This window comes from Arachis hypogaea, chromosome 5 (assembly GCF_003086295.3).
Source record: "Arachis hypogaea cultivar Tifrunner chromosome 5, arahy.Tifrunner.gnm2.J5K5, whole genome shotgun sequence".
Taxonomy (NCBI): Eukaryota; Viridiplantae; Streptophyta; class Magnoliopsida; order Fabales; family Fabaceae; genus Arachis; species Arachis hypogaea.
Window position 1 is genome coordinate 92,824,800 of NC_092040.1, and position 72,089 is coordinate 92,896,888.

Genomic DNA, 72,089 nt, shown 5'->3' on the forward strand with positions numbered 1-72,089 from the left:
TAATGGCTCATAATTATTTGTTTTGAATAACGTTGTTATGTTATTATTTGTACCTAATATTTAAAACTTTTTAGTTTGGTATAGTGGTTGTATCAAAGTTTTGTCTTTTTCTTTTTCTAGTAACACCCCACTAAAAATGTAGATTATTTAATTACTTTTAAACATCTCAAGTTTTGAAAAATGGAAATTGAAGGTCATGGTTATGGAGTTTTCCATATGATAATTAGGTAAAGGATGTACATGTGTTTGATAAATATGGTATTGTAGAAAATTTGAAACTGAAATAAAATATAAAAATAGAAAGACAACCATGCAAGGATGGGCATCAAGTTGCATTTACATTTTAGAAAAAGGAAGAATAGACCCCATACACTGCCTAACTAAGGCCACAAGGAAATTGACATGTGTCTATGGGAATAGAAATAATCACTAATAAGCTATTTTTGCCATAAATTCACACTTGCTTTTTCTATTAGTACCCACTTTGGTGCATGGCCATGCAACATTTTGGACCCCGACGTAAACCTAATTCTTGTTTATTTGATGATGAGTGCACTTGAAGAACCCCTTCACATGCATCTCTTAAATTCATCACCACCATCTACTATATAGCTACTTCAACCATTATATATAATATATTCTTTCTATTCTATTGCAACACTTCAATTCACATGATCATCACATACCTTGGTCATTAAGCAACTCAATTAAAGATAATTACTAATATAACAATACCTTGGACATTATTGTTACATATTAATTTGTTTGTTAATTAGTACTCTAATATTACTATATATGAGGGTTTTATCATGTGTAAACTTAACAAGTGTTGAAAGGGTATTCATCATTAGCCAAACCCTAAATATTATTATTAGCAACATTTATTTATTTGATTTTTATCATGGGCATATGTATATGACTCATGATGACATGCATATTCTTGGAGAAGGGAGAAAGAATAATGAAGTAAAATTGAAAGGCTTGTCATTTTGTGAGCACAAAGTTAGGCACAAAGTGATGACATTGGAGAGTAGCTAGCATTCATTGATGGGGAATACCAAACTTTCAACTTTAGCATTCACCAAAAAAAAAAAATTTCAGACAAATGGATGAGAAGGGTGAGTAAGAGGACATTGTCCTCAGTTTCTTGCCATATCTTAGAATGGAAATGAGGACAATTACTTGTGGCATTTCACTGTGTTTCTGTGTGTGTAATGTTACCTGTATTTTAATATATCAAAAGTTATTTTTATTATTTTTAATTAGCTTGGTTACTACAGCATCTATGTATGTATATATATTTGCCGTTTGATTCTATTTCGTCACGTTTTTTTGATGTGAAAAAGTTAAAGGCTCGTTTTCCAAATCCAAAGGAAAACTCACATGTGATGGATAAGGATTATTCACGTGGGGGGTCGGCCACTTGTGAAAGAAAAACGTGCGTATTGAGCCACAATCGATTTAAGATGAGACAAAATTAATACTATATATTTATATATGGTAATGGTTACAAGTGACATGGTCATCACATACACATACAATTTTAGGGTTTTACTTTTCGTATTTTCCTTATTCTTTAATATTTGTTTCTTTGCTCATTTTTTAACTCGAATGAATGACCAGTGATGATGAGTACGTAGCACAATTGGTGAGGATTATGTTAACTTAATTAGATCTCCTAAATTTAAATCTTTGGTATATATATAATATTAACACTTGGAAGGAAGAGTTTTATTTATTACTTAAATGATTGATCATTTTCTTTTTGTATATTATTCTAGAAAGTACTTTTTATGTGTATATTATACGTGATTATTCATTATTTCCTTATATATTATTTGAAACTCTTATTTATCCTATATATATATATACAACTAATTAATTTAGTATACTATGCAAAATCAAAATCTAGGGCTAAAGCTCTTCCTCATTGCTTTATTCAAAATTGCTTGCAACCTATTTTCTATATATTATTATATATTCTTTTCTTATCAATCTTTCACATTTTTGAAAAAAACAGATAGGTTCTCATTCTCTCTCCGCACTTTTATAAAGTGTGAATATATACCCTTTCATGAAGGTTAGATGGTTTTGAAAAATAAATATGGATAATATTACAATAATATGAGGAAGTAACTTTTAAGTTTTTTCTATAATTAATCTTAAAAGGGATATTTTAATCTTTTTAAGATTAACCAAACTTGTATTTATTTTACACTTTTTAAATTAAATCATTTTTTTTTATGTCTAATACAATTAAACAAGCTTAATCCTAAAAAGATATTTTTGTCTTTTAATTAAAAAGATATATTATTAAACTCAAACTTTTCATTTCCAATACAAATTAAAAACCTTAATTATAAAAGGCTATTTAAATATTTTATAATTAATCTTAAAAAAGTATTTTGGTCTTTCTAAATTACTAAAATGTTATTTTAGTCGTCTTTTTATAATCAAATTTTAATTTTTAATACAATTGAAGAACCTTATTCCTAAAAGGGGTATTTAATCTTTTTAAAATTAATTAAGAAAGGTACATTAGTATTTTTAAAATGAAATTTTTATTTATTCATGATGTAAGTAAGCAAAAATTAATACTAAAAGTGTTTCTAAATTTTTTCTTTAAAGGGGATATTTTACTCTTTTCAAAATTAATATTTGAAAAAGTATTTTAGTCTTGTGATTAACTAAAAGAATATTTCAGTTATTTTAAAATTAAATTTAATAATTTATAATATGATTAAACAAAATTAATCTTAAGAGATTATTTTAGTCTTTTAAAAATTAACTAAAAGAGTATTTTTGTCTTTTTATAAAAATAAATTAATAATTCTTTTGTAAAACAATTGAAAATATATTTGTTTTTTTTAATTAGTCAAATCGGAACGTATTGTTGTCATTTTATAATTAATAGAAAGACCATTTTAATATAAATTATTATATAAACTTTTAAAAATTAAATAATTAAAAAATAAATATTATCGCAGATAATACGATCCATGCGTTTACATATTTTCGTCGGTATGTATTAATTAACCACCGTGTTGAAGCAAGTACCTAATTATTATTACTATATATATATATATATATATATATATATATATATATATATATATATGGTATTTTTACCCCTACAGTAAGTTATATATATTTTTTTGGGATTTATGTAAAAAATTATTTTATTAAATTTAACTTGCAACAATATTTATTTTGTTGAATTTGATTTAGTATCAAAATAAAAATAAATAAATTAAATTAATAAATAGTAATAAATAGTAATATATAATGTATTTTCTAAAACTAATTTATTAGTTAATTATAAAACTAAATCTCAATTTTTTAAACATGAATAAAATTATTAGTATTTTTTGTTTTCAAAAATTAGTTAAGATAAGAAAAAATAATCTTGCTTAAATAACAATTTCTAAACATGAATAAAATTACTAGTATTTTTTATTTTAACTCTTAAATAATCTTGTTTGTAACAACAGTTTTGGTTAAAAGAATTGTTATTATTCCATAATTGTAACAAATAAAATTTTTAATTAAGTGAGAATTAATCAATAGTTAAAACTTAAAAATTGTAATGGACAGTAGAATAATTATTTAAAAATATAAAAATTAATTTTAATGTATTAAAATATATAATTTTTTAGTATATAATCATTTAATTATATTTATTTTTTTAAATAACTATTTATGTGATGAATATAAAAAGTATTTATTTTTGTTATGTCACCATATATATAATTATTGAATGATGCATATATTAAAATTAAGTTAAAAAACATATAAAGATTATTTAATTATTTATAAAAAAGGAAAAAAATTATTGTAAATTAAGTTTCTACTATTTTATATCAACATAAATTTTATTTATAGGTTTAGTTTTTTTTAGTACTTATATATAATTTTAGTTTTAAATTATAAATAAATACTAGTGCATTAATAGGTGTTAACTTATCTATCAATTTACTTATTCATTTATTTAATGTGTATAAAAATAATAAAAATAAAATTAGTTAGAATGACAGGTTACTTATAATTTAACTAAGAAATTTTAAGTTTAAATTTTGTAAATAATAAAAACAGATTTTTTAAATTATATAATGAACAGTTTTTAAAAAAAGAGTAAAAATTCTTTTCGGTCTTTAACCATTTATTCGATGGACATTTCGCTTTCTAACAATTATAAAAATACAAATCGGTCTTCATTTACTTTTGTATTTGTTCAATCCAGCCTCTGAGATCGATTGATAGCAGGTCAACACTGACGTGTTAGGTAACTGTGTCTAAATGGCTTTATCTCCTTTGTAATAGGGACAAATCACTCCCTAAACTTTTCAACCATCTCCCTCTTTCGCTTCATCCGCTCCATCTCTGCCACTGCCTCCTCCCTCTCCCTCGAAACTCTCTCTCCTTCCTCTTCTCCCTTTTCTCCAAAATCCTAACCCCCTAACACCCCCAATCCACCTCACCTCCTCTTCGGAATCATCATCAAAATTATCATTACCGCAATTATCATAAAAATCACCGTATTCATTTCTCTTCATTCTCACCCTAATCATTATCATCATCAATAATATTATCATTAGAATCCAAAAATTCAAAAACAAAAAACATAATCACACTAAAAAAATATCCTAGTTATTTGGAGAAAAAATTCATTTGTTTTTCGAAAAAAATTATCAAAAATATAAAGACTAAAAAAAAGTAAAATTTAAATGTTAAAATAAATGAAACCCATGATGTTGTGGTGGTGATAATAGTGATAAATGAGGAAGAGAAATGAGAAAGTAAAAAAATTTTCATCAATCATCATGCATAAATGGCGATGACGATATTATTAATGACGATGATGATTTTGTGACTTTGATGGGGTGGCGAAGAGAGAGGATTGGAGGGAGAGGGAGGAGTGTGAGCGCGGTGGGGGTGGGGGTGGGGGTGGGGTGGCGGTGGAGAAGAGGAAGAAAGAATTTCAGAGGAGGGAGATGGTTGAAGAGTTTAAGGGGCGATTTGTCCCTATTATAAAGGAGACGTTACCTGACACATTAGCGTTAACCTGTTATTAACCGGTTCTAGAAGTTGAATTGAACAAATATAAAAATAGATGGAGACCGATTTGTGTTTTTATAATTGTTAGGGAGACAAATGTCCATCGAGTAAATGGTTAAGGACCGAAAAAGACTTTTACTCTTGAAAAAAAGTTGTGCACTGTCTCTTTTCAGTTTTCACATTCTCATTATATATAACTAGTGGCTCAACAGGCATTGCCGTGTCTGTTCAGCTGCTTTTCTATTGAGTTAAAAAAATATTTTGAGTAAAGTATCATTTTTATCCCAACGTTTGGGGTAAGTTTTAAAATTTATTCCTAACGTTTCAATCGTCCTATTTAAGTTCCTAACGTTTCAAAATTGACTTAATGTTGTCCTACTGTTAGGAATCTGTTAACAGAAGTGACGGCGGGACAAAATTGAGACGATTTTAAAACGTTAGGAACTTAAATAGGACGAAAATGTTGAGGACAAAAACGATACATAAAAATAAATTTTAATTTAATTTTATCTTTCAATAATATCAATTTTTTACTGTACATAGTATTCAATTATATTTTAATTACATCTAAGTAAATTACACTTAATCATATTACTTTCATTTTAAATAAATTTATTTTTTTATAATTTTACTCTTAAAAATTTTTAATTATCATGAAATATTTGTAGAATGACTAATATATAAACTTGTAAAAAAGACAAAATATATATATACAATAAAATATAAGTTATACTTTTTGTCTCTAATGTATCAAAATTCTTTAAAACTATAAAAAAATAAATTTATTTAAAATGAAAGTAATGTAATTAAATATAATTTACTTAGATGTAATTAAAAAATAATTGAATACTATGTACAGTAAAAAAAATTGATATTATTGAAAGATAAAATTAAATTAAAATTTATTTTTATGTATCATTTTTGTCCCAAACGTTTTCGTCCTATTTAAACCTTAACGTTTCAAAATCGTCTCAATTGTGTCCCGCCGTCAATTCTGTTAACAGATCCCTAACAGCAGGACAAAATTGAGTCAATTTTGAAACGTTAGGGACTTAAATAGAACGATTGAAACGTTAGGGACAAATTTGAGACTTACCCCAAACGTTGGGAATAAAAACGATACTTTGTTCAAATATTTTTATATTTTTATTTCTAAAATTATAAATTTAATATGAATAATTAAAAAATAAATTATAAAAAAAATATTTTAAGTTATTTAATATATATAAAAAGTATAAAATAAATAAATTTAAATTAAATAATTAAAAAAATTGTTATTATTATGTATAACAAAGTCAAGATAAACATTTATTAACATTATTTACAGTTTTTTATATATTAAATTTATTTATTTTTCAATCCAATTTAATTTAAAATAAATTTAAAAATTTATATTCATATTTAAAATTTTTTTTAATACATAATTCTAATAAATAAATAAATATTTCTTTAATCTTATATTGAATATCTTTAATTGTCTTTAATTTTATTATTGTTTTAAAATTATTAATTTTTATTTTGATTATATCATCTCATCATATTATACACTATTATTTTTTCTTATTATTTTTTTACATGTATAACTATTATTGTCTTACCGTCGTTATGATATTGCCTTGTTTTATTCTCATTTTTTATTTTCTTCTTCTATTAACCCCGACCGCAATCAATTACGACCATATCATATTACTATTATCGCAGCTCTCATTTTTGTTGATCACTGTGATCCATACATATTCATTGTGTTAACTTTTGAGTTGTTAAAAATTTGTTAAAAGAATTATTTTTATTGTTTGATTTAGATATCTAGATCTATAACTATTATAATGATACTTATTTTTTATACTTACTTGTTAAGTCATATTTTATTATTTAAAAAAATTAAGATATCAAGCATTTTAAATTTTGTATAGAATAATTAGATAAAAAATAAAAAAATTTATTAGTTATTTAATTTCTTTAATATATAGAATAATTGAATGTAAATTAATTTATATATAATACTAAAATCATTATGTTCAGTGGCGGATCCACGGGGGGACCTAAGGTGGCCATGGTCCCCCCCAAATTTTTTTAAAAAAAATAGTAAATAGTAATAATTAATAATATTAAATTTTTTTATATATAATATTAAAAAAAATATAACTTACAAAATTTTATAAATTAAAAAAACTAAAAAATGTATTAGATATTTGAATTATTGTTGCTCTTGTTAACAAATAGCCCATTCTAATAATTAATAAAAATGGTTCTATTATACTAGCCCAAGCCCATACTATTAATTAAAGTAACCCTAGTACATTTTTCAAATATTTGTTTCAAACTATCATAGGCATAGCGCCACTTTTCTCTCTCTTTTAGTGATTCCCAAACTTTTGGTCTTCTACTCTTCTCATTCTAATTTTCTTTCCATACCAAAACAAGACATATGAAGAAAAACCATTGAAGAGAAGTGAACAACAAAATATTAACCATTGAATGCACAACAAAGATTCAAAGAGGTATATTTCAATTTTTTTAAGTTAATGACAATGTCAAGTATTATTTACATTATTTATTTAAAATAATTAATTTATTTTTTTTTTATAATGGACAGTGTTCAAAGATTGAAGTGAAGACAAAACTCAATAGAATTATTTTTTTGTGAGACTTGGAACAAAAAATAATCAGGTAAATCAATAACTTTATTTTTGGTTATTATATATTTGTGTTTCTAAAATTATTTGTTATTGCTCAATAGGTTTAATATTTTTTTTTAAGAAAATAATATATATGCAATTATTTTTGTTTTTTTTTTGTTAGATAGTTCAAGTTAAGTTAAAAATGTCAAAGATGAAAACAATTCACTCATTTTTCAAGAGAAAAGAGAGAATATATGATGAACAAAATTCAGCTTCAGATTCTTTGAGTAATGTTCAAAATATTATTGAACAACCTGTGACACAACTTGTTGAGCAAGATATTCAACCCCCTGCTTCCAAAATAGCAAGGACTGAAATAGATCAAGTTAATATTGATACATTGATGCGTGATCCCGGAAAGCGTCCGCAAATTTGGAATTATCCTATCAATCAACAAGATGAAATCCGTAGAGCATACATAAAGTTTGGACCATATCAATTTATTATGGATGAGTACCCTCTTTCTGGTCTAGAAAGTCATCCTCGTCGTTTCAAAGCTCATTGGTTTAAGAGTTTTTCTTGGCTAGAATATTCGCCAGAAGTGGATGCTGCATTTTGTCTTCCATGCTATTTATTTTCTAGAAAATCAAGTCCATTCACATCAGGAGGATTTCGCAATTGGAAAAAAGTGAATAATGGAAAGGATTGTGCATTTTTATCTCATGTGGGTAAATCTCTTAATTCTCCTCATAATATTGCTGTTAAGTCTTGTAAAGATTTGCTTAATCAATTATGTCACATTGACAAAGTATTGGCTAAGCAAAGCTCACAACAAGTTTTAAGCAATAGATTGCGTCTTAAAGCCTCTATTGATACTGTCAAATGGTTAACGTTTCAAGCTTGTGCTTTTAGGGGACATGACGAGAGTCATGAGTCTCAGAATCGAGGAAATTTTCTTGAAATGTTAAAATTATTAGCTTCTTACAATAAAGAAGTGGATGCAGTTGTTTTGGATAATGCTCCTCAAAATGCAATATACACATCACCTTCTATTCAAAAGGAAATTTTACATGTTTTTGCTAGAAAAGTGCAAAATGAAATTCGCAATGAGATTGGTAATGCAAAATTTTGTTTGATTGTTGATGAAGCTAGAGATGAATCTAGAAGAGAACAAATGGCACCTGTTGTTAGATTTGTTGATAAGCATGGATTTGTCAAAGAAAGGCTAATAGATGTTGTTCATGTCAAAGATACTACTTCTGCTACTCTAAAACAAGAGATTCGTTCTGCATTATCTCATCACAATCTCAACATTCAAAATGTTCGAGGTCAAGGGTATGACGGAGCTAGTAATATGCGTGGAGAGTGGAAAGGGTTACAAGCTTTAATTATTCAAGAATGTCCTTATGCATATTATGTTCATTGCTTTGCTCATCAATTACAGCTAGCTCTTGTTGCTGCGGCTAAAGAAGTTGTTGATGTTCATGCTTTTTTCCAAAGTTTGAGTAATATTATCAATGTTGTGTGCTCTTCTTGCAAACGCAATGATGAATTACGATCTGCTTATGCAACTGAAATTTCCCATTTAGTTGCAACTAAGCAAATTGAAACAGGAAGAGGAGCAAATCAAATTGGCACATTAAAAAGATCAGGAGATACCAGGTGGAGCTCTCACTTCAACTCAATTTGTAGCCTTTTACGTATGTTTGGAGCAACAACTTCAGTTCTGGAAGATTTGGCTACTAATGGATCTACATATTCTCAACGTGGTGATGCTACTTATGCTCTTAAATCTTTATTATCATTTGATTTTGTTTTCATTTTGCATATGATGAAAGAAATCATGGGAATCACTGATAAACTTTGTCAAGCATTGCAACAAAAATCTCAAGACATTTTGAATGCTATGCATCTGGTTTCTAGTACAAAGTCATTGATTCAACAGTTAAGAGATAGTAGTTGGGGAGCACTTTTGGAGAAAGTTAGTTCTTTCTGCAATGATCATGCTATTCAGATACCTGATATAGGTGCTTCTTTTAGTGACATAATTCGGTCTCGTCGTAAAAAGGATGTTGTCACTGTTGAACACCACTATCGTGTTGACATTTTTACTAGCGTGATAGATTTTCAATTGAAAGAGCTAAATAGTAGATTTAGTGAGCAAGCAACCGAGCTCCTCATACTGAGTACATCTCTAGATCCTAAAGATGCTTTCAAGTTATTCAGTGTTTGCAACATATGCAATCTTGTAAAGAATTTCTATTCTTTATATTTTTCTGAGCAAGAAAAGATTCAATTGGATTATGAGTTACAACATTATGAACTTGATGTGGTTAAAGCTCCAGATTTTCAGAATTTGTCTACTCTTGCTGAATTGTGTCAAAAATTGACAGAGACAGGAAAATCAAATATATATCCTTTAATTGATAGATTAATTCGTCTTGTTTTGACTCTTCCTGTGACAACAGCAACAACTGAACGGGCCTTTTCAGCTATTAAGATTATTAAAACAAGGCTTCGAAACAAGATGGAAGATGAATTTTTAGCAGATTGTATGATTGTATATATTGAAAAGGAAATTGCTTCAAAATTCACTTCAGAGATGATAATTGATGATTTTAGTTCCATGAAGCATCGTCGAGCAAGTTTAAAAATATCAAAATCTTAAAGTATGTAGTTGAACATTGACTTTTATATAATATAATTACTTTTTTGATATATATGCTACAAATCATATTTTGTTAATTTTTTGTTATATTTTATATTTAATTGGCCCCCCTCTTATGAAATTTCTGGTTCCGCCACTGATTATGTTGTTACTATGTGTAACAATGAAGATAAAAATTTATAAATATTTGTAAATTTATTTATTTCTCAATTATATTTAATTTGAAGCAGATATGAAAATTTATATTTAAATCACTCTTTTTATCGCATAATTTTATTAGCTAAAAAAATTTTACTTCTTATAATTTTATATTCAACATTTAAAATTATCTTTATTCTTATTATTACCACTCTTATATTAACTTGTTCTCTCTTCTTTCCTCTGTATTTATTATCTTTCTATCTTTTCTTCAATCACAATTAGTTACTAACATATATTAGTTCATAATTATTACATCAGAAATGAATACTATTTTAAAAGTAAAAGTTCAAAAAAAATTTTCGTAACTCTTATGTGAATCATTTACACTTCTATAAATATAACGAATGAATAAATTTAACTTTTTTTATTATGAGTTTTTTATTTTATTATCTAATACGGTAATACCTTCAAAGTCACATATTTTCATTTATGATAAAAGTTAAAAATTAAAATTAAATGCCATTAGTTCTTTTTGCTTTAATAAAATTAAAATAAAGTATAAAAATAAGGATAAAAATTAAAAAAAAAATAGATGGTTCTAGAAAAGGATAATGTTAAATTTTATGTCATTATGTATGAGAATAATGATTTATTTTATTATATTTATTTTATACCAAATGACAAAAAAATTAAATTTTTTGTCCATTTTTTATTACTTATATTACTTATCTATAGTTGTTTAAATTATACTCTATAGCCTTTGAGTCATGTTTTCTTCCAACAACAAAAAATAGTTGTAAAGTCATTTTCATTTTTTTTATAAGAATATATCCATTATATCATGATTTTAATAATTAATGTAAAATTTAAAAAATAAATAAATATATATTTATTTTGATTACATTTAAGAGTGAATTATATATATTTTTATAGTCAAGAAATAAACTTAATAACCTGTTCTATAATTTAATGATCAAATTTATAAAAAAGATCTCATCTTTTTATTTATCCTAAAAGTTAAACATTAAAACAAATGTTAATACTTTTTTATTAACAGAATTAAAATAAAATATAAAAATAAAAATACAAAATTTTAAATGTCAAAATATAAAATGGTTATAAGATAAAAAAATTTACTTAAATATAATTTTTATAAGGTACTCTATGAATGAACTCAAATGAATGAATATTATATGTAAAATGAATTCTGATACATTGGACAAAAATTATGCTGTGTAAATTTTTTCAAAAAAATATTATCTGTTAAACTATTTTACTTTTATTCTTTTAAAAGCATATTCATAATAAAAAAATCCGCATGAATAATTTACCTCCAATAGAAAACTCTTAATAAAGTTGCTGTGAAAAAATATATGAAAGTTTTTTTTATTCAACGTAACTGACGAATGTATGGAAGAAATTTTTTTAATAATAAACTCCTCTTGTGTAATATTAGAACTTAAATTTAGATACCAATTGACAATATATACTATATAAGTATCTAGAATATATTAGAAGAGTATGATAAGAAAAAAATTATTCTGTATAAATTTATTTTTTAAAAAATTATTCCTATTAAACTATTTTATTTTTTTAAAAAAACATATTCAAATAATAAAAATCTGCAACAATAATTTACATTCAATACAAAAATCTTAATGAGATTATTGTGAAAAAATGGATAGAATTTTTTTTAACGTAACTAATGAAAGAATTTTTTAATAATAAACCTTTCTTTAGGAGAAATATTAGAACTTAAATTTAGACACCAATTATCCTTATATAAGGTTTTATGTTATATTTAAGTAAAATGAGAAGGATGTAAGAGAAGATGAATAAGAAAAGAAAAACAATTTTTTAATTATGCAATAACAATAACTTGATACGATAGATAGTAAGAGAGGAAAGAAATAATTGTAGAAGTTTTGTGATTGTGTGAATTAATTAAGATAAGAGAGAAGTAAATGCATATGATAAAAGAGTAGATAAAGTAGTGGAAGTTTTTTAATATAGAATAACTAAAATACAGTTGGATAGATTATTAGGAAGAAGAAAATTGAAAAAGAATTTTAGACACCAAACCTATGTATTGGTATTATATATTGTTATAGACTTATAGATATAAATAATAATGTTTACCAAAGTTTATTTTAGTATATTTTTGTCTATACTACTAAAATTTTTTGGATCCATTACTATAATATATATTTCGATTTTAACGTAAAAATTATATATATATATATATATATATATATATATATATATATATATATATATATATATATATATATAGTGCTAAATAGTAGGACGGCACGGACGGCTGTTTTTATTCTGCCGCAATAAGTGCTTTATTATAAAGTTTGTACAAACGTGCCACTTAAGTGACTTAACAATGTTTAGATAGTATAGTGATGGATCGATATACCCTTAAACAGTTAAACGTACATATTTAATTTGCTCATCCAGTTAAATTTCAGTTGATGATGATAAAGGTGCATGGATGATAAAAGAAATTATATATTATTTTAGAGAATAAACCCGATTATTACATTTAAAAATGATTAATCGATCTGATCGACATATATATATAATGAGAAATAAGTTGATAACCTTGAGGGAAAAGAAAAACTAAATAATAATCATCACTTTAAATAAATTTTATATGTTAGTAAAAGTTTTAAGGGTATGGTGAACATTAAAGATACAATTCCGCTGTATATACACCCTTTATATATAATAAATATTATTTTGACATTCGTATTTTTTAACAATTAAATACGCATTCTATTTATTTTCTTAATTAAAGAAATAATTTAAGATATATATACATTCTTTTGTAATAAATACCATTTTAATATCAGTATTTTCTTAATAATAATTACGATGAACACTACTCACTAATGATATGATGTGGCTGTGGTGCAAGAGTCAAAGAATAACATATATTTTTACTTTTTAATTTATCGTACGTACGTAGCTCATGAGATATACTAAGTTTAACTTCTTACTTTCTTTTAACCTATATTACTCTCGTGATCTAAATATGAGATTTTGATGATCTTTATGAATATATTAGGTAATTTTTATTTTTTAAATTAATTTTTATAATTGGTGAGTTAGATCTAATTATTAATTTCTTATATGAGATTGAAGCCATGTTAAAATTGTTAGTTGTTAGATTACTTTATATATATATACCACTTGACAAATCTAAAGTATCAAAGATCGGCTGAAAATTTTGAATATAGAAGTTTTTTTTGTGTTATTTGTAAAAATAGGGATGAAAAATATTGAATAAAAAATGATGGGGTTTACTTTTTGTAGATGGCAAAAAATAGTTTTTCGCATTGAGTGAAAAGAGTGATATTTTTTTTTTTAAATGTGAAAAGGTATTTCAGTGTGAACGAAAATTGGATTTTTTTAATTTTAAAACTCAATCCCGTTGTAAGTGATTTTTTTTTCTTATTAGATTAGACCAAACTATATTATGAATGATGCTTAGCTGATCATAGCTCATATATATGAAAGAGGATCAAACAACACAACCTCATCAAATCTTTCAACAATTATGGTATGAAGTCCTTGCTTACCCGTGAAAAAATTTTTTTTTATAATGATAGATATATGCTATTATCAGTATCAAAGTATGAGCAAGTAGCATTTTAAAGTTTGTTATACTAGGTAAAGAATTTATAGGGTACCTCCTAGATTACTGTATCACCAAGTAACTTAGAATAATTTTTTGAAAATAACTCTCATTTCTTTTTAAAAATTTTAAATTAGATCTACTTAACTTTTTTGTCATCATGAATTAGAATACTATATATTCTCATCAAACAAATCACACATATATATTATATTTCACTTTGATTCACCTTAGTATATAAAAAAAAGCACACACACGTATATATTATCTTTCACCTTGATAGAAAAAGAAATTTTATGCTAAAAATTTACACAAATCTAAAAAAATATTCTTGCATAAAAAAATATATTAGAGATATAATTATTCATGTGTCTTTTCCTATATATAAAGTTAAATTATTTAAAAATAATAATATCATAATATAGTATCAGAATTATTTCTATATCTAAAATTTAATTCTTATTGAACCTTTTTTGTTGTAAACTTACTCTTTTGCCTTTTTAAAAGGAAAAATGATCTTCATATATTACCACATTAAGAGTGATCATGACTTTTTTCTTCTTGAGTGAGGTATTTGTAAGTTTGTACGTAGCTCTTGTGTGTTGTACCATATCTAATGAATGGTAGCTTTTTAAAAATTATAAAATATATATTTGATAAATCAAACTAAAAATAACTTTTAATAAATAAGCACCAACAATTATGTTTAATAAAATAATTTTAAAATTTAAAAAATTATAATAGATATAAATATAAAAATAAATATTTTGTACGATATTATATTAAACTTTTTAATTTTAATAAACATAAATTAATTTTAAAAAAAATATTTTTTAAAGTGCTTTTAAAAACATACCTATTATTTAAAGACTGTAAGTAGATGATTTTTTTAGTTACTAAATATAAAACGAAATGTTTATGCTTTTAAAAAGTCTAATCATATTTTTAAAAGTTTTTACCAAATTAAATTTTAGAAAAGAGATGACAACATTAAAAATCTTTTTTAACTAGTCGTCAAAATATAAATTCATAGGCCATTTCCAATCCAAACCAAATATAATGTCATAGATTACAAGGCACTATAGTATTGCAAGTTGACAGCATATTATAAACACTATAAAGTTTGTAAATTAAACCATGACTTTACACTAGTGTTTATTACTATATACATAGAAGCAAACTATGATATGTGATTAACAATATAAAAGGTATAGATATATAGAGTTGCAAGAAAAACGAAAACCATCTTATCTATGGTAAATTCTACTCTACCCTTCCGATAATAACATGTATATTACCCTCTGTGACATGTCACTCTCTAATTGGTGATTATGTTAACTATAGTTAAACTATTGATAATTAAATTATAGCCTAAAATGGATAATTGTATAATTTACTAAACTATTAAAAATTCAATTTTTGTTTCTTCCCCAAATCATGCTCCGAACAAATGAACTCTTGTTTTCAACTGATAATGTTATATCAAAGGCATGTTGTGGCTTTGCAGAATCAGCTACCCAAAATCGTGAAGACTTCTTGCAAATGTTGATCCTTAAGGAAAGAAATTCTAGCATGGTTTGAGCATCAGGAAGAAGATGACGGAGTGTCAGTGTCATTCCCCCAGAATTGTCCTTCAATTGAAACCATCGCACTTGCTCTCTGTTTCCTAATTGAAATTGAAGAATATATTGACGCAGTACAGCCATTGGTGATCTACAACGGTGAAAAATTCATCAACGCGAGTTTATCCGTGGGCCACTTGTTCAGATCATTTGTTCATTGTCTGCGTGAATGGTTACTATTTTAGTAAGCTATTATGCCAACATAATATAATTTCAGGTTATCATCATGAGATGATCTTGATATAGGACGTAGATATGGAGCACGTTAGGTGACTAAGTATTGTTTGGATTACCGTTTGTAAACGAGAGTTTGCATAAAATTGATTTTTGTAAAATTGATTTTGATGAAAAGTTAGTTTGGATTAACGTGATTTATTTTTGGCAATCTTTATATCAAAATTGATTGTAGTAAAATAATTGTTGTTTGGATTATACTACTCAAAATTATTTTTAGATGAAAAATTACTAAAAGAGACATCAGTTTAAATAATTTTTTTATATATATGTAAAATCAGAACACTAATAAAAATAATATAAAAAATATTTATCATATAAATAAAATAAATACAATAAAAAATAAAAATATGAAAGAGAGTACTATAAATTTTATAATGTCAAACAAAAAAAATATTTTATAATTTTTTTAGTACTGTTAGTACTCTTTAATTTAGTATTATTTTGGACTATAAATTTTCATTATTTATGGCTTTATTGTTACTTATAATTAATTTTTTATTTATTTTATCCTTTTTTATAGGATCATAATTTATATTATACAAAATTTTGATAATAAACGTAATATATAATAATTATAATTACAAATTTTACAAGGTCAGAATAAAGAATATAAAAATTAATACAAAACAAAAATAGAGTACATCAAAAAATGGAAAAAAATCATACAGATAAAAAATAATAAAAATTCCATAAAATCAACAATATATATCATATGAACAAAAAAATACAATAAAAAATAAATAAAATTTGTATGAATAAAATCAAATAAAAAAATAAAAAAATTTTATACACAACCTAAATACAATGCAGTAAAGGATAGGAAAAAAAAAAGAATTCATATGAGTAAAAAAATAATAAAAATATCATAAAAGAAGTCAACAACATTTGTCATATGAATAAAAGAAAGACAATAAAATAAATAAAAAATCATATGAACAAAGCCAAACAAAAATAAAAAAAAAAGATTTCATAAAAAATATACATATAAAAAATAGTATAGTAAATGATAAAAAAACTCAAAAATATAACATAAGAAATCAGAACACTACATAAATAATATAAAAATATTTATCATATAAATAAAAAATATAATAAAAAATATAAAAATTAAAATATAAAAATGAGTACTAAAAATAAAAAAATTAAAATATTCAATTTGCTGGTGATTAAAACAAATCTGAACTATTTTAATGAAAAAATAAATTAGAACGAACAATTATGAAGAAGTAGGAAGAACTACAAAGACTTATTGTTAAGGTAAAAGTTACTGGTATCCTTTTCAAAGAAGAAAATAAAGAGTAGGGTTGGTAAAAAAGAAATAAATTTTTCATCTAATTTTCCAAGGATAATAAGTAACCATGAAACGCAGAGGCTACAAATTTTAGCTTCTCATGAACGTGCTTTCATAAGCAGAATCAATTCTGCGTTCAGGAAGATAAAAATGGCCAAACATAAAAGTGAAACTTTCAAGAAGTTCAAATGTACTTCTTTGCTCTCCAACGCGTTTGCCAAACACACCCTAAGCAAGACGAGTGAGGTACAGGTTGAGTTATTTTTTCTTTCAATTTCAGAGAGGAATGAAAAAATGGGCATTGAGCTTCTGAACAATGATGAGAAATATAACTTTACTTTTTAATGTTTACAGAAATTATATATTCTTCCCTCTTATAAAAATATTTAATTACAAAGTTACTCTACTGTAGTTAATATATTAACTCTTATCAAGATAAATTAACTCAAACTAAAACTAAACATCCAATTAAAACATGCCATGTCATAAGGGGTAATTTACATGTTGATTTAGAGGGGGTTGGGTAGAACTCACCCTTATCTATACATGGGCTGATTCAATGTTAAAAGTTTATATATAAAAATATAATAATAACAAAAGGATTGTCCATTTTTTGTGGAAGGTCATAACTATTTTTAAGCCCAAAGCAGACTCAGGCCCACAATTCGTTACAAAAATGGTGAGATAATACGGACGGTAAGAAGACGATCACAAAATAACTTTTTAATTTTTCTATCTTTGCATCTATAGTTTATTTAGAGATAATTCTTTTACTGCATATAATTTTTTATCTGCATCTGTTTGGTTGAAGAGTCTAAAGCCTCTAGATGACTACATGACCAAAATCATACGCCGCAAATAAATAAATAAATAAATAGTTAATCCAATATGATGCTGACACAGGTTATTGCCAAATCTTATGCCTACCTGGCTACCTCCCCACTTCCTATAGATTTTAGAAGCTATGATAAGCAAAATAATGGTTATAGAGGAGAAGATTCTAATCTTCTGAAGAGAGAATATAAAATAGAATAGATGATAGATGAGGAGTAGCGGTTCCATCAAATTAATCACGAGGTTATGTAATTCATTGGTCATTACTCGTCGGCATCTAGCTTGTGCATAAAATATGAATAATCATGGGCCATATTTAGAGAATTTCAATAAAGTATTTTTGGAGAATTATTTTTTATATTTTTAAAAAATAAATCAATTTAGAATTAAAATGTATATTAGAATTGATATCATTTTAAAAAAATTGTTTTATTTTAATAAATAATTAAAAATAATATAAAATTCTAATTAAATAAAAGTTAAATATTAGAGTAATAAATCTCACTTTTAGTTATACATGCTGCTCATTCATTTTGCATACCTCAATATTGGATTACATGCTGAATTTAGTCATTTATAGAAGCATATTATTCAACACCAAGGCCTAGGTAGGATATATCATATATGTATTCATATTTGTTGTATCTGCTTGCATTTTTCCATACTGAGGAAGGGATATTATTGTTACTTCTTGGTTCTGCCAAAGAGAACATATATATAAATTTGGATTACATATTAAACAGGTAAACTCCATGTCACTGCAGGGTAACAAATATCACATATTTAATCAAGTTCCAACTTAGCATAGTTTTTTTTTTGCTATCAAATATAGTAACACGAGAACAATCACCTGGGCATTTGGTCTAGTGGTATGATTCTCGCTTTGGGTGCGAGAGGTCCCGAGTTCGATTCTCGGAATGCCCCTTTAATCAAAACCGTTTTATTGGATATCCATGGGGCAATCTCGTAATATCACTTCACAATTGCACCAGCATTTGCCTTATCCTCTTTTATCTTCTTCGGTTCTTCCTTCTTCTACTGCAAACTCGTTCTCTTTTTTCTAGAATAAGAAACTTTTTTTTTTAAAGAAAAAGATAATAACAATGGCAGCAACGACCGCACTTTCAACACTAACATTATCTTATCCTACACCCTCCTCTCCTTATCCTGCGCACCCCGTCTCCAAAACCACCACCGTCCACTTCCCCTTCGCTACAACAGCCACCACCACTCTCCCCCGCCGGGCCGCCTCACTCGGCCCTATCTCCGCCGTCTCAGCGCCGGAGAAGATCGAGAACCTCGGTGCCGAGATCTCCGGCCTCACATTGGAAGAAGCCAAGACTCTCGTGGACTATCTCCAGGACAAGCTCGGCGTATCCGCGGCGTCGTTCGCGCCTGCTGCCGTGGTGGCCGCACCGGGCGCATCAAGCGGCGGAGAAAGCGCGGCTGCGGTGGAGGAGAAAACAGAGTTCGACGTGGTAATTGAGGATGTTCCGAGCAACGCGAGAATCGCAGTAATCAAAGCGGTGAGAGGATTGACGAGTTTGGCGCTGAAGGAAGCGAAGGAATTGATCGAAGGTTTGCCGAAGAAGTTCAAAGAAGGAGTTTCGAAGGAAGAAGCTGAAGAAGCTAAGAAGCAACTTGAAGAAGCTGGTGCTAAGATCTCAATCGCTTAGTTAGTTTCTTTTTTTTTTTTTTTTCTATTTCTAAATTTCACATTAATTTTTGTTTTCATAGCTATGGAAAATGATGTTATTTAATTAATTAATCACGGATCATCCTATTTTTCTTATGACTTTTGAAGTTTTGAGTATTTGAAAAAAATATGGCCCACTTTTTTGTTCTTGGTTACGCTATATGTCTTAAATTATCATTGGATTATTTGAAAGAACTACATGCAATGCAATTAGAATGAATTTTACGTATGGCGATGGTAGGTAGTTTGTGTATCATCTATCATCCTTTTTCCACTTCTACTATATATAGTGCTATTATTTCGTCTTTGACTTATCCATGAGTTATATCCTTATCCAAAACTTTAGTCTAAAAAAAAAGTTATTTAGGTTGCATTTGTTTATAGAGGTACAATATTAAAAAAATATAAAAATATAAAATTATGTTTGACGAAAAAAATATGAGAGACAATATATCTAAAGATATTAAATTAGTTATTTTGTGTTTATTTTAATAAAAAAGATAAAATTTTTTATTATTTTTATTAATTTTTTATAATATTATTTTTATTATTTTATTTTTTATCTCAATTTTTTTAAATAAAAAAATAAAAAAAAATTAAATTTTTATAATTTATTTTATTTATTACTAAATAAAATAAAATAAACAAATTTTTATATTTTTATCATGTATATCTTATTTTTAGTGTATTATTTTATCATATTCTCAAAAACAAATACAGTCTTATATAGATTTATATTTTTTAACGGGTTAAATTATTTGAAACTAGACCAAGTGTGTTGAGTGGTTAGTTGATTTGGTTCACTTCTCCTCAAGTAAGTATACGCTTATGTATATAGTAACTCAAACCATTTTTTAAATTTAGATTTATAAGGAATTAATTTTATTTTTTAAAATTGGAAGATATCACAAAAAAAGTTAAAACTGAAAAATGAAATAGATAAGAGGTTTTTAATGAGATGCTTTTTAAATATTTTTTGTTTTTCTTATTTATCATTTAATCAACCAATTATTTTAATGGTTAATGATTTAAAATAATAAATTATTTTATTAGATTTAATTTAATTAGAGTTAAATATAATTTTAGTTGAATTTTTAAAGTTTTTATTTTTAATTTCATTTATTCAATTTTTTTTTTAGAAATTTTTTGTTGTCCACATTATTCCCTAATAGAATAAGGATTAATCTGTTGCGAATTTAAACTCTATTTAAGGGTCTGCTTGACTAATAAATTACTACATATATAAGATGGGATTCAAATCTCCAACATTTACTTAAACGAACGAATAAGTTATCCACTTGATTAATTTACATTTATTACTTTTTTTTAAATCTTTATTACATTGCGTTAGGGTTTTTAAATAAAATTTAAAAGAAAAAAAATCCAAGATTCAAAAGGTGTTTTTGTTTTTTGGTCAGATGGAGCTGAATGTTGTTTAACTTATTTATATTATTAGGCTTTGTGTATGTTGGGCTTCTTTATTCATTGAATCATGTGATGCTTGTAACTGTAGAACAAGTTAGGTTGACATATCACAAATTCACAATAAAAAAGTAGTCTAGGACCACGGAGTAGAGCTATTATTCTTCTTTTTTTTGGGTTAATGGATTAGATAATTCTTACAAATAACACATTCACACACTCTTCACACATTTTATTACATTTTTTTTAATTGTAATTTCTAGAATTTGAACCCTAAACCTTTAAAATAGAGAAGGAATCGAAAAATATACTATGTGAGCTAAGACTCATTAGCACTCTTTTCTCATTTTGAAAAGATTTGATTCTGTCAGCAGATCGGCTGTTTTCCTACCTCTAGGCCTATTGTCGAAGGGGCTACTATTTGCCCTGCTCTTCCATTGGCATGGCCCAACTTTCCTTCTCATTTTTTTCCTCTAACTTCTTAATTTTCTTTTTAGTACCACCTACTCAAAATACCAAAAATATCTTTTCATAAAGATTTTTATTTAAAAGTATGACTTATTTATTTATCTACACTTTAAATAAAGATAACACATTTATAACTAATCCGTCCATTAAACTGTGTTTTGTTCTGAGAACAAAATAAAATAAAACACTAAAAATAAGACACAAATAATAGAAGAGTTAACTTCTAAAGACAGAAATTCTTTTTCATCTTCTTAGATAAGACCTTGTATAAGTTGACGTTTTAACCTAACTTTCTGATCTCAGTTAATTGTTGAAGTAGTAGCTCTGGATCAAGAGTTGGATGCTTACCTTATTATGAAAAAGGTAAAGACTTTTTTTTATAGATTCAAAGGTGAGTAAGGGATGAGAATGAAAGACCTAAGAGTCCTAACTCATATCGTACCAAGAACTTGCCGTTGACCATGGATTAAGTCTAGACATGATCAATTGAGACAGAAGGGAGGGTTGTGAAGCAAGAGGATTGCATTAATCAAGCAATGTCTACAGATAGAGATGAGCACTTATGCGTTGATACCAATACAAAAAAAAAATTCGCTAAACTAGCAGCTTTAAAATAATGACATCTTGTTGATTCCTAACTAACAAAAGTTCTAAAACTAGTTCCTTCGATATATAAAAATTAATGTTTTTTATTTTATTTGGTGATCAATTATAATAAATTATAACATTCTAATTTATTCTGTTTTTTTATTTAGAAAATTTGAAAAGAAAAATATAATAATAAAAAACATAATTATAAAAAATTAATAAGAATAATAAAAAATAAATTGTATCTCTTGTTAGTATTTCTGTGTCTTTCTTGTCAGAATGGACACAAAATACAATAATTCAGCGTCTCTAAATATAATGTCTTTATCCATATCTATATTCCTGTCTCAATGTCCTGTACTTATAAAGAAACACAACCTTATATCCTAAACATGCCCTAAAATCGATTGACTAAAAGATTCAACAAGTAACAGCAATTCAAAATAATGAGCACATGTATAATTTGGTTATCAAAAATATGCTAGTAACCCATTCTCACATAACCACTATGGGAGGTTATAGTAAAATATCGAGTCAAAAGAATAACCGAATAAAGCACATTTCAAATTCCACACTTTACAGTTTTTAAATTTTGATATTGAGAGAAATATGAAGTATAATCGGGTTATGGGAGTGTACAGTGCTTCACGAGAATGTGACGACTATGATCAAGAAATCAGACGGTCTAACTAGAGGCTTGATAGGTATACAAATCGGACCGTTCGATTTGCACACTCCCAATCACGCGTCAAACATGCATACACCTTAGTCCTTCCTGCTTGTATACACTCCCATCTGAATACCCCAACCCCTCCTTTCACTTTCGTTCCAATGCTCTCTCATTCTCCAAACCCACCTTCACTTTCACTCTCCATTGATGAAATCAAATCTTTGAAGAAAAAAAATTGGACCACTAGCCTTCAACAATGTCAAAAAGAAGGAGAATAAAAGACGTCAATTGTCTGGAGCTCCACATTACTAATTATCTTGATCATCCTAATTATGTAAGTTTTTATTTTTAAATATTTTGATTTAATTAAAATAATAGTGATAATGTTAGAGATTAGTAGTTTATTATAGTGATAATGTTAGAAATTAGTAGTTTATTATAGTGATAATATTCAAGATTAGTGTAGTAATAATTTTTAAATATTTTGATTTAATTAAATTAATAGTGATAATGTTAGAGATTAGTAGTAATAAATTATAGTGATAATATTAATGTAGTAATAATTTTTATTAAGATTATGAATGTATGATAATAAATTAATTATTGTTATTAATAAATTGTAGTAATAATTTTTATTAAAATGTATAGGTATGATAATAAAATAATTAATATTAATTATTATTAATAAATTTATTGTAGTAATAATTTTTATTAAGATTATACATGTGATAATAAATAAATTAATTAGTATTAATTGTTTGTAATAAATTTATTATGGTAATAATTTTTATTAAGATCTAGGTATGATAATAAAATAATTATTATGAGTATAATACAGAAGATATATAAAAATTATTGAATTAATTATTTTTATTATGAGTATAATATATATAATTAATAAAAATTAATGATTTATTATTATGTGTTGTTAGAATAGAATAGAATAATTACTTGAGATTATTTATTATGTTGGAAGTGTAAATATTAGAATAGAATAGTTACTTAATTATTATTATTATTATTATTATTATTATTATTATTATTATTAGTGCTATATAAATAGAAAATAAGGAATGAGTAAGAGTTGTATTATAAAATAATTTAATTTTAGATATTAGAATATATAATTTTAATGTATCTAAAAATAATTAGATTTATATTTAAGAGTAGTTTAAAACTTATTGATAACTATTAGATTGTAAAAAATATAGATGTGAATTTTTTGTAAAATAGAGTTAGTATATTTTGACTAGTTAATAATATAGTTGTTAACATGATTATGTTTTACTAGTTATGTGATAATAAAAATTTGTTTCTATTAAATTTAATTTGTTAATTAAATAAGGTCATATTTGTTTAATGTGGTCTATGGCTACGTTTTGTAGGGTTCACAGATGTTGCAATGTGACCACTTCATGCCGCCGGACTCCTACAATCAAATTATAAAGGAACATTTACGGGAGACTGGCTTTTATCACATTTTTTATATTGGAGTTGTCCAATGTCAGTCGGCATTGGTTAATGATCTGATCGAGAGATGGCGCCCTGAGATTCACACATTCTATTTTCTGGTTGGTGAGTGTGCTGTGACGCTGGAGAACGTGGCGATAATTCTTAGTATTTCGATGAATGGTCTGCCAGTTACAGGACCGACACTCAGTAGTTATGAGGCATTAGAGGCTAAATGCTTAAATCAGTTTAGTGTTACACCTAGGAAGACAGACTGTAGAGGAAGCTTCATCAAGTTGACGTGATTTTGAGGACTGAAAGATCGTGTAGTGTTAGCTGATGATATTTATATTCAGAGGTACGTGAAGTACCACATAATGTTATTATTTGGGATCGTTATGTTTGGAGATAACTCTGGGACAGCGGTACACTAGAAGTTTCTGCCGTTACTCTGTAACTTTGCTGGGATCATACAATTTTGTTTGGGATCGACATGCCTGACACACCTGTATAGAGCATTGTGTAGGGCAACTCATATTGACTGCAAGGAGATTGATGGTCCACTGACACTTTTGCTTACCTAGGCTTGGATCCGTCAACCATTTCTTGCGTCGATTCCTGGCAATCCTCGACTCTTTCCGATTGCAAACAAGTAAATTTAATTACTATCTGATTTGAAAAATTGTAGCACGCTGTATTTTAAATTTGATTGATAAAAGTTAATTAACGAATCATTTGATATCAGGTGGCGTAACTGGAAATGTGCTGATCGGCCTTACAGATTTCGTAGTCTTGCTCACTTTTGAAAAGCATTGAATGATCTACAAGAAGGATAAGTAATTCATGAAAGCAACCAGGCTGTTCATGATGAGGTTGATGATTATCTCGTTGACCATCCAGACGAGGATGGAGATGAGGATGAGGATGAGGATAAGGACGAGGATGAGGATGCAGATGATGCTGATTATGATGACGATGGTGGTCCAGATGATGGTCTAGCGCCTAGTGGAGGTAAAGTAATTTATTGGTTAGACTGGTAAAATAATTTCTTTGTTAGTTGGTAAAGTAGTTTATTGGTTATTTGGTGAATTAATTTCCTGGTTATTATTATTGTAAAGTAATTTCCTGGTTAATTGGTAAAGTAATTTCCTTGTTAGTTTGATTTGATTAGTTGGTTATTGAATGTGTGAATGTTTTCATAGGTACAACCACAAGCAAAAAAGGAAAAGGATACAACCTTAGAGTTGATCCCCTACGTCGGAACGCTAATCGATATACCCCGTCCGCTTTTAATAGGGTTGCAAAGAAATGCAAGAAATTATACAAAGATGAAAAATTGAGGATAAAAAAATGATGTGTGTATTGGACTTCCTTACTTAGAATGTGTTTGTTGTTTATTGTATCCGGTTTGTTGAACTATGATGATGACTATGTTAATTTCTTTTCTGTCATTAACTATGCTAGTGGACTTTATGTCATTAACTATGCTACTTCACTGTACGTCAGCATTCACTTTATGTCAATATATAAAAATGCCAAAGTCATACAATAACATTACACACAATGCAATAACATGACAAACGAAAATGAAATTTGGATGGAGCTCTATTGGGTGGCCGGACCTGCACTTGTACCACCATGTTGACGACATCAGCTACGGCTGTGGCCCTTCCCCCTACATTGCTTACATCACCTAGGACCACGCAACATCTGAGTGTCCATCTCATTCAAGAAATGGATCATCCTTGGCCGACCTTTAGATACTCATCTGAGGAAAAGATTACCTACGAATCGAGTTCCATGATAAACAGACCATGTTGTGGGATTCCCTAATAGCCTAAACCTAGCTCTGTACACTCTTCGAACTTGGTCCATTTTGTAAACATCATGAACATACAGTTGCCAATCTAGCCGCTGATTTGCACAACAAGCAAACACATGTCGACACGGAAGCCGGTTTATCTGGAATTCACCACAGTCACACCGTTGTCGTTATAGGTCCAATGCATACTCTCACGCACTTCAAATACCCCATTATGTCTGTCAAAGCAACTAACTTGGATGTTACCCGCTGCCCACTGATTCGCATGCAATTTAGAGGTCACAAGCTCAGAGAACACATGTCCTGCATTAATACAAGCCTCAACCTCGGCTCTTTTTCGGGTGAACAATTCATCAAGCCTGTAAAACATTGCCTTAACAAGTGTAGTGACTAGAAGATTGCACGCCCCTTTCAGTACCGAGGTTTTACATTCAACTAGATTAGTGGTCATATGACCCCACCTGTATCCCCCATCAAAAGCCAAAGCATACTGCTCACATGAAATCCGATCCAACCAGTTGGTATAAGCCTCACCTCGCTCGCGTAAACGCTGATAACGCGTCTTATACGCACGAACTGTGCTCGAATATCCTATCAATAAAAAAGAACAACTATAAACAACATTCATAATTAATAAATGGGTTTAAGAATAACTATAATAGTAACTATGATACTAATGTTGACGATAAGTTTCTGCAGATACGGAACCTTGAACTTCCTCAAGAAGTTGGACTCTATGTGTCTGATATAAAATATGTGGAAAGCTCTAAGAGGAGACCAAGATCCGTTACTACGAGCAATAGCTGACCTGATAGATTTGTGCCGATCGGAGATGAGGCCCACACCATCACGTGTCATGACATGTTGTCGCAAGTTACTAAGAAAAAAGTGCCAAGCCTCAGATGTCTCTCCCTCCACTATCACAAATGCAATATGCACGATATTGTTATTGTCATCCTATGAAACTTTAACTAACAAACAGCCCTTATATTTTTCATACAAATGAGTTCTGTCTACCTGCACTATTGACTTGCAATGTCTGAATGCTCTAATATAAAGGTAATAACTCTAGAAGTCTCGGTGTAGTGCACGAATATTAGGAACCAAGTCATCTGTCTGGTACACAGGCATTGTTTCAAAATGAACGACTACTGATGGCCAGTGACGGATCCAGAAAATTTTGTTGGTGGGGGCAAATCATACACAATAAAAACAATAATTTTTAGGGTAAAATGTATTTTTTGTTTTTAATATTTGCAATTTTTTTTAAAATACACCTAACGTTTAGTTGCATTCAATTTTGTCCCTAATATTTTCGATTTATGTCAAAATTATCCCTAAACGTCAACTTATATAAAATGTTAGGAATAAATTGAAAGCTTGTAGGGATAGTTTTGATACAAATTAAAAATGTGTAAGAACAAAATTGAATGAATAAAAAATATTAGAAAAAAATAAATAAAATTAAACATTAGAAATATTAAAAAAACCTAAATATTAGGAAAAAAATAATTTACCCTAATTTTTATAATTTCACAAAAAATTAAAAATATAATATGAATATAAAAGCTCAGCAAACCAATCATAGAAAAATATACTAATAAAATTTTACTATACAATAACCATTAATCAAAAAATAAAAATATTACACAAGAGTATAATTATAAAATAAATGTAATATAATTTAATAAAAGAAAAATTACAAAAAGATATAAATAAACTTTTAATTAAATCAAAAGAAATTAAAAAATAAAATAGAGAAAATAGAAAAATAGAAAACTGGAAGAAAGTAAAAGAATATAGTAGCAAAAAGTTGATTTTAAGAATAATTAAGGTTAGGATTATTTATTTTGACTTCTTATTTTTTTATTATTATTTATTTAATTACTCTTTTATTAATAGTTAAAATTAAATTTTATATATTTATAAAATTAAATTTAATTAAATATCTTTCAACAACATTAAAGTGTGAAGAATGGGGTCAAAATTATTTATATAGTGGGGGCAAATGAAATATAATACTATATACTACTTAAAAATTTTATAAAACTCCATGGGGCACTTGCCCCCACAAGCTACCATGTAAATCCGTCCCTGCTGATGGCTCATTGTGACGCATGGCCTCAAATCATGCGGGCAAAGCTTCGTACAAAGCTTCCCAACCTCTAAAAATTGACTCCAATGCCTTTTGTTTTTCCAACCATACTTTGTGATAACTTATGGTGTAGTTAAACTTTGACTGTACTTCCACAATCACTAATTTCACATTTATAGATGGGTCAACTTCTACTAATGGCTTTATTGCTTCTGCAATTATGTTGGAATCCAGCTTCGAATGATTTTGAGAAACAGTGACCCTAGTACAGGTGTGACTACCATTGTAACTCTTTATCTCCCAACAGTACCTCCTGGACATTTTGCTAATCCTGATCAGCCAATCACAACTTGCGTCGTACTGGTACATTTAGCATAGAATGTCGTCGATTCTGACTCATGCACCCGATAATCTACACCTCTACGGATGGTATAATCTTTCATTGCCTTAATTACTGCCTCCCTAGAACTGAATTCCATTCCCACGGTGAATTCACCATCCGTCATAACAGGAAACTCTGCTGTAATCACGCCACAAAATTTATATTTTCATAAATAATTCTTAAATACATGTCTCATTAATAAAATCTATCTATGATACGTAAATCAAGAATAAATTATGCAAAAGATAATAAATTAATCAATTAGGTCATCAAATGCTATTAAATAAATTAATAATCACACAAGAATGCGAAATACTAAATTCCTCAATATACATGTTTACTAATAATTAAAAACTAAACAATTACTAATTATATGCTATATTTTATCTATTTACCATTGCCTTAAATATTTGTCTCAAACTCAAAACCTATGTATAAATCATAAATTAAAATTATTACATACCTGCATTTATATATTGAGGAAATTCTGGTGCATGCATGACCTCCAAATCCAACGATCGCATGAAAGTCGGCTTCTCAAACGGTTGCTGGTTTGCTAATGCATTTACCACATCCGCCACATCTGCCACCATAGCATCGTCAGCTTCATCTTCGACTACACCCGGATCAACGATCTCATAGTTACTTTCAAACTCTTTCTCGCTATCACTGTTGTAATCTTTCAATTCAATATCTTGGTCCGCTGCAGATTGCTCGAACTCAATATATAGTTTGATGAACGAGATTCGGGACCGACTTTCAAGATATACTGAAAACATTTCCTTGCATGCTCACTTCATCGATCACGTATTTTGTTTGAAATTGAACGAACCCACCAAATATAGATATATGATATCTGTACAGAATACACGATACTTTCCTAGATATTTGAGCATCCATCTTCTTACAAATCACACTTTTTAATTCTTCAAATGACAGTGTGAATGGAACTATAATATCTAATGGATTTTCACACACAAATTTCACTCCTTTAGATGTTTGTAATAAAATTTGACCATGATAATACACTTTTAACATCACTTCATCATCCATGATAATAGAGAAAAAGAGAAAGAGCAGAGACAAGCTTTAGAGATTTAAAGAGAAAAGCGTGAGAAGAAGAAGATGTAGTGGATAGCTCGGTTATGGAGTTGGTATATATAAAACCGAAATCGTGCCGTTCAACGGCTTTCTTGATGGTTCAATTTTTTTTTGAAAACTTAAATCGGACAATCCAATTAGTGGCACGACCTGCCAAAATTTTTTTGGCGAGAAAACAATGGATCCGATTTCATTGTCCAACAAAAATTTTGTCCTGCAGCCTAGAAATCGGTGGGTCCGATTTCTTTGCAAACAAAATGTCTGCCCAGTTCGATTTATGTCCCTTCTCACCTCTAAGAAATCGGACCGTCCGATTTCTTCCTGTCAACTAACCGCCGTCATAATAGTGTAAAACACCCCTAACTTTCATAACTCGGTGTTACATCAAACTAGGTGTCATATCCAAAAAAATTAGCCCCACACTCTATATAATCATATAGTCAAACTAAGAAAAGGTATGTAATTCGTTCTCAATATTGATTATTACTCACTTTATACTTTATTTTATTTGAGCATTGAAGTGTCTTTGTAAGTACCACCACCGTGTGTTCTTCTAAAGCCAACGTATATTTCATCCATCTAAGCAACAACAAACTCACTCATAGTAAGACAATCTATACAGTAACCATTAGACTTATTGTACCAAAATACTTTGGTGCCCAAATTTTATTTAACCATACCATTACTTCTTTTACTCGTCTTTTACCCTTTCTTGCAGGCTCTAACTAATGGCGGAAGAGTAAAATCTACCTCCTCTTCATCCTACTCAGACCGAACTGTTAGCTATCAATGCAACGTTACAAGTCGAAGTCCAAAGAGTGACTGACTTGCTGAACCAAAAATAAAATAGGTAGAGTGACGAAGGAGATCAGAAGAATGCTGACAACGGAACAACCGTGATGACCATACTTCGGAGGCCAACATCGTGGTGAAGGTCATTCCAACCAAAAACAATGAAGAGAGCAACCAAAAAAAATCACGAGCTTTCAAATGTCTAAAAATTTTACATTACCAACCACTCTGAAACCCTATGATAGACTTGGTGACCCTAATATACATGTTACCAAATTTTAGTCCATGATGTTATTAAACGACGCTTTTGACCCAATATTTTGTCATTCATTTATGACATGTTTGTCAACAATTTTTGCGACATCAAAAATATATGTGAACGACTCTAATTATCTCAGCATAATTAAAGAAGGCTAGCACGAAAGTCTAAAAGACTATATAACCAGATTTACCAAAATAGCCATGAAAATCCTGAACCTCAACCCAGACGTACATTTACATGCATTGAAGAGTGGCCTCAGACCTGGAAAGTTCAAAGAAGCTATAGCGATGGCCAAGCTAAAGATCATGGCTGAGTTTAGAGAAAAAATGATAAGACAGATGGAAATTAAAGAAGTACAACAAACTCGAAAATTTGAAAAATTGGGCTAAAGATAGACATGAAAAATAGTAACAAAATCAAGATGACAAAAAGCTATTCAAGTTGACACCCTGCTATGATATACATCCTCAATACTAAAAGAGATGATATCATTATAGAGATCTTCAATGCAAAAATCATCAAGTCTTTGAATAAAGATGACACTTACAAAAAATTTTCAGGTTCTCACCCTCCCTTATCCAATCAAAAGAGCCTAATTGTCCTATACGCTTTTTATCCTTAAAGAGAGATACCCTAAATGAACACTGTCATCAACCCATGAATATGGATCCGGTGGGTTTATGACAAATTCTACTTCCTCCTCTAATTCTTTTGCCTTGCCTTTACCATTCCTTGTCCCTATTTTTCCCACGTTCACAACAACTAGGAAGAAGAAAATATCGTAAAAAAATGCGAAAGAATTAATATCTGCTACCAATTTTTTTTCTTTTGAAACTTTGATATAAACTCTTGAAGAAAGAGCAATCAAAATGCATAAAAGGCTTCCACTATGTTGCTCTTAAGTAAACTTACAAACCAACAACTAAAGCAACGCTCATAATTAAAAGACTTTTCAGTACCAACCTTAGCTTACTATCACCGTTGATCAAGATAACCCACTACATGTAATCCATCGTGTCTCGAAAATCATCAATATTAACCTACGTAACCGAAAAAAGTAAAGAAAAAGTCTAGGGAGCCAGCAATTTTATTACATTTTGGCCAGCATATAATCAACAGAGAAATATGAGCCATTAGATGAAATCTCACACCAATTTTACACCATCAAATTATCATTGATAGTTAATTAATGACTACCAATCACAAATATTATTGGCCCTAACATTCCTCATAAGTAAATGTAGACATTTATTGCATACATTCTCACTCTATCAAAGGATGACAAATCCAATTCAATTTTTTTATTTATTCTTATTTTTTGGTAACTATATTTTTATGTCCGATACGTTTTTATATTTTCTTAATCTTATTTTCTTAATCAATATCAGATTGAGCTTGGAAGCTGATTCCCATTATTACAATGTCGATTTATAGTGTAATACCCATGATTGCATGCCAATTTATAGGCCAATATATAAAGAGTATTTAATCTCAACTTATCTTATTAAAAAAGTTAATCAGATTAAGCTTAAGGGTTGTGATCCCTTCATTATATTGTATATACATTTCCTATAAATCAGCTAACTAAAAGATTCAACAAGTAACAACAATTCAAAATAATGAATACATATATAATTCAGTGATCGAAATAAGGTAGTGACCCCCTTTCCATGTAATTACCATGGGAGGATAGTAAAAGATCAAGTCAAAAGAATAACTGAATAAAGAAGCATATTCTAGGCTCTACACTCTATGTAATTATATACCCAAACTAATAAAAAAGTACGTAATTTGTTATGAATATTGATTATTACTCACTTCATACTTTCTTTTACTTGAATATTAGAATATTTTATTGTCTATTCTTTTAAATTCAACGTATATCTCATCCATTCAAGCGACAGACAAGCTCACTCCTCATAAAATGAGCTATGTAGAATCCACAAGACTCATTATATCAGAACAATAATATACCAAAATTAAATTTATAATTCACCATCTAATAATTAAAATAAAGCATCATTACATGAATATAAAATTATAAAATTTTCATTAAAATATTTACATTTTTCATTAGCACTATCATCCTTTAAATTTTTTCTTTTTTGTGTGTCCATCTGTTGTGTTATTCTATTTTTTTTTTGAAGTTGAGATCATACTTAATGTACGTAAAAATTAGTTATCAAATTAATTATTATATATTTATATATAAATATATATTATTTAATATATTTTTAATTTATATTTTATATCTTAATATTTTTACAAAAAGTAATTTTTTTATATACATGTAATAATGTAATATGATTGATAGAATTCCTAGTTTGATGCTATCCAAAATTTGCCTTGAGTGATCTTTTCTTTTTTCATCTTTAATAGATTCGCTGAAAATAAAAAATCGGTGTGTTTAGGACCATGCGTCCATGCCATCGAAGAAGGATTCGCCGGTAGTAATTTTTCTCCACCTTTATCTGCAGTTTGAAAGAGATATAAAATCTAAGATAGAGATTTTTTTACAATTTCTTAATGTTACTAAGGTAATATTTAAGTTGTTGATAATACATAAATAATATTTAATATTATGAAATATAAAAAAATTAAGGATTTAGTTTAATATATGTCCTAAGAGTATAAATTAAGATTATTATTAATAATAAATTTTAAATATTTTATTTTAATAAATAAATAATAATTACATTAAAATTAAATTTTGTATAATTTTCATAATAAATTTGTTAATTAATAACTTTAACATGTGTTCTAACGAAACTCAAAAATTAAATATTATATTTAAATAAAAATACATTTATTTTTACTGTTCAAATAGAAGAAGGACAGTTAAATGTTTAAAATAAGAATAAAATTCAAATTTAGTGGTCTAAATCTGCAAGTAAATTAACATGGAGATTAAATTCTATCCTATATATTCAATCTATTCACATTTTACATTCTATTCGAAGTTACTTTTCTACAAATAAATATTACGATCTGATATTAAAAAAAAATATTAATTAAACTCATTAAAATTACTTAATTTTTTAAGAATATAAATAAAATTTTGTTATCATTATATCACATAAGAAATTAATAAATTGATATTGAACTTAGTTCAATCTAAAATTTCTCTCCCTAATTCAAAAAAGGCTATAAGTCTAACAATAAATCTCTGCAAATACCTTCCTGTTGGAGGGAAATTACCATCTTTTCTGATTCTGAAGCCATTAATTTATTAGTTGACCAAAAATGAACAAAACCATTAAGTTACTTGTAAATTGATGCTTTTCCTATTTGGTACAGGAGTAATCAATGAAAATCGTATAAATGAGAGAATGACCAATCAAGAAAGACTTGACTGTGGATGGGGAGAGAAAAATAAGGAGTGAGCAAAATCTATGGATAACCTTGTAATATGATTTAAAAAAAAAAAACTAAATTTTAAGCTATAAATCTTAATATAACATCAATATTCCTCTCTGAATTGTGAATTTAGTTATACTACTATTTACGTGTACGGTGTACCACAATTTACACAGTTTCTATAAATTGAACAGAATAGTTGTGAAACAATAAATGAACATGTAAATAGAAATGGATCCTCTTTTATTTTTTTAACACTTGAAAAAATACAGTATAATTTTTTATCATTAATTTTATAAATAGAATTAAAATTAAATATATAAAAGAGAGTAATAAAAGATGAGAGATCACAATTAATATTATCCAATTTTTTTTTATTGAAGAGGATCCACTTCTCATATAAATTAGACTCTCATGTTTTCGTTATTAAAAATATTATTTTAATTCATTTAATTAATTAAAATAAAATAAAAATATTAATAGTACATATAAAAAGCTAGTTATTATATAATTTTTTATATATGTGTTAGTTTATATATTATTAATATGTATTTAATATTTCAATATATTTTGTATGAGTGATTGATTAGTAATTGATTTTTTTTTGTATATCTAACTAACTCACATATACAATTTAATTTTTCTTAATTTATGAAAAATAAACTATTATTTTTATTTATAAAATTTTAAATAAACAAAATTAATTTTATATTCAATAAATAAACAATATGTTTTAAATTTATCAAATAAATAAATTTATTTATGTTTTAAATTTCATAATACATATATAAGATAATATACTATTAATAATATTTAGGGCAATGTATTTAAATAAAATAAAAGAGAGAAATATTTACCTAAATGCAACATTTACAATTTTCTTGCGAGTCAATGTCTTTTTTTATTATTATGTAATCCGTGGGAGCTAACCACGGTTTCGTATTTGCATGTAAACCGTGGAGCTAGAAACGGTTTATGATGGATAAAGAATGAACATAAAATGTGGTAGGTCGGTTTACGAAGGGAGAAATATCACCATAAAATTCTCTAGCCTTCTACGGTTTACGAAGAATTTTTTAAACTCAAATCCTTGTTGATTGTCACGGTTTATGAGGAGAAGAATTCTATATATATGAACGAGATTGAAGTTGTTAAACAGATTATTTTACTACCACAAAAATGGGGTTTAGCCATCAAATTTTAACTATGAACACTAAATCGTGATAAAAATAAATGAGAGTATTTTTTATTTATCATAAAACATTGTCACAGTGGCTAAAATTTAACCTTTTGTCACAAACAATATTTTTTATAACTGTATTTCTGTTTACATTAACGTGACATGGTTATTTAAATAAATTATTTTTTAAATAATTTATTAATATATAGTATATTTTTTTTAAATATTCTGATATTAACATATATTTATAAAATTAAATGTAAAAATATAAAAAAACAAAGTTAAATAAAATAAAAAATAAAAAATAAAGATAATATTTGAATTAATTATAAAGATAAAATTTATTTAGTTAAAATAATATAATTTGAATAAATAATAAAAAGTTCAATAATTTTTAAGTATAAAAAAATTCAGTTTTTATTAAAAATAAATTATTTTATCATTTTTTTAATTTAAAAAAATGAGGATAAGTTAAAAAATATTTAATCTTTATTTACATGATTTAGTGCTCACTATATATTTTTGTGAGTACTGTATTTTTATTATATACATAATTATCTTTTTAAAAATTATTTTGTGAAATTATGAATTAAATTTTTTTGTTTATACTATTATTTAATTGGTATATTCCATTAATTAATTATTTTACATTATTTTTAATTATAAAAAAATTAATACTAATTAAAAAAAATATGTTATAATTAATTTATTTATGTTCTAAATTTCATATATACATATATAAGATAATATACTATTAATAATATTTATTTTTAACAATGAAAAGCGCGTAGATTCCAACGGCCACAGTGGCGAGTAGAGTCTGTGAATGAAAGTGTTCTTTTGAGGCTCATCCATTCGCCCACTCCCACCGCCTGCCTGTTGTGTTGTTGCTGCAATACAACAACTATTAATTAATGTAATAATCAATATTACTGTAAGCACTTACCAGTGAAAAAACGAATTAATATTATAATTAATGTAATATTTGACAAATCAATTTTGAAGAATTTTAGTCTTTAATATTTTATTTTAATAAAAAACAAACTTTCATGTTAAATTTTGGTACATTTAATTTTTATTATTATTCAATAAAATATAATAATTTTTAAAATTTTTATAATTATACGATATGCATCCAAATAAAATATATATTAAAAATAAATTAAATAATATATATATTTATATAAATTTTTAGTATGCATGTATTATTTTTAAATTTTTTTAAAATAATATTACTCTTTTGATTAATAAAAATACTATGTATATATAAAATATTAAATATCAAATATAAACTATATGTCATTTAAATTATTTTAAATATATTTATATTTTGTATTTTAATGATTAACTGATTTTCTGAGTGAGCTAGGATGATAGTTGTTTAATTAATAGCATTAATGCTTTATGACCATCTCGTCATCTCTCGATATTTTCAACATCTCTTCTTCTCTTTCTCACTCTAGTCTTTTTTACTTCACTACTGCTCTCACTATATTCTTTTCAAATAAAAAATAAAAAAAAAATGTTGGTACTATCATTCATATACCCCAAGGAACCAGCATCACATTCTTCTTCATGCTCTTCTTCTAGCTGATCACATATGCTCCTTCAGTAGCGCCAACAATTTCTTCAAAAAACAGAAACTTTGCATCCCTACCTTTTTCTTCTGCAGGTATATATTCTTCTTCATTTTCTATTTTGATATTCTCTCTTCCATTTATTATAATTAATTAATGTGTTTATGCTTATTCATTCCTTTTGAACATATACAAATACAAATTTAATATACTATACTGTATAGTTTGTAGTTTATAGACATTTATATGTATGTGTTCTTTTTTATTTCTTTATATGAACATAAGTTATTATGTGACTACTCTTACTCTTTCTCATTTCCAAAACCCTAAAGTTGTGTTGAGGTTTTTTGTGTTTTTTTCTTTTAGTTTTATGTTTTTACTTGTCTTGTTGTGTGCTTTTTACCATAATAGGTTGGTTTTCTCTAGAAAAATTTGATCTTTTTTGATGAGCATGGTTAAAAATGGGCCCGAGGTACCTGCTGAGGGTTCATTACCTTCACAGGAAGAACCCAGGGATCAGGGTTTAGAGCAGGAAAAGGAGGAGGAACTCAAGGAACATTCTTCTGTTGTTGTTGAGAATGGTGGTGGTAAGGAAAATGGTGATGGAGTTGTTGAAGTTCTCAATAGCAGTGTCTTAGAGACCAAGGTTTCAGTAAAATTGAAGGGGAGTGATTCTGATTCTGAGATGAATGGTGTGTCATCTTTGTTGCAAATGAGGGGAACTGGTGAAAGCCGGGATGCTTCTCACGAAGCCGAGAAATTGGATTCGATCGATGGCTCTCGGAAAAGAGTGGCAGATGGTGATGATGGTCTGAAAGAGGGCGCTTCCGTGGGGATCGGCGGTGGTGAAGAGAGAAGTGATGGAAAGAAGAGCGAGGAGGAAGTAAAAGATGATGATGATGGGAAAATTGTGACTAGAGATGTGCCAATTGTGGAGAGCAGTGAGAATGTAGATGATGAAGTGGAGGAATTAAGTGATGGAGGACATGTATTTGCTGTTGGTGATTTTGTTTGGGGAAAAATTAAGAGTCATCCGTGGTGGCCCGGCCGGATTTATGATCCTTCAGATGCTTCAGACTTAGCTTTGAAGTTGAAACAAAAGAATCGGCAGCTCCTTGTAGCCTATTTCGGGGATGGAACATTTGCTTGGTGCCATCCTTCTCAACTGAAGCTGTTTGAGGAAAACTTTGATGATATGGCAAAGCAAAGTATCACCAAAGCTTTTGTCAATGCTGTACAAGAAGCTGTGAATCAGGTTGGAATGCTTCTTGATATGAAGATGAGTCGTGCGTTTCTTGTAAATGAATCTATGCCTGGATTCACTCTACCATTGGCAAAGAATGCTGGAATCAAGACAGGAACTCTTGTGCCGGAAAATGGTGTAGAGAGACTTTTGGCCGTTCCAATGGAACCGCTGGAGCTACTTGCTCAAGTGAAACAAGCTGCTGAAATTATCGCTGTTGCTAGTATTCTGGAGCTGGAGACATTAAAGGCTCAGCTTTCGGCGTTTTATCTAGCACGAGGAGGTTATAAATTAGCTCGTTTTGAGGATCCCCAGCCAGTTCTTGGACTCGAAGATAAATTGACGGATGAAACAGTTTATGCAGGCAATGGTAAGAGTGCAGTGGAAGTGCCTGTCCAAGGGCCATTTGGGGAGGACTATTCTGCCTCTCCGATGAGCCTGAAAGTCGGTGCATCTGGTAACTCTCAAGGGCCTTCTGGAAATACACCAAACCATAGAAGGAAGCAGAAAAGCATGGCTGAAATTATGGGGGAGGACAAAGATGTACTTTCCATGAACAAGGAGGGGGACGAAACTGACGAAACTTTAAATGCATTTGTGTTCACTGGTAGGAAAAGAAGAAGAGACCGTGAGGTTGCAATGTCATCGAAACCAGTTCGGGAGAGAAAAGAATTGCGTGTAGATACTGTGGCAAATCTACAGAATGCTGAGAACAAAGGCAGTGGGGGAAAGCAGAACAGCGACAAGGGCTGGTCGCCGAACTCAGGAGAGTTGAAAGAAGCTTTTGATGGTGAAAACATTAGCAGCGGTAGCAGAAAGGAGAATACTACAGAAGGGAATACCAAAGAACAGAATGAGAAGGGTTCTTTGTTAAGAGAAAGGAAGTTAAGCAAGTACTTGTCCCCTCCCTTCACTACTTCCCTTGAACATCTAGCATCGGGCAGGGCTGCTGGCCAGCCTTCTCCTCGAATTCTGAAGTGTAATGGCGAGACGTTTAAGGAGAATCCCACAAAGGATGTTGCTGTTGGGTTCGTGCTTTCTGATGGCCCAAATCACCAAACTGAGATAGATGAAGAGGAGAAGACCATCGATCTTAAGAAAATTCAGGTCACTCCTTTTGAAGTCCTGTCTGAATTCCGGCATGCAGCTGTTAGTCCTCAAATTTCTCGGGACAGCGACTCTCTTGAAGCACTTGTGGACTTCATTTCTGTCTTCAGAAGCTCATTGTATCGCCACGGATCCCTATACAAAGTGTACAAAGAATGTCGACCTGGAAGGAAGAGAAAGAAGTCAGAAACCGATCAACCAGATCACCTGTCACCTAACAATGAGTTTGGGCCTAGGAAGCGAAGAAAGAGGAAGGGAACTGAAAACACTTCACCGGCGGAGCTTATTGTGTCATTCTGGCCAGGGTGCACTCTACCTTCAAAATCTGACATCGTCGCAATTTACAGCAAGTTTGGGGATCTGAATGAGGCTGAAACTAACATGTTCCGAACAAATTACACCGCTAGAGTGTGCTTCCTAAGAGCTTCTGATGCTGAAAATGCCTTAAAGCAATCACAAATCACCAACCCTTTTGGATCCTCTGATGTAACTTTTCAACTCAAGTATCTTTCTTCTTCCAGTGATAGGTCCAAGTCCGAACGTTCAGCATCAATCAACAAGGACAATACCACCTTGGCTGTTTCACTGCCAAAGGGCAATGAAGCATCCAAATTGAACTACATAAGAGAGAAGCTTCAGGTTCTGACCTCAATGCTGGAAGCATCAGATGGAAAATCACATGAAGAAGCGAAGAACAAGGTTGTTAGTGGGATGAAGGATCTTTTGGACGATGTGGACAAAATTGTTGGATTCTCTTCATCCTAGATATAGTTTATATAACTATAACAATAAACACAAATGGGCAGCAGTAGTAGTAGTAGTAGTAATGATCAGAGGTAGGGCTTTCATTCAGCATTTATGTGGTGTCTTTTCATTCTGAAGGTGTGGGATTTTATATCAGATTAAAAAAATACTCAGTATATAGCTTATAATATGATGGTAGTGGTATGCATATGCATAGAGCCATTGATGGTTAAGGATGAATGGTACTTTAGTTATGGTAGTAGATGAACTTCGGATGATTATTGCATATATGAAATAGTCAATTACTTCTCTTTAATTTGTGTTTGATTATATATGAAGTAATTGCTATTGAATTTTGTGGGACATGGTGGATGTTTATGGAATAGAAGATTTGGATGCAAGGGTTTTTTACTTTTTTGGCCAACGCCTAGAAGTCAATTACACGTTATGGATGGATTGTCAAAAGGAAGTAATCCAATTCCTAACTATGATTTGAAGATACTACAAGTATTTAAATATTAGAACTTTATTCTAATAGGTTATCGATGGAATATAGCACATGCTGCAATGGCTATTTTAGCAATTCAATTCTTGTAACTGCGATGATTAATAATTTAGTAATACTATTATGTAACACTGGAAAACTTCGAAGACTCGTGAGAAGCATCCTGGCATGGCCTCCTTTGTCCAATGGAAAATGCTATGATACACTAAAACAAACTTTGTACATCATGGGCTAAAAATCTTAATACTACTTTAAATTAATTAATCTATACCATATGTTATTTTGTCTCATCCTGTATCAAATTTAACTTGGTGAATTTAAATCACACCCTTCGACAAAGTATGGTAATTTTCTCCTAGGCTAACATTCTTTTCCCATTTTGGACTCTACCTGTACAAAATGTGTGACCCTTCAATTCACTCATTAGCAATCTTGAGTACAGATTAAAATACATGGTAGGAACTAGCAAGCATTTATCATATTGATGAAGCAAGTTCTCTTATACAGTCAAATTAAATCTAACATAGTTGAAAATACAGATTCGAGATTAATGCAACAAGTGAAAAGGGGAAAGTAGTAGTAGTACAACATTTTCCATATCCACAGACAAATCTTTGGTGATATATTCCAGCTTTTTGTTCTTTCAACTCAACCAATATATGATATAACATATGATAGATGTGACAAATGGCAATAACGTCTAGTGCCTAACAGACTAATCAATCATCAACCGGATCCTGGGGAGTTTCATCTGCTTTGCGCTTGATAGTAATTACAGGGCATTCGGCATGTTTCACACAGAATTCACTCACAGTGCCAACAAAAACCCTGGATAACATGTTCACAACAATTCATCAATATAATAAGCAAACTTTTCTTGAAGCAAAAGTGCTACTCTTAACAATTCAACAGGCAACAAGAAAGGATCAAGAATCAAGCATATCATATGAGACAATATCCATACTTTTGGAAAGGGCCGAGACCACGGCTGCCAACAACCAGAAAATCGGGATGCACGCGTTTCACCTCGTGGCAGATGACTTCCTTTGGATCACCATGCTTTATCCAAGCTTGACAGCCCACCTGCAAGCATTGCAAACCATTAGCAATTACCTTTGACCAAAATCAATTACATGGTAAAATTGTTAACATGATCTCAGGTAGAAGAAGAACTATTATTACCCCAATTTCATGACACTTATTGACAAAGTATTCCAGCAGATGAGCCCCTCTAATCCTATCTCTCTGCTTCATCCTTTTAAAATCGTCAGGTGAGGCATAGATACTATCCATGTCATCAAAACCTAGCAAAAAAAAAAGAGAGCTCCTTTTTTAATTTTGCTTTGTATAATTCTAAACAAATGCTCTTATAATTTAGGTAAAGATTCACCTATTCCATAAACAAGAAGGACAAAGCTCATGGCAAAAATGCATAAAGAATAGGAGTTATCATATCAAACCCGAAGACCTCTCTGTTGAAAATGAGTCATAATCTTTCTCAAATGAATTCTTCTAACTTCTGTTATTGGTAGCTTTTAAGAATAAACATGATAAATCAAATAAAAATAACAAGAATAATAATATATCACCACAACAATTTATAATCCAACTGCTCGGAGAAGAAAAAATCCAAGTAAATTATGAACTTAACAGAAGAAATCACAGATATCTATGTCTTTCTTTCAGCTCAGACGATAAAATAAATTCAAATTAAGAACATAAAAAAGATGTGATCAAGTATCCAAAATTCTAGGGAAACCAAAAACAAATGAATGAATGAATCAAATAGTAATAACGCTAATAATCAGCATCAACAACAGCATGATTATCATTTCCTTCACTCAATCAATCAACCAAAAACAAGAAGAAAGCACAAGACAGAGAGACAGAGTACCATCTTCATCGGGAACCTGAACGTGAAGAAAGAGAAGGTTGAAGGAAGCGACGTTATGGCGAACGATCTTCTTGATAGTCCATTCGAATGCTCCTTTGCTGCTTATCGAAGGGTGCGGGTACCCTTTCAAACTCGACTGGTTCACCGCCACCATTATCCGAGTCACCTCCCCCATCTCGCTCGCTCGCTCACTCACTCACTCACTCACTCACTCACTCACTTCCACCGAGTCCAACTCCTTCCTTCCTCTTTCTTCTTTGTTTCCCGAGAAATCCAAGAAAAAGAGAAAGAGAAGTGTTTATCTCGGTCTCGAATTATTTGGGCGTGGTTCGCACTGCGGCGCACGATAGTGACAAGTGTGATTCGTGTCAGCTATATTGCGCGGTGGACCGCTTGAATGAAGCGTTGTCGTTTTACTTGAAAATTGGCGGGCCGTACCCGGAAAATGTCCTTTTTTATTTCGTTCATTTCATGTGTTTCGTTTGTCGCGTTCCTGAGACGTCCACCGAAAAGTTCAGTGAATTTTAAATAATTGTAATTAATAATTATTAATTTTATATTGTTAAAAAATAAAATTTAAATAATTATTAATTAATAATAATTTTAAAAATAAAATATAATTAAAAAATATTTGTTAATTTGTTGTTGACTTGATTGTAAAACGACAACTTCCTGAGTAGCATAATAGTATACAAAACGAGTGACTATTAGGTAAAGATAATTTTATGTCACAATTATTGTAGGAAAATAGCCAAGTGGAACTGATAATTCGGATGTAGTTTGTGAAAATAAATTAAATAAAGATTAAAAATAGATAAATCTATGAAAAAAATATTTTTATTATTAGTAAATAAACAATACAAAAATTAAAAATGTAAAATAGGCTTAGAGAAAATATTAAGATCTTTACTAATATCACAAAGGTAGTATTTTATTTTCAAAAATTGGAATTGGAATTGAGATTGGAGAACTGAAATTGAGTATTATATTTAGTAGTCAGAGATTAGAATTAAAATTTTAATTTTGTGACACAAAATTTCAATTTTTTTAGTATTTTCAAAAAGTAAGAATACATAAAATTAAAATTTTTAAAAATAAAGATAAAAACTTTAATAACATTTTAAAAAAATATATATTTTCACTTAACTTTTTAATTTCCAAATATACCTTCTTTAATCTTTATATCTATATCTTAAATTAAACATAATACTAACACATAATTCAATTGAATACATTTTATACTAAATACAACACAAAATTTTCATCTCAATCTCTCAAATTAGCCACAGATAAATTATAGCAAAATAACTTTTTTGGCTTTGCTTAATATCATATAGTCACAATCACAAATGATATATATATATATAAACCGTGGCTATGTAAAGATCTCCACAGTTCATAAAATCATGGCTAATAACCTCAAAATCCTACCAAGACGAGAATGCCACATCTTTAATGTCCATGGTTCTTTTTTCGTGGCTAGCATATGTTAGTCACAGTTTTATCAAAGTGTAGCTACAATTTTAATCGTGGCAAATTGTCTTGTATGGTATAGTAGAATGCTAATTTTATAAATTCTCTTGTTTGAATTTGACGAATAAAATGAAAAAAATTAAAAGAGAACAAAAGAAAGAGATGACTTCTAAAACAAAACTTTTTTAAAAAAAAAAAAAGTGAATTGAAGAAATTCTTTTTATAGTCACAAATTATTTTCGATGAAGAATACATTGTTTAAAGTCCTCTTCTACCAAGACTAGATACTAATAGGTAATTTGCAAAAGGTGTTTTTGAGTATTCTTTCATTATGTTAAGTTTTTTTAACTAAAAATAGATATAAAAAAAAGTTAATTTCTATAAATTAAGGTAACAGTTCTGATATTGTTTCGGATGTTTGTGTCAAAAAAATATTCAAATAAAACAGTGTTTGTGACACGTAAAATTAGTGAAAAGATATTTAATTAATTTGATTCATTTTTAATTAGATCACATTTTTTACATTTTAAATTCAACTAATTCATTTTCACTAATTTAGTTATCACGCAAAGAGAAATTCAATTTTTTAGAGTATTTTCTTTTTCGGTTTCATCCTTTTGGCTTAATGCCTATAAGAAGAACTTTTTTTTGGGTTATGTTTTGGGGCTTTTTTATCTAAATGCGCAGCAAAAAAACATTAATTCCCAAAATGCGTATGGCTGAAAATCTTTCTGAAAATGCGCATTGCCATTTTGTGGCCGCTGTCCGTGAAATGGATTTGAACTCCATTTCAATTGAAGTGCCCACGAAATGGGCAATCCATTTCATGGCAACCACACACGAAATGGGTATCCCATTTCCTTGAGTGCAGCAGCAAAATGGGTATCTCACGTTGAAAATATCTTTTTATAAAGATATTTTTTAATAATTAAATTTTAACACATATAATTGATTAAATCGTATTATTTTTGTCAAAATCAGGTTAGGCAAATTAATCTAATCGAAAAATGGTAAATCAAATCTTGAACTGGTCTAAGTTAATATTATTTTTTATAGAAAATGACTATAATATCCTATTATAAAAAATGATTAAAATACTTTTATTATATATATATATATATTAATTTTGAGAATCCTAAATTTTAGTACTTTATTTTTCTATCCTAATATTAGGATTTAGAATTTTTAAAATTAACATATATATATATATATATATATATATATATATATATATATATAAAATAAGAGTATTTTAATCATTCTCTATAATAAGAGTATTGTAGTCATTTTTTATAAAAAATAATATTAATTTAGACCAGTTCAAGATTTAATTCACCATTTCTTCGGTTAAATTAATTTGTCTAGCCTAATTTTGACAAAAATAATATGATTTAATCGATTATATATATTAAATTTTAATTACTAAAAAACACCTTTAAAAAAAAACATTTTAATTAGCCGTCTTTATTTGAGTAGCTCCCTCTATGAAAACATAATCGCATCCAAAGATGTTTCCAAATTTTAGAAAGTGATGTTATTGCCTTATTCTAAGCTTGGTAATATAAAAAAAATCACCATTTTAAGAGTAAAAATATCTAATAACATAAAGTCACAAACAAAAAAAATAGTCAACTCAGAATCTTAAAGGAAAAAAAATGCAAAGGAATTTGAAAATTTTGAGTTGACTATTTTTTTTTCACTTTTAGATTTTGAGTTGACTATTTTTTTGGTTTATGACTTTATGTTATTAGATATTTTCACTCTTAAAATGGTGATTTTTTTTTATTACCAAGTTTAGAATAAGGCAATAACATCACTTTCTAAAATTTGGAAACATCTTTGGATACGATTATGTTTTCACAGAGGGAGCCACTCAAATAAAGACGGCTAAAATATCTTTTTTTAAAGGTTTTTTTAGTAATTAAAATTTAATATATATAATCGATTAAATCATATTATTTTTGTCAAAATTAGGCTAGACAAATTAATGTAATCGAAAAAATGGTGAATTAAATCTTGAACTGGTCTAAATTAATATTATTTTTTATAAAAAATGACTACAATACCCTTATTATAGAGAATGATTAAAATACTCTTATTTTATATATTTTATATATATATATATATGTGTTAATTTTAAAAATTCTAAATCCTAATCTTAGGATAGAAAAATAAAGTACTAAAATTTAGGATTCTCAAAATTAATATATATATAATAAAAGTATTTTAGTCATTTTCTATAATAGGATATTATAGTCATTTTCTATAAAAAATAATATTAACTTAGACTAGTTCAAGATTTGATTTACCATTTTTCGGTCAGATTAATTTGCCTAACCTGATTTTGACAAAAATAATATGATTTAATCAATTATATGTGTTAAAATTTAATTATTAAAAAATATCTTTATAAAAAGATATTTTCAACGTGAGATACCCATTTCGCTGCTGCACTCAAGGAAATGGAATACCCATTTCGTGTGTGGTTGCCATGAAATGGATTACCCATTTCGTGGGCACTTCAATTGAAATGGAGTTCAAATCCATTTCACAGACAGCGGCCACAAAATGATAATGCGCATTTTCAAAAAGATTTTCAGTCATGCGCATTTTGGGAATTAATGTTTTTTTGCTGCGCATTTAGGTAAAAAAACCTATGTTTTGGACTATCTCATAATTATTCATACATAATCAAATTACACGTTGGGTATACAATCAAGCTTTTGGAATTTTGGTATAGTGATAATATATAGCTTCTTGATATATTGTACTTAGATTCGAATCTTGGCTAAATAATGAATAATAGAACTTTTAAATAAATGTGTGAATATATAATGTGCGTGAATTTATGATACGTAAAATTAAGAGGTATTTAATCATCTGACCAAAAAAATTCTCATTTATTTTCAATAAATTTGTTTTTAAAATTTAAATTTAATTCAGTAAAATTTTATGAATTAACTTAAATACACAAATTGATTCAAATAATATAAATATAATTTATATTTTTAATTATAATTATATATAAAAACTATATACGTGTGTGTAAAATTATATGTTATTATTATAAATTAAAAAATAATATATACAGTTAGTTTAGAAATTAATTATAAAAATTTAAAATTGACTTATTTAATATAAAAATTTGAATTTAGATTTAAGTATGATTTTTAAGGTCGTTAATTTATCTTATTAAACTATTAATGAATTGAGCTTTAATTGACTCACAAGTTGATTTAAATTACTTTAATTTCTTTTTTAGTGAAAATAATAGTTAAATTTTTCTTAATAAATTTTATATATTTTATTAAATAATTCAATAACGTAATATATATTTATATTCTAATTATTTTATCTCGAGTAGCAAAGTACAAAACAATATGCAAGGAGCTACATTGCTTCGTACTTCACACTCCTTTCCTTTAACACACACTAGACATTAGAGAACTTTTTATTTTTAATATTGGAGTGATAGTGGTATTTTTTTAAAATGTGGATTGTTGGGGTGTTATATTCAAATATAGAATTGTTTAACTAGAGTAGTAGAAATTGGACTGTCCGATTTATTAGAGGTACAAAAATTAGACCGTTCATTTTTAGAGGTACACAAATCAAACCGTTCGATTTGTAGAAGTACAGAAATCGAACCGTCCGATTTGTGAAAGGTACACAAATTGAACCTTCCAATTTGTGTACTTTCTACAATTTTAAAAAGTACAAAAAATTACAATATTAAAATATATCACCACTTTTACTTCTATAACAAAAAAAAATTAACTAACATTAGACACCTATTTTCTTCCCGTGATAAGTGTTATCACTATAGCCTACTCCAAAATATGGGTAATTAAAGGTCAAGTTCACTAATGAAAAAATATGATGTATATGTTAGAGTCGTACTTATTATATAAGAAATTTCATTTGATACATCATTATTTTCTAATGTAAAACATCTCAGTTTTTAGGTATATATTTTTGTCATATTTTTAAATAATTTAAAAATATTTTTATCAATAATAAAATTTTAAATATTTTTATTAACAATAAAATAATTTAAATACATTTTTAATCATTTATCTCAAAATATATAAGCTATTACAAGTATAAATCATATTTTTAATTATAAAATATTTAACTACTGCGAAAGTTGCAATTTTGTTAAATATTTTAAATAATTTTATTAAAATAATATAATTTTTATAATATTAAATTAATTATTAATTTTTATAATTGAAAGTATTAGTATTTAAATCTTTTTATGGCTAGCTAAAAAGGTTGTTATTTTTTAGCTAAAAACATTGCCTGCTTGGATTATGTTTGAGGTGAAAAGACACGTAAAAATAATAAATTGAGAGAGCAATTAGTAATTACTCAATGATTATTTTGATCAATTATATCCACAATGGAAGTTATTGATTTAAAACCAATTTACTTCTTTAATCTATTAATTATGTTAGATATATACTAAAATTAATTATAAAAATAAAATATATATTAAAATATAAAATATACATTAAAAATAAATTAAATTATATATATATTTGTATTTAATTATATAATAATTAATTTTAATATATAAATAATATTTTTATTAATTTATCTATCACTTTAAGGATATGGATAAGAATATTAGGTACTTTTATAATTTGGCATTGACGAAAAAAAAAAAAATAGATTTGATGCTCTGATAATTAACAGAAGGTTAATAAAAAATCACGCTAGGATCAAGATTGCTATCGAAGATTTTTATAAAGAACTGTATTACCAGGAAAGATCACCGGTTGTGAGTTTTAGGGATGGACTGGTAAATTGAATTTATGAAGAAAATTCGATAGCTTTGGAGAGAATACCGAGAATGGAGGAGATTAGAGAGGCTATTTGGGATTGTGAATCATCCAAGACTCCAGGAAGTGATGGGTATAACATGAATTTCATTAAGAAGTGCTGGGATGAGATTGGTGCAGAGTTCATGACAGCTGTTCTGAACTTCTTTCGATCGTCAAGATTGCCTTCTGATTACAATATTACTTGGGTGGCCCTTGCACCTAAGTTTATCAGAGCCAAGGAGATCAAGGACCTTCGGCCGATCAGCATGATAGGTTGCGTATACAAAGTAATTTCCAAAGTGATGGTTAGGAGGATGAGATCAATCATGCTAGGTCTAGTTGGGGAGACTCAAAGCGCATTTATGAAGGGTTGGAAAATACATGATGTGCCTCTTATTGCATGCGAAACAGTGCACTGGTTAAAGATGAGAAAAAAGAAAGCGGCAATCATTAAATTAGAATTTCAGAAGGCTTATGACCTGGTAAAATGGAGTTTTGTGGATATTGTGCTACAAAAGATGGGTTTTGGTTGGGGATGGAGGGGATGGATGAAGGAGTGTATTGGTTCAGCGTCTATGTCGATCCTGATAAATGACTCACCATTTAAACCTTTTAAGATGGAGAGGGGCTTGAAACAAGGTGATCCACTATCTCCATTTTTGTTTGTTCTGGTTGTTGATGTGCTACATAGGATGGTAGGGGAGGCAGTCAGGAACAAACGTATTTTGCCATTGCTAATTGGAAAGGACAATATAGAGTTATCACACCTACAGTTTACAGATGACACTATATTATTCTGTCCACCAGAGGAGGAGACCATCAGAAATTATGCCAGGTTGCTAAGGTGCTTTAAGATGATGTCAAGGTTAACTATTAACTTTGATAAGTCAAGTTTAATCCCAATCAATTGCGAACAGTAGTAGACTTATAACATGTGCAACTTATTGGGATGCAAGGAGACCAGCCTTCTAGTAAGATATTTTGTCATTTTTTTAGGAGCGAACCAAGACTGGTCAGGACTTGGAAACCGATAATTGACAAGGTTGAGGAGCAGTTCAGCTTGTGGAAGACAAAAGTGCTCAATAAAGTGCGTAAGCCTATCCTTATTAAATATGTGTTAAATAGCTTGCCGGTGTACTACTTGAGCCTGTATATGATGCTAAAGGCAGTGGCAGAAATGTAACACCCTACCATACACAGTCTTATGCTTAAGTCATAATTCAGAGATGGCAAGGTATTACGACCTCTAAAACAAAAATTTAGTACGTATAGTAGTATGAATAATTGATTATAACTAGGAGCCTTTGTAGAAAAAGGGGTAAACAAAAACCGCAACTCAAAAGCGCAACACTCCGATCGAAAATGTAACGAACAAGAATAACCAACGCGAGATTATATATATACAAAGGAGTGTCAAAAACAGGAATATCAAGACTCAAGATCCGGCTGCGAAGGTAACCGGTCCGAGCATAACAATATATACATATGATAAAATAAGGAAAACCCCAAAGGAAACCCAAAGGGACACAAATACAGAAAACCTATTCTCCAAGATCTCCCATAGGAGGAGTCATCACAGTCTGTATTATTAAATGGAGATAAAAGTATCTAAACAAAACATATAAACCAAAACATAGCCCCAAGAACAAAGGATCTTCGCAATAACAGAAGTCTCCAGCATGCATCAGCGGGACACCTCACGTCCTGCATCTGAAAACCACAAAATCCGCATGGGTGAGAACCAGAGGTTCCCAGCAGGTAACAGCTTCCACATATATAATACATAATAATAGAGGAAAGCCGAAGGCAATCCTAGAACTTCCTCCAAATAATATCAACGCTTATAAACAAGCTAAACCATAAAGGGCATCTGACTAAAGATTCTTCAGTCTAACTAATACTTCCCTTTCCAATTCCTTCAATCCTCCCAACCACCAGCAGGAGTATAATATAGCAAACACAGTTATATCAAGCAAGAAATATACAATTAGGAACAAGTAAGGCATTTAGACAATTAGCAAGTAATATGCAGTCAAATAGGCAATCTCAAACAATTCATATAGTATGCATATGATGAATGCCTGTCCCTAGTGGCCGATGATATCATCTTGTCGGTTATATAGCCAACCCGACAAGTCCTGGTCGCTAACCATTGGACTGTCCCTCTGTCGTGCATCCCCAAACTCGAGTTATACTCGTTATAAACTTGATCATAAACATGATCCATATACATCACCCTCACTGGTGAATATTTATGGGGGTTCGAGCTCATCCGGGCCTTTCACAGTGCCCGGCCACACTTACGACATAGGGTCAACAGAGTCTCAAGCCTCGACCTGGAGCACGTGGTGGCTAGCCACTGCTACTACCCAGGGAAACTCGTATCTCTGATAGTGGAAGTGCAAATCACAATTATCAATAATTCAGCATCAACATGCGTGAATTCTCATCCATGGATCAACATCCATACTAGCCATTCCGGCTCACGGTTCAATCCAGAACCAGCCAATATTCATAGCATACACAGCTATTCCGGCTCACGGTTAAATCCATAACCAGCCATATTCATAAATAATAACGGCCCTTCGGCCAATGGCATAACAAGCACTTCCACCATCATCCTCCACATCTCACATAATCATCTTGATCCTCATTGATCATTCATATTTCCCTTGCTTCACTTGCAAGTTATCACATTCACTAGCCCCTTTTTAATAGCTAGGCATGCCATAATGATTTAAGACATAAATGGTGAGATTGGAGGCTTAGAAGTATGAGATTTGGCTTTTAAAACTCAAGAATCAACTTTGGGATGAAAACAGGGCCGCGCGTACGCGCACTCCACGCTCACGCGTGGATGGCCTCAAAAACTCATCGACGCGTAAGCGTCAGGCACGCTAGCGCGTGGATTCCAAACTTGTCCATCGACGCGTACGCGCGGGTGTTCTCGTGCCCCAGGCACAACACCGGCACAGTTCTGGCATAACTCTCTGGAAAATGGCTGGGCATTGGGTGCAGCACCATCGGCGCGCCCGCGCACCTCACGCTCACGCGTGGATGGCAATTTTCGGAAGATCGGCGCGCACGCGCTAGGTGCGCCCACGCGCAAGGGGTCATTCTGCTAAAAATTTTCTAAGTTAAAAACTGCAGAATTCACAGATTTACACCCCAATCTTCCAACGGACATAACTTCCTCATTTTAAATCGTTTTTCGCCCGTTCTTCGAACGGCATGGACATCCCGGATCCAATTACATTTCTAAATAGATTTGGTACAAAACGGAGATCCGTAGTCCAAGTTATGTCCCGTCAAAGTATGCCCAAAAACCATATTTTTATACAAAACCACAATATGCCATTTTCAAAACAAACCATTTTTAACTCTTTCCAAAACCAATCAAAACATGCCAATTTCATCCCTTTTCTTTGAAATCAATTCAAACGTATCAAATTCAACATCAAGCCTCCTCAACTCACACATTGACACATAACCCACAATATACAAAATCACTATATCATCATTTTATCCCACTTCACCCAAGTGGCTCAAACTCAAACATATTGACATATCATATACTATTCCTCATGCCAATTCTCAACAACACCAATTCCAATAAATCATTATGGTACACAAACAACATCATACTCACCATCAACATGGTTCAACCCACAATTCAACCATAACCAATCATCAAGCATATATCACAACATGCATATTTCTCATACATCATACCACCAAGGCATCAATAATCATCATCACATATATGACCACATCATATATCTCAATCATTCAACAACATCAACCATTCAATGCCTATCTTAGGGCCTCTAGCCTAAGTATTTCCTACCACATTACATATTAGATACGGGAAACCGAAACCATACCTTAGCCGATTTTCCCAAGCTCCACCGGGGCACTTCCAAACCACTTATCCACAAGCTCTCAAGGCCTCAACACCTTCAAGAACAGATTTTTCACCACCAAACCCTTTCCAAGCTTTTCAAAATCACCAAATCAAGCTCCAATATTCACATATACACAACCTAAGCCACAATCATCATACCCATACACAACATCTCAAACCCAAACATCATAAAACAACAAAAATACACTAGGGTTGAGAATCTTACCACACCCAAGGTCCAAGGAGACAAGATTAACCTTCTCCTTCAAGAGGGTTGGGTCCTATAACATCAAAGAACCCAAAATCTCAACATTTCACCCATTGAAACTCGAAAACAAGGGCTGAGATTCGAACAGCAAAGTGTGGCTTACCTCAAGATTGATGGTATGGGTTTTGTAGAGCTCTCCGCGGTGAACGCGTGGCCACAAACGGGGCGGCAATCGGAGCTCTAGATCAAAAGTTATGGTGGTTTAAAGATCAACCAAGGGAGAGAACTTGAGAGAGAATTCTTCCCTCCATGGCCTCCATTTTCAGCATGTGAGTGTGTTTAGTGAGGAGAGAGAATGCTGAAAACTAGGGTTTTGGTTAAGTTATGTTGGGCCAAGGGCCCACTTTGGGTCCAATTGGCCCGTTCAGTCCAATCTTGGTCCGAATTCTATAAAATTGGTACCAAAATTCTCGTCTCAATCTCCTCTATCATATTTAACCATAAAAATCACATTTTGGGCTTTCTAGAATAAATTCTCATTTATGGGTTAATTAGCCGTTAATTAACCGGGTTTTACATTCTACCCACCTAATTGGGAATTTTGCCCACAAAATTCAAATGCAATTACCTGAGAATAAATGCGGATAGTCCGTTCGCATCTCCGACTCAAGTTCCCAAGTGTGTTCCTCAACACCGCCTCGACTCCAAGCCACTTTGACTAGTGAAACATCTTTCCCACGCAACCGTTTGATGCTAGTGTCATCAATTCTGACCGGAGCCACTGGAAGAGTCAAATCCTCCCTTAACTGAACCGACTCAGGTTCTAACACATGGCTAGCATCAGGGGTGTACTTCCGAAGCTGCGACACGTGAAACACATCGTGCAGGTTCGAAAGATGAGGTGGTAGAGCCATCCGATACGCCACTGGTCCAATCCTCTCCAGGATCTGAAATGGACCAATGTATCGAGGATTCAACTTCTTTGCTTTAATCGCCCTACCTACTCCCGTGGTCGGAGTAACCTTAAGGAAAACATGATCTCCTTCCTCAAATTCTAGGGGCTTTCGCCTCTGATCGGCGTAACTCTTTTGACGACTCTGCGCCGTAAGCATCCTATCACGGATTCTCTTGACTTGTTCAGTAGTCTCAGCTATCATTTCCGGCCCTAACAAGCTTTTCTCTCCAGCTTCATACCAACATAGTGGAGATTGACATTTCCTCCCATACAAGGCCTCATACGGAGCCATTCCGATGCTCGCATGATAACTATTATTGTATGCAAACTCCACTAACGGCATATACCGATCCCAACTCGCCAGTTGGTCCAAAACACAAGCTCTCAACATATCTTCTAGTGTTTGGATCGTCCTCTCAGATTGACCATCTGTTTGAGGATGGTAAGCCGTGCTCAAACTTAATCGGGTTCCAAAAGCTTTCTGAAATGCACCCCAAAACCTTGAAGTGAAACGAGGATCTCTATCAGAGATTATAGTAGCAGGTACACCATGAAGTCTCACAATCTCCTTTATGTACAACCGTGCTAGCTCCTCAAGGGTGTAAGTCATCCGAATGGGCAAAAAGTGAGCTGACTTCGTCAGTCGATCCACAATCACCCAGATAGCATCAAAACCAGCCCTAGTCCTTGGCAATCCCGACACAAAGTCCATTGCAATACTTTCCCACTTCCATTGCGGAATCTCTAAAGGTTGCAACATTCCGGAAGGTCTTTGATGTTCAATCTTTACCTTCTGACAAGTTAAACACTTTGAAACATATTCCGCCACATCATTCTTCATACCCGGCCACCAAAACATCGCCTTTAAATCATGGTACATCTTAGTACTTCCTGGGTGAATGGAGAATCCGCTTTTGTGTGCCTCCCTTAAAATATCTTGCCTCAAAGTACCAACATCCGGCACAATGATCCTACCCTTGAATCTCCATAACCCATCTTTTTCTTCCGACACTCTCCACTGTTTTCCTTGCTCAATAGCCGGTAACACTTTCCATAACGCTTCATCATTTTGATGAGCCTTTAGGAGTTCGGACTTAAAGTCACTTGAGATTTCTAATCGGCTCAAACACAAAGTTCCGGATACTTCTTGAGTACCAATTTTCAGACTCTCGAATCCCTTGAGCAACTTCTCCTCTTGGAGCATCATCCAAGCTGCACATAACGACTTCCGACTTAATGCATCCGCCACTACGTTCGCCTTTCCCGGATGGTAATGCAACTCAAAGTCGTAGTCCTTCAACAATTCCATCCACCTCCTCTGCCTCATATTGAGCTCTTTCTGATCAAAGAGGTACTTCAAGCTCTTATGATCAGAGAAAACTTGGAACTTAACCCCATAGAGATAATGCCTCCACACCTTCAAGGCAAACACAACCGCAGCGAGTTCCAAATCGTGCGTAGGGTAACTAACTTCATGAGGTCTCAACTGTCGTGAGGCATACGCCACCACATTACGATGCTGCATCAGCACGCACCCTAGACCCTTCAATGAGGCATCACAATACACCTCAAATGGCTCATTCGGCTCGGGTAACACTAACACAGGTGCAGTGGTCAACTTTTTCTTCAATGTCTGAAAGCTCTCCTCACACACAGGAGTCCAAACAAATGGAGTGTCTTTGCGAGTTAACTTTGTCATTGGCAAAGCTATCTGTGAAAAGCCTTTGATAAACCTTCGGTAATAGCCAGCTAAACCCAGAAAACTCCTTACCTCTGTTACGGTGGTTGGTTGCTTCCAATCCATCACAGCCTCCACCTTTGTTGGATCTACGGCTATTCCCTTCTTACTCACCACATGACCCAAAAACTTCACCTCACTCTTCCAAAACTCACACTTAGACAGTTTTGCATAGAGTTTCTTCTCCTTTAGAATCTGCAACACGGTCCTCAAGTGTTCCGCATGCTCTTCTTCAGTCTTGGAGTAAATCAATATGTCATCAATGAAGACAACAACGAATTTATCCAGAAACGGACGGAAAACTCTATTCATGTAATCCATGAATACCGCAGGAGCATTCGTCAACCCAAAAGACATCACAGTGTACTCGTAATGACCATAACGAGTCCTAAAAGCGGTCTTAGGGATATCCTCACCCCTCACCCTTATCTGGTGATAACCGGATCGCAAATCGATCTTGGAGAAAACTCCAGCTCCTTGTAACTGATCCATAAGATCATCAATCCTCGGCAATGGGTACTTATTCTTTATTGTAACCTTGTTCAGCTGCCTGTAATCCACACAGAGCCGCATACTCCCATCCTTCTTCTTCACCAGTAACACTGGAGCACCCCACGGAGAGACACTTGGGCGTATAAAATTCTTTCCCAACAAATCCTCTAACTGAGACTTTAGCTCGTTCATCTCTAACGGTGACATCCTATAAGGAGCACTTGAGATTGGTCCCGCTCCGGGCACCAATTCAATAGCAAACTCAACCTCTCGGTTAGGTGGAAACTCATCAATATCATCGGGAAACACTTCCGGAAACTCACACACAACCGGAATCTGCTCCAACCTTTGATCATCACCCGAAACGCCCGCGGTTAACAACATGATACCCTGACATTCGGTTCCGGAACAGTTCACTATCATCGAATTCAAGTAATAGTTATTCACCACGACCGGCCCTTCTGTATCTTCCGGCATAAAGTACACCGACTTTGTAGAACAATCCAGCAGAACATGATTCTTAGATAACCAGTCCAATCCCAAGATAAGATCAAGTCCAACCATCGGCAAGCAGATTAAATTATGAACAAAATCTCGCTGCTTGAACCTAAAAGAAACTTCCGGACATCCTAGCCTAGTTACCATGGCTTCATGGGTAGCATTATATACCTTTAGGTCATAACCTAAAGTTGCAATCTTCAATCCTAACTCATGGGCTTTCTCAAATGCAATGAATGAATGCGATGCTCCCGAATCAAATAAACCATTTAAAGTTTGACCAGCTATTTCACAGTTACCTCGAATGAGTGTCTCAGATCCCTCAGCTCCTACAGCTGAAGTGGTGAACACCCGACCAGTCTGTTGTGCCTTCCCAGCACCTTGTTTCTGCCTCTCCAGACAATTGGCGGCTTTATGCCCCGCTTTTCCACAATTGTAGCACAAACCCCATCCGGCCTTGCATGGTGCTCCCGGATGGTGACTCCCACACCTAGTGCAAGCTTGATCATTCTGAGGCTGCTTCCCAAACTTCTTTCCTTGGGAGTTGTTGTTGTTGGGCCTCCTGAAAGAGCCTCCCCTCTTGAAAGACGGACCTCTAGGTGCAAAGCTCTTCCCTCGGTTCTGTGGAAATGAACCTCTGTGACTCCCTTTTTCAGCGGTTGCCCTTTTCACACACTCTTCAGCAACCCTACACTTGTTCACCAATTCGGAGAAAGTCCTAATCTCCATTGGTCCCACTGAACTGAAGATATCACTCCGGAGTCCTCCTTCATACTTAACACACTTCCATTCCTCATAGTCCACCGGGGTCCCTTGGCACATACGAGAGAACCTGAACAGCTCCTCAAATTTGTCAGTATACTCTGATATGGACATGGTACCCTGCTTCAGCTGTAACAATTCAAGTTCCTTAGCCGTCCTAGCAGAAGTCAGAAAGTACTTCTTATAGAACTCCTCTTGGAAAACATTCCAAGTGATATAGTCATTACCCTGCTGCAGAAGACGTCGGATACCTTGCCACCAATGAGATGCTTCACCGACAAGCATATAGGTAGCAAACTCGACACGCTGTCCGTCAGGCACCACTTGCGCTTGCAGCGCTCGCTCTATAGCCTGAAACCATGTATCAGCCTCAGTCGGACTAGTAGTTCCCTTGAACTTAGGCGGATTCACCTTCAAAAAGTTTGCCAAGGTCATCGGACCCTGAACTCCACCTCCATCATTACCATGGTTGTTCATTTGTTGACCAAGGGCCTCAGTAGTGGCTTGCATAGCAGCAGCCATGTTTTCCAACGCAGTCATGAAGTTCACCGGGTCATTAGGGTTATTCTCCGGTGCACGAGCATTCGTACGACCTCTCGCACTACCTCTACCGCGTCCACGAGGTGCCATCTGGTTCCTATACATACCAAACAATCGATATTAAGTTGATCAGTCTCAATATCGGAAGTCTAGTACTTCAAAGTCCCAAATGCATGCTCATGAACGTTTATGCCAATTATATCAAGCAGATATACTAATAGCACATAACACACACACAGAGAATGCACAGAAGCATAATCAGTCCATCCCTCAGGCTCTACAGGAACGAACTGCTCTGATACCATAATGTAACACCCTACCATACACAGTCTTATGCTTAAGTCATAATTCAGAGATGGCAAGGTATTACGACCTCTAAAACAAAAATTTAGTACGTATAGTAGTATGAATAATTGATTATAACTAGGAGCCTTTGTAGAAAAAGGGGTAAACAAAAACCGCAACTCAAAAGCGCAACACTCCGATCGAAAATGTAACGAACAAGAATAACCAACGCGAGATTATATATATACAAAGGAGTGTCAAAAACAGGAATATCAAGACTCAAGATCCGGCTGCGAAGGTAACCGGTCCGAGCATAACAATATATACATATGATAAAATAAGGAAAACCCCAAAGGAAACCCAAAGGGACACAAATACAGAAAACCTATTCTCCAAGATCTCCCATAGGAGGAGTCATCACAGTCTGTATTATTAAATGGAGATAAAAGTATCTAAACAAAACATATAAACCAAAACATAGCCCCAAGAACAAAGGATCTTCGCAATAACAGAAGTCTCCAGCATGCATCAGCGGGACACCTCACGTCCTGCATCTGAAAACCACAAAATCCGCATGGGTGAGAACCAGAGGTTCCCAGCAGGTAACAGCTTCCACATATATAATACATAATAATAGAGGAAAGCCGAAGGCAATCCTAGAACTTCCTCCAAATAATATCAACGCTTATAAACAAGCTAAACCATAAAGGGCATCTGACTAAAGATTCTTCAGTCTAACTAATACTTCCCTTTCCAATTCCTTCAATCCTCCCAACCACCAGCAGGAGTATAATATAGCAAACACAGTTATATCAAGCAAGAAATATACAATTAGGAACAAGTAAGGCATTTAGACAATTAGCAAGTAATATGCAGTCAAATAGGCAATCTCAAACAATTCATATAGTATGCATATGATGAATGCCTGTCCCTAGTGGCCGATGATATCATCTTGTCGGTTATATAGCCAACCCGACAAGTCCTGGTCGCTAACCATTGGACTGTCCCTCTGTCGTGCATCCCCAAACTCGAGTTATACTCGTTATAAACTTGATCATAAACATGATCCATATACATCACCCTCACTGGTGAATATTTATGGGGGTTCGAGCTCATCCGGGCCTTTCACAGTGCCCGGCCACACTTACGACATAGGGTCAACAGAGTCTCAAGCCTCGACCTGGAGCACGTGGTGGCTAGCCACTGCTACTACCCAGGGAAACTCGTATCTCTGATAGTGGAAGTGCAAATCACAATTATCAATAATTCAGCATCAACATGCGTGAATTCTCATCCATGGATCAACATCCATACTAGCCATTCCGGCTCACGGTTCAATCCAGAACCAGCCAATATTCATAGCATACACAGCTATTCCGGCTCACGGTTAAATCCATAACCAGCCATATTCATAAATAATCACGGCCCTTCGGCCAATGGCATAACAAGCACTTCCACCATCATCCTCCACATCTCACATAATCATCTTGATCCTCATTGATCATTCATATTTCCCTTGCTTCACTTGCAAGTTATCACATTCACTAGCCCCTTTTTAATAGCTAGGCATGCCATAATGATTTAAAACATAAATGGTGAGATTGGAGGCTTAGAAGTATGAGATTTGGCTTTTAAAACTCAAGAATCAACTTTGGGATGAAAACAGGGCCGCGCGTACGCGCACTCCACGCTCACGCGTGGATGGCCTCAAAAACTCATCGACGCGTAAGCGTCAAGCACGCTAGCGCGTGGATTCCAAACTTGTCCATCGACGCGTACGCGTCAACCACGCGTACGCGCGGGTGTTCTCGTGCCCCAGGCACAACATCGGCACAGTTCTGGCATAACTCTCTGGAAAATGGCTGGGCATTGGGTGCAGCACCATCGGCGCGCCCGCGCACCTCACGCTCACGCGTGGATGGCAATTTTCGGAAGATCGGCGCGCACGCGCCAGGTGCGCCCACGCGCAAGGGGTCATTCTGCTAAAAATTTTCTAAGTTAAAAACTGCAGAATTCACAGATTTACACCCCAATCTTCCAACGGACATAACTTCCTCATTTTAAATCGTTTTTCGCCCGTTCTTCGAACGGCATGGACATCCCGGATCCAATTACATTTCTAAACAGATTTGGTACAAAACGGAGATCCGTAGTCCAAGTTATGTCCCGTCAAAGTATGCCCAAAAACCATATTTTTATACAAAACCACAATATGCCATTTTCAAAACAAACCATTTTTAACTCTTTCCAAAACCAATCAAAACATGCCAATTTCATCCCTTTTCTTTGAAATCAATTCAAACATATCAAATTCAACATCAAGCCTCCTCAACTCACACATTGACACATAACCCACAATATACAAAATCACTATATCATCATTTTATCCCACTTCACCCAAGTGGCTCAAACTCAAACATATTGACATATCATATACTATTCCTCATGCCAATTCTCAACAACACCAATTCCAATAAATCATTATGGTACACAAACAACATCATACTCACCATCAACATGGTTCAACCCACAATTCAACCATAACCAATCATCAAGCATATATCACAACATGCATATTTCTCATACATCATACCACCAAGGCATCAATAATCATCATCACATATATGACCACATCATATATCTCAATCATTCAACAACATCAACCATTCAATGCCTATCTTAGGGCCTCTAGCCTAAGTATTTCCTACCACATTACATATTAGATACGGGAAACCGAAACCATACCTTAGCCGATTTTCCCAAGCTCCACCGGGGCACTTCCAAACCACTTATCCACAAGCTCTCAAGGCCTCAACACCTTCAAGAACAGATTTTTCACCACCAAACCCTTTCCAAGCTTTTCAAAATCACCAAATCAAGCTCCAATATTCACATATACACAACCTAAGCCACAATCATCATACCCATACACAACATCTCAAACCCAAACATCATAAAACAATAAAAATACACTAGGGTTGAGAATCTTACCACACCCAAGGTCCAAGGAGACAAGATTAACCTTCTCCTTCAAGAGGGTTGGGTCCTATAACATCAAAGAACCCAAAATCTCAACATTTCACCCATTGAAACTCGAAAACAAGGGCTGAGATTCGAACAGAAAAGTGTGGCTTACCTCAAGATTGATGGTATGGGTTTTGTAGAGCTCTCCGCGGTGAACGCGTGGCCACAAACGGGGCGGCAATCGGAGCTCTAGATCAAAAGTTATGGTGGTTTAAAGATCAACCAAGGGAGAGAACTTGAGAGAGAATTCTTCCCTCCATGGCCTCCATTTTCAGCATGTGAGTGTGTTTAGTGAGGAGAGAGAATGTTGAAAACTAGGGTTTTGGTTAAGTTATGTTGGGCCAAGGGCCCACTTTGGGTCCAATTGGCCCGGTTTGGCCCGTTCAGTCCAATCTTGGTCCGAATTCTATAAAATTGGTACCAAAATTCTCGTCTCAATCTCCTCTATCACATTTAACCATAAAAATCACATTTTGGGCTTTCTAGAATAAATTCTCATTTATGGGTTAATTAGCCGTTAATTAACCGGGTTTTACAAGAAAAGTTGATATCGTTGCAGAGGAGATTCCTGTGGAGCAAGGAGGAAGATAGAAATGGTTTGGCGCTAGTTAAGTGGGAGGTGATTCAGACCCCTAAGAGGGAGGGTGGGTTGGGGGTAGGTGCTGTCATTAGAAACACTGCAATTTTTTCAAGTGGTGGTGGCGGTTTTCAAAAGAGGAGTGTTCATTATAGAAGAAGGTTGTGTGCTTTTGCTATGACTTGAACCCCAATGTGATGTTATCGGCTTAGACATTACCTACTAGAGGGGGTCCATGGAAGGATCTCTGTCAGCTGCAGGTTAGAGATAGTAATGTGAGAGATAAGATGATTGCGGGGTTGTCTATGGAGGTGGGTGACAGAAGGAGGACTCGATTCTGGGAAGAAGTTTGGTTACAAAGTGGTTCGTTTAAGATGAGTTTTCTGAGGCTTTTCTTTGTTTCAAACCAAAAAGAATCTGTCATAGGAGATTGTGGATTTTGGGATGGGTTAGAGTAGATCTGGAACTTCGAGTGGAGGCGAGAGCTATACCAATGGGAGATGGAATTAGTGGATCAATTGTATGAGACTTTAAGGCCTATTAAGCTAGCATATGATAAGCAAGTCAGAGTTGTTTGAAAGTTTGACAAGGAAGGTATATTTTCAACTAACTTTTTTGTGCAGGTGATGCAGTCAGAAATCCTCCCGGAGAAAATAAACAGTTACAGTTTTATCAGAGTCATTTAGAAAGGTTTGGTTCCGCCACGAGTGGGGTTATTTATTTGGTTTACTTTGATAGGAAGAGTAAATACTAAAGAAATACTGCATAGACTGGGTATTATTAGTCATGGTGATAACATGTGCATTTTGTGTAAAAAAGACATTGAACATATTCACCACTTGTTTCTGGCCTGTGAGTTTACTTGGCAGATGTGGTGTCAATGGCTATCTGACTTTGGAAGATTGTGGTCTATTCCGAGTTCATTAAAAGAACACTTTGAGATCTGGACAGGTGTTGCTAACAAGAAGGGAGAGCGCAACAAGTGACAATAAAAAACCAGATACAAATTGCTGAACCGGTCGGTCAACCCGGAATCGAAACCATCTGGTTTGAAAGAAATGGCGCTGTTCCACGCTTAAGGGGAAAAATATTAGAAAAGCCAATACCCAAAAGTGTGCATATCCCTTATCCATCTCCTTCCTTATTCCTCTGAGTGTAGAATAAGCCCAGCCTCAACCAAGGGTAAAACCCTAGCCGCCGCCACTACTGCAAGGAAGAGTCGTGTTTGTCGTCGTTCGTCGCAATCATGGGCTTGTCTCCTCGAGTCTTCATGCGTCACAATTAGGGGAGTTCTCCAAGTCTTCGATCTGTTCACAATCATCAGTCGCAGGAGTGCCGCTTCTTCCTCGAGTTTGGCGGCCGTTGTCTTGTCGCTATCTGTCCTCCTCTACAATCGAAGGGTAGTGGCTCAGAGCTCACTTGTTCTTCGTTCTTTTAATGCTTTGTTCAGAAATCTCTGAATGATTATTGAAAATTGTGTTTTTATTGAATGATTATCTGATTAATGATTATTGATTAGTTCTCTGTTGCTGTTTTGTGTGTTTTTTTTTTTTTACTTTTTTGGGTTGTGATGTATGGCTGTCTTCTTGTGATGAATTGCCTTCTATTTACTGTTTTGTGATTTTTTTGGATAGTGATGTGCTGCTACTGATGATGTGCTATTTTGTTTTTTACTATTTTGTGATTTAATTATGCTCAAATTGTGAGTTTGTGACTATTTTAAACTCTTAATGATTTATTATTTGGCCAATTCTCTGGTGCCTGTAATTTTGGTGCCGAAATTGCCGAAGTTACCTTTTATGGTAAGTTTTAAATATTAAAAAATAATTTATTTTTATATTTTCTAATTTAAATATTAAATTTTATCTCATTTTAGTAAGTTAGGCAAATATATATAGACACCATAGCATGCACCTTATTATTTTGTGATTTGATTATGCTTAGATTGAATTTTTGCAGATTTTGATGATTGATGACAATTTTTATGTTGACATTTTATTTTTAGATTTTTTTATTGTAATTTAACTTTCGATTTCATGCTTTGATAAGATTATAATAAGATTTTGATTTATGATATTTCATGTAATCCTATAAATTTAGAAGATATTTTAAAATTTATATTAAACTATATTCAAGGACAGATCAAAGAATTTAGTAGAGGACCAAAAATTAAAATCATATGTAATCAAATATAATATCATATATTTGATAATATATAATCATAATTATTAATTAAAAAATATTAATAAGTGCTTGTTAAATAAAAAAAAAATTATCTCATTCTCAATCTTTATATTTTTTATTTTAGATCTAATAAAATATAAAAATGATCTATTTTTAGAATTTTTTGTTAATTGATTTATTTTATTAAATATCAAAGTGATAGAAAATTATATTTTTATGTTTTATATCATAAAAAATATGGGATAAATAATATGATTAATTTCTCTAATAATTTTATTATATAAATTTAAAATATATTCGTGAATAAATATATAAAATATACTTATTTTAATAGATTTACTTTTATGTACTGTCATATATATAGATTTTTTAATATTTAATTAGATATTGTCGTTCTTATAAATAAATTATTTTTATATAATAATAGATATAAAAATTAAGAGAAAAATAATAAAAAAATAAAGATTTAATTATTCTGTTGATTTCTATAATTTTACTGAATTTTCAATTAAGTCTTTATATTTTTTTTCTTTTCAATTGGATCCCTATACTATATTAGATTTTGTAATTAAGTCCTTATTAACAGTTAACGTTTAAAAAAACGTTTATGAAATGTAAATTTACTAATTTACCCATGTCTTCAACATAGAGGAACCATCCTGCTCCTTATTTCTCTACTCTGCGAACCCAAACACCAGTCTTCGCGAAGCCACCCTCCTCCACTCAATCCAACCTTCTCAGTGGCATTCCAACGAACACTCACCCCCAACCTCTCCCATTCCTTTCTTTCTTCCACCCTTACCGCCCTCCATCACTACCTCCACCTTGTCCACCATCTATTCACCCTCTTCTTCTGTCACTACCCTCCCTCTACCAACAAGTTCCTTTTTTTCATAACAGAATTCTTGCCATAATCAACACATATCCAGAACCAAAATTTTTGCCATAATCAATTTTTAGCATGATCAGAAGTAGAATTTTTGTCCTAACATAATCAGTTAATTATAGCAAAATACATAATCAAAGTTTTTTGGCACAATCAAAATTTTTTTAACACAAGTAAAACCAATTCAAAAGTATAAGGAGAAGCAGAATGAAGCAAAAACAAAACAAAGTAGAAACAGAAGAAAAGGCAAAAACAAATCGAAACAGAATGGAGGCTGAATCTAAGACCGAATCTGAGACAGTGAGTAATGAACACCGACAACAGATGGGAGGGGAGCAGCTCGTCGGCAACTTCCTCCAACTATGATGGCAGCAGCGGTGTCGCCTTCTGCCGCTTCGCTCTTCCGTGACCTCCACCTCTCTCTTTCTCCCCGCAACGTGATCTCTCTTTCGTGGTCTCTCTCGTTATATCTTTCTCTTTCTTCTATCGTTCTGTGTCTTTTTCTCTTTCCGTGGCAGTGACGGTAACGAAGAACAAATTCAGAACTAAAATTTTTGCCTTAATCAAATACAATTAGAAATAATTCTCCACCATCGCCTTCTTCTCCTCCAACCCCACCACCGTTACCTCCTTTATAATTCTAAATACAATTCCTCTCTCTCTCTTTCTCTCTCTCTCACTCTCTCTCAGTACTTTTCTGGATTTTCACATGTCCTTCCAATCCCAAACCCCTAAAACTGCTTCGGTAGGAGTTTCAACTACTCACACCAACCAAAATAGCACTCACACCAACTAAAATGACACCACCATTTTCAGCCTTGTGTCCGAGTTGTAAGCCACCGCTCGTGATTTTGACTGAGTCAAACGCGCCATGCTCGAAAGGGAATCACGTCTCATCGTAGCGATTCTTCAAGAGAAGGATAACGAAAGAAGAGAATGTTGATTATGATTCAAGAGGTGCTGGAAAGTGCATGCATTGTTTGGAAATGAAAAATGAATTGAAAAAAGAGAAAGGTGTGAGTGAGCCTCTTAGGAATAGAAATATGTAATTGGAGTTTGAAAAGTCTAAGCTCTTGGAAGAGAAGAAGAAATGGACTGATCAAAGAGGTGTTGTTGAGAATCTTATGAAAAGGAACATTGAATTGGATGTTGAGAAGTGTGGGTTTTTGGAAGAGAAAAAGAAATGGGATGTTGCCAAGAGTGGGATTGATAGGTTGAGGAGGGAGGAGAGTCGTGACACCTTTGAGTAAAGGGTTCTTTTGTAATTTAGGAAATAAGATTTATATGTTTTTTATTGTATAGGTGGTGTATTTCTTTATTTAACCGAATATTCTGTTAACATTAATATTTTTGTCACCATAAGGACTCAATTAGAAAGAAAAAAAAGTATAGGAACCTAATTGAAAATTTGGTAAAACTATAGGGACCAGTGGAATAATTAAACCAAAAATAAACAACCAAACAAAATAAAACAATGTTATTATAAATATTAAGGTATTCTTTATATGATAATAGGTGTAAAAATTAAAAAAAGAAAAGAAACTCTAAACTAAATAAAAAATAAATAAATAATACAAATGCATGAGTACAGCATACAGATGATTTTTTTATTTTGATATTGAAAAAATTGATGTGTTATCCACCATTATTGGGGTTTTGAGTATTATTCAGGAGTGTGGAAGATGGCTGTTAACAAATTGGAGGGTCCGATTTAGTATGACACAAATTGGAGGCTAGATTTTTCTAAATTCTCAATTCTGACTCACCGATTTGGGTTTTCAAATTTTTTTTAAACTATAAAACATACCCTCCTGTTCATACCCTGGCCTAAAACACAAAAGTCAGGCCCAATAAGGATGAAAGGCCCACCTAAGAGGGTGGCTTCTACCGCATATTCGACCTCTTTAAAGAGGTGAGACATGATGGAAAGGGGCAGCTTATGCTTATCTAAGTAAGCAACTACCTCCCCGAATCTTTCCAACTATCTCTATCTTCCCTAAAAGATAGATCCTAACAAACTCCCAAGATAAAGGGAACGATTATCCATCAATAAAGATGGAACTACTCCAATAAAGGTGGTTATCTACTCTACTATAAATACATTGACACCCCTCAAGTATAAAACACGTTCTAATCTACTAAAAGCCTGCCTATAGCCTTTGCTAACTTAAGCATCGGAGTCTCTTGTAGGTACCACCCCCCACTCTCACGAGGAACTCAGACAGGCGGCATCTCGGCATCAACAAGTCGGATGCTGTCATACAAAGGGATCTGGACCTCACGTTTAGACCCAAATCAACGTTTCAGGTAACTCTCGGAACATTGACACCGTTATCGGGGACCTGATATTCATCCCATAACAATGGCAGATAACCAGTATGAAGACGGTCATACAGCATCTGAATCTGAAGCTGAGCCTCAACCATAGGGCAATGCCTATATACTACCTCCACCACACCAAACACGGGAACCCCATGGAGAAGGGCCATTAGAAAATAACCGACCAAGATGGATTCATTTAGAAATTCACCATCTCGAAGACGAGGAGCCTCCTCAAACAGTGGAGATACTATGCCTAGTCCATGGTCAATGAGAGCGGTTAGAACATCTCGAACACAAAGCCGAGCGACAGCAGGAAGCAGAACGAGAACTGCATAGGGAAGTAAGACCGCAAAGGGAGCTAGAAGAAAAGCTCCTCAAGTTAGGAGCCGATCTCTGGAACCAGAGAAGCCGAACAGATCGGGATGAAAGCCCCTTAGGTGGAGAAAAGTCGTTCATAAAAGAGATCATGTGGGCACAAGTTCCCAGAAAATTCAAAACACCCGACATGAATTTCTATGATGGGACGACCGACCCAAGGCACCATCTTAGCAACTTCAAATGCAGAATATACCTGGTGATGCCTCTAATGTTACCCATTGCAAAATCTTCCCAACAACCCTGACCAAAGCGGCAATGAAGTGGTTTGACCACTTGTCCCCCAGGTCGGTAACTAACTTTGACAACCTGGTAAGGAAGTTTCTAACCAGATTCTCCATCAAGAAGGCCTGCTAGGGATCAAGCAAGAGGTCGGAAAAATCCTTCGAAACTACATGGAGAGGATCAACAAGACATACTTAGAGATTCAGAATCTCTCTACTGAAGTCGTGATAATGGGATTGGTCAATGGCCTTAGGGAAGGGCCATTTTTCCAATCGATATCTAAACGGCACCCATATTCTCTAAATGAAGTCCAAGAAAGGGCAGAAAAATATATCAACATGGAAGAGAATTTCCGACTAAGGGAACCTTTTCCTCGATCCAGCCAGCCTTATCCATCTCGAAAAAAAGAAAAAGAACCCAAAAAGAAGGAAGGCCAAAACCAGAAAGGCCTCGAAAGTATCACAAGTATACCCCTCTAAGAGTTTCTCTAGTAGATGTCTACAGAAAGATATGCCACGCGGAGAATCTCCCTCCTCCTCGCCCAATCAAACATAAGAAACATAAGAAGGTAGGAAGTTGGATTGAATACTGTGAATACTATAAGATCTATGGACATTCCACCAACGAATGCTACAACTTAAAGAATGTCATAGAAAAGCTGGTCAGGAAGGGCTGACTAGACAGATACCTGGCAGATAGATCATGCAATTCGAGAAAGAGAAGGAGGGATGAAGAGGAAGAATGATAGGAGCATCCACCTCAGACCCCAAAATGACACATACACATGATCAATGGGGGGCTTATGGGAGGAGGAATGTCAAAATCATCACGAAAACGGCATCTCAAAGAAGTACATCAAGTCGGGGAGGAGACCAGAGCACCCAACTTGCCTACTATCTCGTTCACTAAAGAAGACGCCCAAGGGATAACACCTGGACACAATGATCCCGTGGTGATAACAATGATCCTTGCAAACGCCCACCTCTATAGGATCCTGATAGATCAAGGCAGCTCGACAAACATCTTGTTTAAACCCGCTTTTGACAAGTTTGGGTTGGAAGAAAAGAATTTAAAAGCCTACCCGGATAACCTATTCGGATTGGGGGATACGCCAATCCAACCTATTGGGTACATCTCTTTGTACACCACTTTTGGAAAAGGTACAAGGTCAAAGACACTGAGCATTGATTACATTGTGGTTGATGTAAATTCGGCGTACAATGCCTTAATAGATCAGACAACCCTAAACTGACTCGCAGCTGTCGTCTCAACACCACATCTTTGTATGAAGTTTCCCACGGTAGAAGGAATTGTCACCATTAAGGTAGACCAGAAGCTATCACGGAAGTGCTACAATGAAAGCCTTAATTTAAAAGGTAGTCTTGGGGGGGCAAAGAGGTCAACACAATTGAACTGGGTGGAATCCAAACTCGAGAAGAACTGCACCCCCAATCTGGAGGCAAGATAGAGGAAGTACAAATCGGAGACCATCCTAAAAAAACCACAAACATAGGGTCTAATTTGTAGGAAAACCTAAAGGAACAACTAATTGGCCTACTAAGAAAGATTTTTTTATCTTTTCGTGTGGAAAACCTCCGACATGCCTGGCATTGATCCTGACCTGAAGTCCCATAAACTCGTAATATATCTGGGCTCCCGACCTATTCAGCAAAAGCGTCAGAAGCTCGGACCAGAAAGGGCACAAGTCGTGGAGGAGCAAGTGCAAGCCTTATTGGAAGCAGGGTTCATAAGGGAAGTAAAATACCATTATGGCTAGCTAACGTCGTTTTGGTAAAAAAAAAATAAAATGCAAAGTGGAGAATGTCCGCCGATTACACCGACCTCAACAAAGTTTGTCCCGAAAATCCATATCCTCTCTTGAGCATTGATGCTCTAGTTGACTCAACTTTAGGATATCGATACTTATCTTTCATGGAAGCCTACTCAGGATAAAACCAAATCCTGATGTACAAGCCAAATCAGAAAAAGATATCGTTCATAATTTCAAAGGCTAACTATTACTATATAGTAATGCCTTTCGGGTTAAAGAATGCCGGGACTACATACCAACGATTAATGAACAAAGTATTTTCCTCTCACTTGGGAAAACTCATAGAGGTATACGTAGACGATATGCTCGTCAAGACCAAGGAGAACTCGACATTACTGTCTGACCTCTCCGAGGTATTCTCTACAATAAGAAAACATGAGATGAGGCTGAACCCCTTAAAATGCATCTTCGCAGTGGAAACTGGAAAGTTCTTAGGGTTCATGTTAAGCCAAAGAGGTATAAAGGCAAATCCAGGCAAATGTCAGGCAATACTCAACATGAAGAGCCCGACTTATGTCAAAGAGTTCCAACAATTAAACGGAAGGCTAGCAGCTCTATCCAGATTTCTTGTCGAATCAGCTTTGAAATCACTTCCCTTATATTCAATCATAAGAAAAGGGAAGCAATTTGAGTGGACCCCAAAATATGAACAAGCCTTTCAAGACTTCAAAGTGTTATTGGGACAACTCCTAATACTTACCCGAGCTATCGAAGGGGAAGAGCTCGTGTTATACTTGGCAGTAGGAAGCCGAGCTAGAGCTTCAGCCCTTATCCAAGAAGGTGAAAAGGGACATCAACCTATTTATTTTGTCAGCAAAACCCTACAAGGGGCAGAATTGAACTATCAAAAGATAAAAAATTTTGTTTATGCCCTTATCCTCACCTCCTGAAAACTCTGACCTTACTTTCAAGCTCATACCATCAAAGTCCGCACTAACCAGCCGATGAAACACATTTTACAAAAAATGGACTTGGTAGGAAGGATGTTGCATTGTGTAACACCCTACCACACTAAGCTTTACGCTTAAGCCGTAAAACAGAGGTGGTGTGGTATTACGACTTCTAAAATAAAATGAGTACATATAATAGCAGAAGAATTATAATATGCTAGGAGCCTTGAAGAAAAGAGGAAACAAAATCGCAAAATAAAAGCGCAACGCTCAAGGAACGGGTTAACCTGCGTGCTAAGAAAACCGTAACTGTTAAACATATGATAACAAAAGTAGGAATAGAGTGCCAAAGATACAAAATAACAAGCTCCTAACTCAGCCTGCGAAGTCAAGACTAGCCGGAGAATATATATATATATATCCAAAATCCAAAAGTACATATACACAATTCTGCCTCTCCATAAACCTCTAGGAGGATCAAAAGAACAAGTTATGCGGAGAGAAAACCAAGTACACATATACACATCATAGCATAACAAAATAACCCTGTAACCACTCCGCTTCAAGGGTCCATACGCCTAACGAGATGCCTCTCGACCTGCATCTGAAAAACAACAACATAGTATGGAATGAGAACCGGAGGTTCTCAGTATGGTGAAGGTGCCACACACATAATATATAAGGTCTTGGGAATGCCAAAGGCAATCCTAGAACGCGGACACTCAGATTATAGAGCTTAAAGTATTAAACAGAAGTCATAAAAGGTGGTTTACTAAGGATATTTAAACCTAACTTAACTTAACCTTAAATCTAAATCACATCCTACCATTCCTCCTTACCTCCAACTCCATCATGCATTTTCACAGACAATTAAACAGACAAAGGCAAGCACAAGAAGGTTACAAGTACTGCAAATAACAAATATACATTTAACATAGCAAGTACATTTAGGCACACCCAGTTAATACACAAGCAAGTAATTCAAGTAATATGCATATGATGCATGCCTGTCCTATGGCTGATGAGGCTCATCTGTCGGTTATCCAGCCAACCCAACAAGTCTGAATTGTCTTTAGACTGTCCCCCGACGTGCATCCCCAAGAGTCTATGCATAGATTTTTCTTAAATAATCAATATTGCTCAATGGGGGTAACATTCCCGGGAATTTATATAGTGCCCGGTCACACTTACGTCGTAGGGTCAACAAAGTATCGAGTTTTCAACCTGGTACACGTGGTGGCAAGCCACGACATTTGATCCAGGGAATCTCGTATCTCAGATTATTCAAATTCATAAGCCATATAAATAATTCAATTATAATTTATCAACATCCACATCATTCTCAATCGCATTTCATTCATCATTATACGTCAATCATATTCAATCCTTATCCTTCATTATCACGCCTCACATTTCGTCCATCAATAGTTCCAATTCAAAACATAATTCATTCTTTTCTAAATGAATCAAACTTAGAACATGCTCATTTTCTTAATAACTCTAAATCAAATCATATAACCCTTGAATCTAAATCTTTTTAAATAATCATATAAACAAAATCTCTAATTTTTTTTATAAAATTTCGACAGCATCTCCTCTAAAACTCGGACTTTGCCACCCTTTTC

The 72,089-nt window shown here is 32.1% G+C and overlaps 4 protein-coding genes and 1 non-coding gene across 6 annotated transcripts; 4 read left to right on the forward strand and 1 right to left on the reverse strand.

Annotated features, from left to right (window-relative positions):
- Positions 1-8,079: 8,079 nt before the first annotated feature.
- LOC112803760 (uncharacterized) lies at positions 8,080-15,712 on the forward strand. Its single transcript, XM_025847231.1, has 2 exons — positions 8,080-9,924; positions 15,620-15,712. Exons 1-2 carry the CDS (start codon positions 8,080-8,082, stop codon positions 15,710-15,712), a joined length of 1,938 nt encoding a protein of 645 aa, XP_025703016.1.
- A 3,255-nt stretch (positions 15,713-18,967) lies between these two features.
- Positions 18,968-19,039, forward strand: TRNAP-UGG (transfer RNA proline (anticodon UGG)). Its single transcript has one exon. It is a non-coding gene; the product is annotated as a tRNA-Pro (tRNA).
- Positions 19,040-19,075: 36 nt separating this feature from the next.
- LOC112801962 (large ribosomal subunit protein bL12c) lies at positions 19,076-20,123 on the forward strand. Its single transcript, XM_025844929.3, has one exon. It carries the CDS (start codon positions 19,219-19,221, stop codon positions 19,789-19,791), a length of 573 nt encoding a protein of 190 aa, XP_025700714.1. The 5' UTR covers positions 19,076-19,218; the 3' UTR covers positions 19,792-20,123.
- Positions 20,124-36,814: 16,691 nt separating this feature from the next.
- On the forward strand, positions 36,815-40,386 carry LOC112801964 (PWWP domain-containing protein 6). 2 transcript variants are annotated; one of them, XM_025844930.3, is made up of 2 exons: positions 36,815-37,071; positions 37,388-40,386. In XM_025844930.3, the coding sequence occupies exon 2, from the start codon at positions 37,422-37,424 to the stop codon at positions 40,089-40,091; it is 2,670 nt and encodes an 889-aa protein (XP_025700715.1). In that variant the 5' UTR covers positions 36,815-37,071; positions 37,388-37,421; the 3' UTR covers positions 40,092-40,386. The 2 variants fall into 2 exon arrangements, with proteins under 2 accessions (XP_025700715.1, XP_029154258.1); XM_029298425.2 differs by having other exon boundaries at positions 36,902-37,071; positions 37,479-40,386.
- Positions 40,387-41,028: 642 nt separating this feature from the next.
- On the reverse strand, positions 41,029-42,895 carry LOC112801965 (universal stress protein A-like protein). The gene is made up of 4 exons (XM_025844931.2): positions 42,470-42,895; positions 41,758-41,879; positions 41,540-41,658; positions 41,029-41,403 (listed from the first exon to the last, which is right to left on the reverse strand). Exons 1-4 carry the CDS (start codon positions 42,642-42,644, stop codon positions 41,295-41,297), a joined length of 525 nt encoding a protein of 174 aa, XP_025700716.1. The 5' UTR covers positions 42,645-42,895; the 3' UTR covers positions 41,029-41,294.
- Positions 42,896-72,089: the final 29,194 nt, after the last annotated feature.

Excerpts from the sequence above, each read along its gene's own strand:
- LOC112801964 (XM_025844930.3), top strand. The coding sequence starts at position 37,422 with ATGAGCATGGTTAAAAATGGGCCCGAGGTACCTGCTGAGGGTTCATTA.
- LOC112801962 (XM_025844929.3), top strand. The coding sequence starts at position 19,219 with ATGGCAGCAACGACCGCACTTTCAACACTAACATTATCTTATCCTACA.
- LOC112803760 (XM_025847231.1), top strand. The coding sequence starts at position 8,080 with ATGCGTGATCCCGGAAAGCGTCCGCAAATTTGGAATTATCCTATCAAT. Across the intron at positions 9,925-15,619 it reads TTTGCAACATATGCAATCTT|GCATGTTGTGGCTTTGCAGA; the intron begins GTAAAGAATTTC and ends GTTATATCAAAG.
- LOC112801965 (XM_025844931.2), bottom strand. The coding sequence starts at position 42,644 with ATGGGGGAGGTGACTCGGATAATGGTGGCGGTGAACCAGTCGAGTTTG. Across the intron at positions 41,880-42,469 it reads TCAGGTTCCCGATGAAGATG|GTTTTGATGACATGGATAGT; the intron begins GTACTCTGTCTC and ends TTTTTTTGCTAG. Across the intron at positions 41,659-41,757 it reads ATAAGTGTCATGAAATTGGG|GTGGGCTGTCAAGCTTGGAT; the intron begins GTAATAATAGTT and ends CAATGCTTGCAG.